The sequence below is a fragment of the Zea mays genome, chromosome 1, assembly GCF_902167145.1.
Source record: "Zea mays cultivar B73 chromosome 1, Zm-B73-REFERENCE-NAM-5.0, whole genome shotgun sequence".
NCBI lineage: Eukaryota > Viridiplantae > Streptophyta > Magnoliopsida > Poales > Poaceae > Zea > Zea mays.
In genome coordinates, this window is record NC_050096.1 from 77,566,675 (window position 1) to 77,637,579 (window position 70,905).

The 70,905-nt window shown below is 44.9% G+C and overlaps 3 protein-coding genes across 11 annotated transcripts; 1 reads left to right on the top strand and 2 right to left on the bottom strand.

Annotated features, from left to right (window-relative positions):
• Positions 1-3,485: 3,485 nt before the first annotated feature.
• LOC100283772 (rab GDP dissociation inhibitor alpha) lies at positions 3,486-6,600 on the bottom strand. The gene is made up of 12 exons (NM_001369884.1): positions 6,465-6,600; positions 6,300-6,362; positions 6,028-6,111; positions 5,828-5,935; positions 5,499-5,671; positions 5,281-5,392; positions 5,007-5,087; positions 4,766-4,828; positions 4,557-4,658; positions 3,992-4,327; positions 3,828-3,902; positions 3,486-3,741 (listed from the first exon to the last, which is right to left on the bottom strand). The coding sequence occupies exons 1-12, from the start codon at positions 6,549-6,551 to the stop codon at positions 3,682-3,684; spliced, it is 1,344 nt and encodes a 447-aa protein (NP_001356813.1). The 5' UTR covers positions 6,552-6,600; the 3' UTR covers positions 3,486-3,681.
• Positions 6,601-25,069: 18,469 nt separating this feature from the next.
• Positions 25,070-36,749, top strand: LOC100282539 (BRASSINOSTEROID INSENSITIVE 1-associated receptor kinase 1). 2 transcript variants are annotated; one of them, NM_001155447.2, is made up of 6 exons: positions 25,070-25,562; positions 25,736-25,807; positions 25,891-26,034; positions 26,267-26,338; positions 26,420-26,491; positions 36,404-36,747. In NM_001155447.2, the coding sequence occupies exons 1-6, from the start codon at positions 25,339-25,341 to the stop codon at positions 36,471-36,473; spliced, it is 654 nt and encodes a 217-aa protein (NP_001148919.1). In that variant the 5' UTR covers positions 25,070-25,338; the 3' UTR covers positions 36,474-36,747. The 2 variants fall into 2 exon arrangements, with proteins under 2 accessions (NP_001148919.1, XP_008676464.1); XM_008678242.2 differs by lacking the exon at positions 26,420-26,491 and having other exon boundaries at positions 25,075-25,562; positions 36,404-36,749.
• On the bottom strand, positions 36,706-51,140 carry LOC100278950 (transcription initiation factor TFIID subunit 4b). Of its 8 annotated transcripts, none has more exons than XM_008659110.4 (16): positions 50,918-51,096; positions 50,667-50,811; positions 48,504-48,994; positions 48,074-48,169; positions 47,714-47,921; positions 47,378-47,602; positions 47,094-47,233; positions 41,796-41,911; positions 41,636-41,723; positions 41,392-41,527; positions 41,263-41,318; positions 41,135-41,191; positions 40,899-41,045; positions 40,155-40,226; positions 39,828-40,086; positions 36,714-37,279 (listed from the first exon to the last, which is right to left on the bottom strand). In XM_008659110.4, exons 1-16 carry the CDS (start codon positions 50,951-50,953, stop codon positions 37,128-37,130), a joined length of 2,424 nt encoding a protein of 807 aa, XP_008657332.1. In that variant the 5' UTR covers positions 50,954-51,096; the 3' UTR covers positions 36,714-37,127. The 8 variants fall into 8 exon arrangements, 7 of the variants coding, with proteins under 7 accessions (XP_008657328.1, XP_008657351.1, XP_035819925.1 ...); XR_002266143.3 differs by lacking the exon at positions 36,714-37,279 and adding exons at positions 37,976-38,476; positions 38,591-38,689 and having other exon boundaries at positions 47,378-47,921; positions 50,918-51,085; XM_008659106.3 differs by having other exon boundaries at positions 36,706-37,279; positions 47,378-47,921; positions 50,918-51,140.
• Positions 51,141-70,905: the final 19,765 nt, after the last annotated feature.

The window sequence follows — 70,905 nt, forward strand, 5'->3', positions numbered from 1 at the left end:
CATTTACGATCGTTTTTTTTCTATAAAAGCCCTCTAGACTCATGCCTTTTTGTGAGTGGGCTCCAAGAAAAAAAAAACAGACCGTGCAAGTCAATGCTTTATGTGCCCTCTAGACTCATGCCTTTTTTGTGCTTTGGTTGGGTATAGCCGCCTCTGCCTACCGTGCTGTGTGCTTTATTTTGCAGGCTCGCAAGCACGTTGTTCCTCCAGTGGACGAATAAAGCTGTGGCAGGGCACAACGCAAATGGATTCGTTCGCTGGACCACCGACTATGTAAAGAATCGGATGACTTTGAATCGTCTAAGTGGGCCCACCCACGCGCTTGGGCGCCGCATCCACGGCGAGGACCGAAGTGCCCCCTTGGACCCGCTCGCTGGTAAATGTTTGGTCCACAAGTGCGACGTACACGAGTTACGGGTACAAGGCCACGAGTATAGATGTCGTGACCCGTTATCACGACACAAAGCACATTTTTTTTTGGCTCGAAACTAGCCCAGCCTGAACAGTTACAGGCCCGCCCGTTGAGCCAGCCCGAGCACAACCGGTATTAGTCGAACCTTGTTACCAACCCGCTCCACAAAGAAAACGGCACAACCCCCACTCCCCCGGCGCCAGCGGCCTAGCCCACTTACCGCTTGCCCGCTGCGACTGTATAAGCAGAGGTGAGAGGCCAGAGCTAAACCTAACCCTAACGCCACTCTGCCCACTCGCCGCTCGCCGCTCGCCTCGCTCCTATTCTCACGCCTCTCCGCTCGCGGTTCGCCTCTTGTTCTCGATCTCTCCACTGCGCTCTCGCCTCTCGAATCCTCCGGATTCTGGTGCTCCATTCCTCCGTGTGACCGCCCGACCGTGCCTCCATCGTCATCGCCTCGTTGGTCTTCGGTCATTCCAACGTGCTGGTGCTTTGGTGCCCGTTCTCCGGCTCTTTCAGCCCTCCCCTCTTACCTCTATACCTCGGCCTCAAAGGCGTCGACGCCGGTGGCTGTGAACTGGTGCTCGGTGCTTCGGATCTGCTCCTGACTGTGAGGTGTGTGGATCTGTGAGGATGGTTGTGATCTGTGTAAGGCATATAGTTTTCATCTCATATACTTCTGATCTATGTAACTGTGTAAGTGTGAAGGTGAAGCTGATAAGTTTACATAATTGTGTAAGTGTGAAGCTGATCTCATTTACTTCTGATCTGTGTAATTGTGTAGGTGTGAAACTGATCTGATATATTTCTGATCTGTGTAACTGTGTAGTTTGATCTAAGTTTACATAAAGTTTACATATAGCTCTGGACCTCTGGTATGTGTGTTGTGATCTAAGTTAAAGTGTTCTGTTTTTTGCTGGCTGGCATGGGTTCCTTCATGGGCCCTGCTTTTCGGGCCAACCCGGCATGGTCGGGCCGTCACCGTGCCATGCTCGTGTAGGGATGCCAGCCCGTCGAGCAACACGACACGTCACAGTATAGGGTTCGGGCTTAACTGTGCCGAGCTAAAATGGGACGAGGCGAAATGTGCTCGGGTTTGATCGGGCCGTGCCGCCCGTTTAGACATCTGTAGCCACGAGTTATAGCTTCAGCTGACTTTTTTGTTGGGTTGTTGCTGCAGGTTGCAGCAGTTGCTGGATATTAGGCTCGCTGTTAGTTGGCTGCTGCTGCCACTCGAAAAAGGCCAACCGAACGACTTGTTCTCTTTTTCCCTAGAAGAATGCTAAAAATTTTTCTTTGCCGTAGTAAACAAAAAATTGATCTAGTTTATAAAGAATGGGAGACACAAAAGTCATACAGTGTTAGGAGTAAATATTGATGGGTGTATACTAGTAGATTAGGGACCGACTTGATTGTTTGCTAAGGGGGATCGAAGGTTAAATTATATATAGCTCGATGGAAACTATACGTAGAGATTCACTAGGTTAAACTCCATAGGGTAAATTCGCTATGTCTCTATTTTTCTACTAAACTTTCACCTTTACACGACAATCTGATTTTTATACCCTCTCTCTAAGGGGTGTGGTCTATCAGCCAACCACCCGCTCAAAACCCTAGCTAACTTCTTCTTGATGCGTGTCAGCTCGAGGTTGCCATGTCTGAAAGAACACAATGGCCTAAGAGAAAGGGCGAGTCAGTTTTTTTAATAAACAACAACAATCTTAGACTACCCATTATCACCCACTGCTTGCATGGAGGCACCAAAGACTAAAAGGATCACACAAACAAGTCCTTAGAGCCATCATACTAAAACATGTACTTAAGGGAGGTTCACATTAAGAGTGGGTGGTTCGCTTCGGTAGTGTTTGCTTGGCTTTAATCCGAAACAGCTTCTACTGTTTCTACAGTGGTTTGTCTCTATGGATTGCAGCTGCAGCAGTCTGAACTTTACACAAGTTCACTTAGTAGGGTTCACACTAAGACATTGTGGTAAGTCTATCACTAAGTACACTTTGATTGTCTGACATGTAATTCTAGTTGTAAAAAAAAAGAACTTGAACACAATAAGTAGCAAAGCACAAGCTTGAGAAATGAGAGTGATGCAAGAACAGAAAGTTGTAAAGAGTCAAGACAACCATATTTTCTTTCACGGTATCGGGTTATTGCCACAATTTCTACTCCAGCACTTGGAGAGTAAAAAAAGAGTCAATTTAGCTCCTTTAGTCACGAAGTCTCAGCTCTCTACTAGTGAATACTTGTTGTCCATTCTAGATTGCGTGAAAAACAATGTACATCAATAAGAGACTCCCAGTAAGAAACTATATACCTATTGTCCATTCCAGGTTGCGCGTAAAACAATGTACATCAATAAGAGACTCCCAATAAAAAACTATATCGAGAAGGTTACCTAGTCCTCCATCAACCCATCTAGGTGCTAGCAAATACCAAGAATAACAAATCATTAATAGCATCCTAATGAAAACCAATCCAATAACACTAAAAGTGCACACAAAGCATACTCTCACGATTGGCAATCTTGACTTGGATATGGCTTCACACACTCACAAAGTCCCTCCATACGTGTCTCATAGCCAACATAAAAGAGCGACTCCAAATGAGCTTGGAATGGCACATATATATGTTATGAATGCCCTGCTAGTTGTTAAAAATGTCTACATAGTTGCACCAGATCCCATGGTGATCCTATATATGCCTATTTTTTCAAACTAGAAGGGAATATGTCAGAATAAACTATATATGCGTATTATTTTCTTGTCTGTGGTACTTTGAAAAATAAAGAAAATGAATTTGAAATCTAAGAATTGTAAACAGAATTTGCAAGCACTAAATGACTCCAGATAAGAATAAATCGAACTACAAAGTTACATAGCTCTTGGAATTCTATAACTTCGGTTTATGAATTGCGAGAGAAAAAAGATCCCTCTGCTTATTGGCTCCTAATTAATCAACTACACCAATTCTATAACTGACTTGCATTGCTAGGTTTTTTTTGGTGAATCGACTGGTACAAATAAGAGCAATTCGAATAAACAAAACATGTAATTAATCTATCTTTTCGCCAGCGAATAATGGAACCTTTATAAATCATTGCCACCGTTGTTCATTACATGCATGTGACAAAAAATGGAACTCCAAAAAACATACAATAATGGATTTCATCAATAAACTTATCCATCTATGGAACATTTAAAAAAAAATCGAAGAAATAGCTATTGTGTAGAGCTGCAAAAAAAGAGGCCGCCGGGTGTTCAAGCAGCTTCTTGCTCAGTAGCACTAGCAGCGTTCAAATCGACTGAGAGATCAAGCTCCTGCATTATTGCACGTTTGTTAAGTCGTTAGCTGAAGGAATTTGTACTGTAAAACATCACCTGAAACAATATATATTTGCAGTTACCTTTCCAGTGATCTTGTTGTACAAGGCGAGCACATCCTTGACCGTCGTCTCAAAATGGGTGGTGGAGTCATAGCTCTACAAAAAGACGAAGGAAGGTGTGTTCGCTTAATTAGTTACCAACACAATATATATTTGCAGGTTCCCTATATATTTGCTTGGCTTACATTTGTGAGGAAACAGCAGTCGTCGTCAGGGTTGTTGACGGGTTCATATCTGTCGTAGATGTCGAAGAAGGTCTCCTCTACAGGGCCAAGCAGGTCGATCCCGGGCTTGAGCTCGATCTCAGGCTTGTCGGTCTCGGCCTCGGTGGAGACGAAGGCGATGAACTTGCCTTTGGGCGCGACGTTGTGGGCGTAGGAGCAGCAGAACACGTACATGTCGGATTTGCGCTTTAGCTGCTTCTTGGGGAGGATGATCTGCACGGAGTGCGAGTCCTTGGTGTCCGGGATCGGATGCTTCATGATGCATATCGCGCGGGCCACCCTTCCAACCTTCTTCACCTGCTCATCGATCGACCAAGCCATGTTCAAGCTAAGTGTCTCGATCACCGGCCGGCCGGGGCCGATTATTCGATCTCTCTACGTATATATATATATATATATATATATATATATATATATATATATATATATATATATATATATATATATATATATATATATATATATATATATATATATATATATATATATATATATATATATATATATATATATATATATTATATACCTTGTCTGGCAAATACGAAGGATCGCAGACGATCTTCTTGCACTTGGCGGTCTCCCCTTCAGAAGTGACTCCATACGCTTTTCCACTCTCATCAAACTCGACCTGCAGCAAAGAGCTTGCGAATTTTGGTACACCAATTTATCTGAGCGCTCTCTCTGCATGTATGTTGTGTGCTAGCTGTCTGAAACGCTAGCTCCAGTTATTATTACCTTGCATTCTGGCTTGTTCAGCATGTACGTGCCACCGTAAACAGCGCTCAGGCGGGCAAAGGCCTTTGATTTCATGACAAATAAAAGAAAGCATCATCGTATCGACGTTTCAGTTTACAATAACGAAGCCTAAAAAGTATTATTATTATTATTATTATTATTATTATTATTATTATTATTATTATTATTATTATTATTATTATTATTATTATTATTATTATTATTATTATTAAATTATTACCTGAGGGAGCTCTCCCAGACCGTATAGAGGGTAGATGTAAGGGGACCCTCCTTGAAAGCGTGCGAGTGATTCTGCATAGAGCTGTTGAAACAGAAGATCCGATCTCTCTTAACATTCATTAGGGAACATGCTAGCTCTGCTGACGATCCTAGTGATCGATGATGTAGTCTAGGATAGGATCTCAACATTTTCCTCAAAATTAAAGATGAACCAGCAAGTACTACACCATATATATCCTAGGCAAACAAATTACATCCATGCATTACGTACGTACCTTCATCCTCTTGACAGTGTCGATTGCAGGCTCGTCAAGGTAGCTGTCGTCCCGGTGAAGTGCTAGCGCATGCCCGATAAAGTCGACCGTATCATCCTCCAATCCGTATTTGCTGCTCGATCGATCGTCCAAGACAACAACAAACATTCTAGTCTAGCAACTGAAACCGCAGCACAGCTGGGTGAAATGAAATCAAAGAGCGCGCGACGACGACTCACGAGATGACTTCCCTGGTGGTGACCTTGTTGAGGTCCAGGCCCTCGTGGGACTTGGGGTCGTCCTCCTCGTAGTCCTGCACGTATATGAAGAACTTCCGGGCGCGCCGCTTCTCGAACAGGCCCATCAGGTTCGACTTGAGGGCCTCCACGTCGGTTGCCGGGACTTTGTGGATCTGTCGTGGTCGTCGTCGTCGTCAGTGTACGTACGTTAGCAAATTAAAACCAGCCAGCAAGAGAGACTGGATCTATCTCTATCACCATGCATGCAATGCAATGCAATGCATACGTACATTTCACAGCTCGACTATATCATATATATACATATATACCTTGCCATTGTTGTACACAAAGCTCCCGTCAACAGCCTTGAAGTTGAGATACTTGGTCACGCTGGTGCGGATCAGGACGCGGACCAGCGCGCCGTTTGCCATCATGAACTGTAAACTCATCAGTCATTCTCTATAGGGGGGAGGGGGTATATATAGCTCCAGCGATAGATCGAGAGGTCGATCTCGGCTAATTAACAGACCTTGGGCACCATGTCGACGTTGTACTCTTTGCTGACGCCCAGGTGCTCGGGAGGGCTGTCGTTGCCCTTGAACCTGTTCCAGAGCTGAACGCACGCCATGCATATACACACACACACACCACACCGGCCGATAATGGGGGAACGTTAGATATATATCAGAACAATGGAACGGATGCGCAGATTCAGAAGTGAAAGGTCAAAAGTGTGTGCTGCCGTCGATCGATCGATCGATCATGCACGGTGTAGTAGATGTATGTATCTGCCAAATTAACCTTGGTTAGATTCAGGGACGAAGATTCTCCTCCGTAGTAGTCATTCCTGTCCATGTGAAGGACCTGTGCAATCACATTGTTATATTACGCAAACATTGACGGTTGGATCCGAACGAAGAAGAATCATCATGCATGCACGCACGCACGCACTGCACCCGGCCAGACCTTGAGGCCATCGACGGAGAGGAGGCCGCTGATGATGCACTCCTTGAGCCCCGTCCCCAACACGATCACGTCGTACTCCTCATCCATCTCTCTCTCTCTTTCTCTGCCTGCTTGCCTTCTTCTCCTCGATCTCACGCTCTCGCTCGCTAGTTATCTCTTGTGCGTTTGCCGTATATAGGGACACGGACGACGGGCCAAGACGTGCATGCATGCGCGGAGGAAATGGTCGCTCCGTCCCGCGACGATGTCGGTGGGGTTCGAGCTCTAGAGGCGGTGCCACGCGACCCGCGCGGGCGCTGCTGAGCGTTTTTGCCGGATCGGAGCTAGTGATGTGCGCCCTCACACCGCCCACGAGCCAGGCACAACCAGGCACCAGCGGAGATCCATCACGCTCTTCTAATTTGCTCCTGTAGACTATTGATTGATTGGATGGACACTGAAACTACTTCTTCGGTTGTTCTAATTCCATGTGAATTGGAATTTATTAGAATAGATTTTGACTTATAATGGATTTAAACCAACTCAACACCACTGTTGGAACTTGCTCTTAATCGCAAGGGAGGCCAACAAGGGTGAATAGTGACGTTAACAGGGTTACGTGCTAAAAGGCAATAGCTCTGTTAATCTAGCCTCTCACGGGCACTGTGCGGGGGTATTTATAGGTACATGAGCGCCCAGCGCCTTGTGCTAAGGACGCATGTGCCCTCAGCTACCTAGGTTATCCCCAGAATATTTCCATAAAGCAGGGTTACAGACTGTAATTACAGGGATGCCTTTATAAATTAGGCCTGTAACACGCGACGGCCACGCAGGGCCTGTTACAATGGACCGGATCGCACGTGGGCCTATGAGCTGGGCGAGGCGTCACTGTGGGATGACGCCGTCGCAGGCCTTCGTCTGGTGCCTAATGGAGCGAAGGGTATCCCTGCCCGTTTTGTCTCTGCCAGACCAGCGGCCGCAGCGAAGGCCTCGAGCGAAGGGTGGCGTCTTTGCCTTCGCCCCAACATTTGCCCTCCGAGGGACCAGTTCGACAAAGTCACCTGGTGCCGAAGACGTCGCTAGATGGCGGAGACGCTGCCCTCGCTCGAAGTGGTTCCGCGGGGGTTTTTGACATGACCGTTGATTGACAGCGTACTGTTGGATTGCGGGTTTCCCGAAGCGCCGCGCCCTGTTGGATTGCGGGTTTCCCGAAGAGCCGCGCCCTGTCTATAAAAGGGGGCGGGGGTCGGCGCTTTTTGAACTTCACTTTCCGCGCTCTGTGAAAACCCTAGCCGCCTTTTTCACCGTCTTGTTGCTCGTCTGCCCGCCGTGCTTTTGCTCGCCGGAGATCTGGCTCGAGTGAAGCAAACCGCCCGCCGCCGCCGACGGTACGTAGCGATGCCGACCTCCTCTTCTTCCGCTGCCGCTACGCCGCCGGCCGACGCCTCGCCGCCGGCCAGCGCCTCGTCTGAGGAGACGTTGAGTAGTTTGATGGCGGAGGAGTTGCGCGCCGGCGATTCTGTGAATTTTGGCGCGTCGCGGATGTCGTCGGTCCGCGTGCAAGATATGCAGCGGTTGGGTTACTTCGGCGGCGGAGTTGCTCGTGTCCCGGGGACGGAGGAAGTCCCCGAGCCGGAGGGCGAGTTGGTTGTGTTCGAGGCGTTCTTCGTCGCCGGTCTCCGCCTGCCTGTGCACCGATTTGTTGGCGAAGTCCTGCGCAGGTTTAACGTTCAGATGCATCAGCTGACACCGAACGCCGTGGTGGCTCTGTCGAAGTATGTCTGGGCGACGACTTCGTACGGCGGACAGCCATCGGTCGAAGTCTTTGCGAAGTACTATTGCCTGCACTGGCAGAAGAGGATGATTGGAGACGAAGTCGCCTAGTTTGGGTCTTGTACGTTTACGCCGAAGACCGGCAAGACCACGATGCAGGTAGTCGAGTTGGTTCCTTGCGCCCGCAACAAGTGGGGCAACTGGAATGAATTTTGGTTTTACGTCGCGGAGGGTACCGTCGAAGACCATGAGGGGCTCCCCGTGTCCGAGATGTGTTCTCATTTTTACTCAGCATACCCGCCCTTTGAGGTGGCGGAGGATGATGCGGACGAAGGGGCCCTTCGGTGCGCCGCCGACCTGAGCAGTGGGCGCGATTTGGTTGAAGAATTTGTGGCGTACGGGGTATGGCCCTTGGCGCATGGCTGGGCGTTGGGCGAAGTGTGCCCTCACCAGATGTCTTTCCACGGCGGGAGGGTGGTGCGAAGTCCCGCCTTCTCGCTGAATCTGCAAAGCCGCGATCCGGCCGCCTTTGTGCGTGAGGCGGAGGATGGGGCGGTGCGGCTCGTTGGTCGTTACGTGCCGAGGACAGAGGGCCATCGTAGCTGGGAAATTCGCGGGTCGAATGACCGTCTGAACAGGGTTTTTGAATTGAATCAATTGCCGTATGACGGCTATCCCGGTCAAGACGATGTGGACCGCCGTGGGAAGAAGCCGGTGGTGGAGACTAGAGACGACCCTGCGCCGGCGGCCGCCCCATCCTCTAAAAAGAGGAAATTAGGTACTGCTATGGGAGGACTTGGGGTTTCCGATGGTTTTGCTAGAGAGTTGATGAGGACATGTGCGGCCCCGGGGGGAAGGATGTCTTCGCCCGAGCTCCGGGAGTCTTCGGCTCGGATGCTGAGGGTTACCGGGGGTTGCTGGCCTAGGAATGTTCCTATCCCCCGCGCGGCCGGCGAAGACTTTTTTACATCTCGCATGGTTCGTGAATGGAGAGTTTTTCCTTACGGACGGAATATTGCTGCTATTGTGTCGGTAGTGATGGACAAGGACCGCCAGGGAGCTGCACAAAAGCGCCAGGCTGTTGTGCCTTGTCGTGTTGTTTATCGGTTGGGCTGGCGGGCGCGGGGACCTCGCGCTGGGCCGTGAGGCAATGCACGTTTCTCTGACCGGGCACGAAATCCCGCTCTATGTTGCGCGCCGTCTGTTGGTTGCCGTAGACCGTAATGACGCCTAACGGACCTGGTATCTTCATACATAGGTACAGTCCGTGAATGGCGGCTTCGAACTTATTGATGGAGCCCCGACCCATGATGGCGTTGTATGGATATACCATATCCACGATATCGAAAGTCACTTGCTCACTTCGGGCATTGGGTGCTACACCGAAGGAGAGGGGCAACTCTATTTTGCCGACGGGAAAGGTGCCCTTGCCGCCGAAGCCATACAACGGGTTGTCCGAAGGCTTGAGCAGGCTGTGGCTTATACCCATGCGGTCGAAGGCGTGGAGGAAGATGATGTCCGCCTGACTGCCATTGTCGACTAGGACTTTGTGTAGGTCCCAGCCTGCCACGCTGCAATTGATAACCATAGCGTCGATGTGGGGGGCTCTGCGCAGGTCGACGTCTCGTGCGTCAAAGGTTAGCGGTATGTGGGACCATTTTGTCTGCACGACTGGGCCAGTGACGGCGACATGGTTGATGCTGCGGTAGTGGTCCCGCTTCTGCCGCTTGGTGTCGAAGTCAGTGCTGGACCCCCCAGGTATCATGTGAATGACTCCGCGATATGGTTGATCGGCGAAGTCTTCCTGCTTTGGGGCGTGGGGGATGTTTTGATGTTGCTGGTGTGGTGGTGGGGGTGGGGGAGGTACGATTTTGTTGGGGACTTGTTCTCAAATGCTATGAGTTAAGAACAAGGCAACACAGAAAATGTTAAACGATAAAGTCCTTCGTCTACTGAGGCATTATTTCCCTTAGGATATAACGATCTTCGGATGAAGGTCATGAAGGACGAACCTTCATCATCACAGTACGCATTAATGAAAGACGAAGCATATGAAACATAAAAGATAGCATGAATAACCATATAACATTATTCATTTAACTTTATTATATCATCAAAGAGAAATAGAGACAATATCGAATTATAAATGTACCTTCGGCTTGGAAGGAGATGACAGTACAAACGTGACGCAAAAAGTGAATGCCAAGTCAGCGTGAACAGTACGGGGATACTGTTCACCTATTTATAGACACGGGACACAGCCCTTACAAAATTACATTCATGCCCCTTACATTTGATAATAACTCTATAGTAGTCTATCGAGGTCTGAATAGCCTTTTCATCTTTAAGTCGGTTTCACTCTTTGCCGTTACGCCGAAGCTTTCCTGCTCAACACCTTCGGCTCTGTATCAAGCTTCGTATTATTCCGGTATGCTGTAATGCCGACTTTAGTCTGAGGGTACCTGTTCACACATTGTACTACACAAATACTGTTAAATCCTGTTTTTGAGGACCTTCGGACGCCGAAGGTCCCCAACAGTAGCCCCTCGCAATATTAATTTGTTTGGAGTAATAAATTTAGATTGCGATATGGACGAAGGCTTTACGCCGAAGGTCCGAAAAAACACCTTCCCTTTGCTAGAATAGCAACATTCAATGACAAGTGGGGTCTTTCAGCTTTCAAAGCACCGAGCATATAAATACGGCCATACCGCAAACTCATTTTGCACGCTTTCTGGCCAACCACTCCCGCTTACTCAATTTTTAGCTCTTGTGCACTGTGATTTGCTAAGGTTTTAGCTTTGAAGCTTCGGATTTGAAAACAGTTTTTTAGCGTTTCCGAAGATGTCTGAAGCTGCTAAGAAGGCTGCTGCTGAGATGAAGCTGAGTCTTGATGAAGAGAAGAACTTGGGGTTTCTTATTGCGATATCGAAAACCAACACAGAAAAAATTACCAAGGAGATTTTGGAAGGCCTGTCTGAAGATACTGGTGACAGTGAAAGTTATGATGTGGACAGCGGTGGTGAAGACTCCGAAGATCGTCCCTGGCGACCAAGCCATTCAGTTTATGGTAGGTCAACTATCAAAGAGAATCATCTTGTTAACATGAGAGGAAGGTATTTCCGGGATCTGTCCGTTGTGAGGGCCGACGAAGGGGAGAAGACTTGTCCACACCCTGAAGAGAATGAAGTCGTAGTGTTCCGAAGCTTTTTGAAGGCTGGGCTGCGATTGCCCTTGAGCAGCTTCGTCGTGGAGGTACTGAAGATTTTTGAAGTCTATCTTCACCAACTTACCCCCGAGGCAATCATAAGGCTGAACATCTTCGTGTGGGCCGTGCGAAGCCAAGGTCTGAAGCCTGATGCAAAAAGTTTCTGCAATATGCACGAATTGTCATACGAGACAATACCTTGGGGTAAGGAACAGTACCACAATAACTTTGGCTGCTACAGTTTTGTTTCTCGGTCTGGGTCAAGCTGCCCCGTGCCAACTTTTCGGAAGAGGTGGCCTAGCGGCTGGATGACAGAATGGTTTTATGTAAAAAATGATCTGAAAACACGAGAAGACATCAAAGGTAAAATCATGCGTCCTATTTGGCAAAGCTTCGGCCTTCGGAGGCCGAAGGTTGAAATGAATGAAGCCGCCGAAGAGTGCCAAAGAGCCTTCGGCGTTGTCTGCTCTTTTATAGGAACAAGGGACTTAGTACAAGAGCATATCGCCTTCAGGGTGTGGCCGCTTGTGGAGAAATGGGAAATGCCACAAAAAACCATTAAAGAGGCCGACGAAGGTGGACTTATCAGATTTAAGTACACTTTTAAATTTGGAGATAAATTTATTGAGCCAGATGATGAGTGGTTGAAAAGCATTGACAATTTGAGTGATGAGCTGCTCGGGACCTACTCGAAGGCCGAAGATAATGCAATGTCAGCAGCCTTCGGAGGCCGAAAAAAGAAGAGACTGAATCGGGTATTTGATGCCATCGGGTTTGTCTACCCTGACTATTGCTATCCCATTCGAAGGCAGAAGAGAAAGAACACAACCTCTGCAAAAGAAGAAGCTGCAGCTGCTTCTAGCGAGCCAGAACCGAAAAGGAAGAAGATAAAGGTTCTTACGCATCGGCCGCGTTATATTGAACCAGCTTCGGTGCCCGAGCTTACCGGAAAAACTTCTTCGGCCACCGAAGCTGAAAAACCAACCGAGCCAGCCTTGTTGCCAGAGATCGCAGAAACGGCCGAAGTGCTACCAAAGATAGAATCAGAACAATCAAACATTTTGTTGTCAGAAACAAAAGAGAAAGCCGAAGCGCCGTCCACAGAAAAAATTGAAGAGGTAAAAGAAGCAACTGAGGGCTCCAAAACATCAGAAGTTTTGAGTCCTACATCCATCATTGGTACAGCAAAAAATGAAAAAGTGCCAGCCGCAACTCCGAAGAGAAAGAGAATGGCTAATGTGCTAGATGTACTGGAAACGATCAAATCTTCGAGCACACCTCCGAAGAAGGCTGCTGTTACTGCTGAAACAACAGCTGAAATTTCTGGTTCTACAGCTCCAGAGCAAGAAATTGAAACCGAAGCTGGGCCCTCAGAGCCCGCAAAAACCTTGGAAAGTGAGGCAGAAAAAATAACAAAGCCAACTTTTGTTGAAGAAACTGGTGTTGTTACCCCCGAAGCACCCCCCAAAATTCGTGATTATATTTTTCGTCATGCTTCGGGGAAAAAATTATCAGAAAAAGAAGAACAAGAGGCCCAGCATTATGCTCAAAAGTTGAAATATCCAAAGGGGGCGTTGATATTTAATGGCAGTGGAGAAGAAGATTTCTTGTATTGTCTCCCCGATAGCAAGGAAATTTCTGTCTGTCGGGAGATGAGCAGAAGCTTCGGATTCCCAACTTTAGAAGACGGACTTTCGGTGCTATCCAAGAACGATCTGGCTGACAGCCTAGCTTACAACAGTTTAAAGGTGCGACAAATGGAATTCTCGTACTTTTTGTTGAGTCCAAAATTTTTCGTTTGTTTAAAACTATTGACACAGACATATTCCTACTTGCAGGGCCTGATACTCAGCAATGCCCTCAGGGCACAAAAAGATGCTGAGGACGAAGGATGTACTATAGCCCTGAGCAACCTTCGTTCCGAAGTAATTGAACTGAGGAACGAAGGTCTCGAAAAAGACAAAATATTATACTCATTGATAGATAAAATAAAGGAGGACGAAGCTGCTTTTAAAAGTCAAGCTGAAGCTCAGAAACGCGAAATTGAAGACCTTCGGAAACAACTGGCCAGAGCCAAAGAAGAACGTATACTTGAAGAAACAAAGCGTGAACTCAGCGATCAATGGGCAGATCACCTAGAAGTGACTGTTGAAGAGCTTCGTTCATCCAAAAAGAGATGCTACAACAAATCTATAGATTGCGTTAAGAAATTAAAGGCTAGCTTCGCCAAGGTCGGCACATTCTCAAGTGAGGAAAACTTTTCGAGAGGCAATCCCGAAGGTGTTATTGAATGGATTGACCACGAAGCTGAAGCCTTCGAAGAAATTTTAAATAGCCGAGGAGATATATGTGCCTTCTCTGGCGCCAGAGGGATTGCCACCATCTTAGAGAAGAAGGGCTGCGAACATGTAAAAATTCTAGCACAGTCCGAAGCTGCCTTGTCCTTTGAAGATACAAAAGATCCTTCGGCCGAAGCTAGCATAATTGGTGGAAAGTTTTTTACCGATATTTGGGATAATGGTGGCCGAGAAATGGCCGGAGAAATTATTCGAAGAAGTGAGAAGGGCATTCACGATGCTAGAGCAGTAGCTGAAGCTGCTGACAAGAGCACAGAAGCCGAAGGTCAACTAGGTACCAAATAATAGTTTTTATCGTGTTGTAATCTTTAGACTTTAAGATCTGCTTGCGATTTGTAATAGCAATGTAGCTGTGTCCCGTCCCTCCTCAGATCCTACTGAAGTATCTCCGGGTGCTCGGCCTAGGGGTGATGATGAAATTAAAAAGATGGCTGAAGCTATTATGGATGAAGTTGTCGATCGACTGTTGAACGAAGCTGCAGAAGTGGTACTTAGAGAGGACTAAATGCTATTGTAAAAACATTTTAAATGTAGCATGTGTAATATATTGTAGTGCTGTATGTAATATATTTGTCTTATTTTTCTTTATGGTTCAATTCTTTACGATGCATGAAACTTTACATACGTACCGTTTTTGAGTCTGGCGAAAAAACACCTTCCCTTCTTTTCATGCTTCGTGAAGAAGAATTACCATTTATCACAACAATATCCGAAGTATCCCGAAAGATGTTGAAGCTTCGTAGAAACATTCCTCAAGGCTATACTTCAGAGATCAATATCGTTTCTCCTTGTGACTTGGCATGATTTACCCCTTTTTCAAAGCGTTTTCCCGAAGATTGATATCATATCTCTTTCTTATGCCACATGCAGTATGATGTATGATGCTTATGTTATGCAAAATGATGTGATGATGTTATGCTATGTAAGGTGATATTCCGAAGTTACACGCATATCTGCGCGATAAAACACAATCTTTTTGCAGACCAGCGCTAACTTTTCGCTATAAGCCTCCCTTAGGAGCTTCTTCGCCTTTTACTTCGGCGGAATCAGCGTTGACTTTTCGCTGTAAGCTCTGCATTCCCTTAGGAACGTCTTTGGAGCTTCTTCGCCTTTTACTTAGGCGGTATCAGCGTTGACTTTTCGCTGTATGCTCTGCATTCCTTTTGGAACGACTTTGGAGTAGAAAACTTACACTGCGCTCCCTTCGGAACGACTTTTTGTGACTTTCATCAAACTTACTCTGCGTTCCTTAGAACGACTTTTTGTTGCTTCGGAGAATTTTCGATAGTCCGAAAGTCCTTTTTATTACCACAAGCCTGTGAAGAAAACATATTTTTCTTGTAGAAATCAACGAAACTAATTACATGAAACCTAATCAATGTCCTTTATTACAGGAAATAAAACTGAATGAAAAAGATTGCTATTAAGGTAGGATATTTGTCAATAGATGTGCTTTGATTCTGGCACAGTGCTGTTGACCGTGCGAGCTTCGGACTGTTCTCTGAAGTCCCTTTGATGCGGAGCATATTGGCTCCCTTCTGGCTGCTGGCCTTGCTGCAACGGAGGTGGAGGTGGAGGCTGTTGCCACGAAGCTTGAGGCTGACTCGCCGAAGCAACAGAGACTGCCGGATGGTTGCCCACATATTCTGGGATGTAAGGCGAATGATACGAAGCTGTATGCATGACCTGCTTCGGCTGAGCTTGTTGTGCTGCTGCTTCAGCTATTTCCTTTTGCTTCTGAATAGTGACATGGCACATCCTGGTAGTATGGCCTTTGTTCTCACCGCAGAATAAGCAAAAGATTCTTCTCGGTTGATCGCCAAATCTTCCTCCGAAGCCCCTGACGCCCCTGCCTCTTGGAGCTGGAGGTCGGAAGGAACTTTGTTGTTGCCCTGAAGCCTGTGAGGAGTATTGTGGCCTTTGTTGCTGACTTCCTTTATCATCATTCTGAGTGGAATTGTGGATTGACCTGACATGCCTCGGGTAAAACCTTCCTCCGAAGCCCCTGGTCATTTCAGAAAACCTGAAAGCTTCCTCCCTTCTTTGACGAAAATCATTGTCAGCTCGAATGTATTCGTCCATCTTCTGGAGCAGCTTTTCCAGCGTTTGTGGTGGCTTTCTGGCGAAATACTGTGCTGACGGCCCTGGCCGAAGCCCCTTGATCATAGCCTCAATGACAATCTCATTGGGCACTGTTGGCGCCTGTGCCCTCAATCGTAGAAACCTTCGGACATATGCCTGAAGGTACTCTTCATGGTCCTGAGTGCATTGGAAGAGAGCCTGAGCTGTGACCGGCTTCGTCTGAAACCCTTGAAAGCTAGTTAACAGCAAGTCCTTCAGCTTCTGCCATGAGGTGATCGTTCCTGGTCGAAGAGAGGAATACCAGGTTTGAGCAACGCTTCTGACAGCCATAACGAAAGATTTGGCCATGACTGAAGCATTGCCACCGTACGAAGACACTGTTGCTTCGTAGCTCATCAAAAACTGCTTCGGGTCTGAGTGGCCATCAAATATGGGGAGCTGAGGCGGCTTGTAGGACGGGGGCCAAGGTGTAGCCTGCAGCTCAGCGGACAGGGGAGAAGCATCATCAAAAACAAAATTCCCATGATGGAAATTGTCATACCAGTCATCTTCGTTGGGAAAGCCCTCCTGATGAAGGTCTTGATGCTGAGGCCTTCGGTATTGCTCATCCTGAGCAAGATGACGAACTTCTTCAGAGGCTTCGTCTATCTGCCTCTGCAGTTCAGCTAGCCTGGCCATCTTCTCCTTCTTGCGTTGAACCTGCTGCTGAAGGATTTCCAGATTTTGAATCTCCTGATCCAGATCATCCTCCGGAGGTGTTGGACTGGTAGCCTTCCTCTTCTGGCTTCGTGCCTCTCTAAGAGAAAGGACGTCTTGATTGGGGTCCAGCGGCTGCAGCGTGCCAGCCCCTGGTGCTGAAGCCTTCTTCGGCGGCATGACGAAGGTGATGCTTGCCGAAGATGTTGAAAAGCTCAAGAAATGGAAGTGAGTTCACCGGAGGTGGGCGCCAATGTTGGGGACTTGTTCTCAAATGCTATGAGTTAAGAACAAGGCAACACAGAAAATGTTAAACGATAAAGTCCTTCGTCTACTGAGGCATTATTTCCCTTAGGATATAACGATCTTCGGACGAAGGTCATGAAGGACGAACCTTCATCATCACAGTACGCATTAATGAAAGACGAAGCATATGAAACATAAAAGATAGCATGAATAACCATATAACATTATTCATTTAACTTTATTATATCATCAAAGAGAAATAGAGACAATATCGAATTATAAATGTACCTTCGGCTTGGAAGGAGATGACAGTACAAACGTGACGCAAAAAGTGAATGCCAAGTCAGCGTGAACAGTACGGGGATACTGTTCACCTATTTATAGACACGGGACACAGCCCTTACAAAATTACATTCATGCCCCTTACATTTGATAATAACTCTATAGTAGTCTATCGAGGTCTGAATAGCCTTTTCATCTTTAAGTCGGTTTCACTCTTTGCCGTTACGCCGAAGCTTTCCTGCTCAACACCTTCGGCTCTGTATCAAGCTTCGTATTATTCCGGTATGCTGTAATGCCGACTTTAGTCTGAGGGTACCTGTTCACACATTGTACTACACAAATACTGTTAAATCCTGTTTTTGAGGACCTTCGGACGCCGAAGGTCCCCAACAGATTTGTACTTCCTGATGGTGTTGGTAAGCGTGGTGCGGTGGATGCGGGGCGGGGGCGAGGATGTATGGTGGAGGGGGTTGCTGGTAATTGTGTGCGACAACTCTGGGGTTGTCGGCTGGCTGCGCCCGTGCCATTCTGTCCCTGGTGGCCTTCGTTTCGGGGCAGTCTCTGGTTTGGTGGGCGCAGTCTTCGCCATGGAAAAGGCAGTAGAATCGGCGCGGCGGCTGCGCACGCCCTCGACCCCTACCACGAGTTCCATTTCCGCGGCCCTGGGGGGATATTCCTGGCGACGAGGGGGGTCAGCAGCGGGGTGCTGGTTGGCGATGTTGTGCACTTGCTGCTGATTGCGGCCGTCTCGACCAGAGTCTGGCTGCGGAGTCCTCGTCCACGTGCGGCTGGACTGTGGAGCATCTTTGGGTTTCCGCTGCGACTCAACCTTGCGCTGGTGGAGCTCTTCGGATTTGGCATATTTTTTGAAGAGCTGATATAGCTCCTGGAGGTTCTTGGGCGGATCTCTGATACAGTGGCTGTAGAGGACGCCGGCGCGAAGGCCACTGATAGCGTAGTGGATAGCGATCTGATCATCGACTGAGGGCAGCTGTGACTTGAGTGTTAAAAATTTGCGGTAATACTCTCGCAGTCTCCTTTTCCAGCTGCTTGCAAAGCGAGAGCTCTGCCAAGGCGTCGGTGTCTGGGCGGTACCCTTGGAAGTTGAGTAGGAACTTATCCCGGAGGCTTCTCCAGGAATCAATGGACATCGGAGGCAACCTGGTGAACCAGGTGAGAGCTGGGCCCTCCAGGGCGATGATAAAAGACTTCGCCATTGTGGCGTCGTCCCCTCCGGAAGATGCAACGGCTACCTGATAACTCATTATGTATTGTGCTGGGTCGGTGCTGCCGTTGTACTTGGGATATGCCCTTGCCCGGAAGTTAGCTGGCCAAGGCGTCACTTGTAGGTGTGGCGCCAGGGGACTTCGCTCGTCGAGGTAGTTGACCCCTTGGAATGGCGCGGCGTGCGGGAAGGTATGGTCGCGCTGGGGGAAACGCGGGGCTTCCTGTTGTGCGCGGTCTTGCAGGGGTGGCCCATGCTGCAGGCCGAGGTGGCCTTCGCGCGTGTCTTCCAGTTGTGCGCGCTGCTGGAGGGGTGGCCCGTGCTGCAGGCCAAGGTGGCCTTCGCTCTGCATCAGCGCGATCTCCCGCTCGAGGTCTTGGGCCTTCTGCTCTTCGTCGCGTATCATTTACCGCACTTTGGCTAGTGCGGACACGCGCTGGCGCTTGGCCTCCAGTATCTCTTTCTGCCTTTGGAGATTGCGGTTCTTGAGGCGTAGGGCGTGCAGTTGTAGCTGTTCTTCCGCTGAGACGCCGAGGACTTCACCATCCTCGGTGAGGTCCGCGCCCTCCAGTGAGGCGAAGCCTGGGGGTGGCTGCGATTGTCCTTCAGGGCCGCAGGTGCGGAGAGTGTCGTCTTCGCAGGTGCGGGGAATGTTGTCTTCAGTGGCCTCCTGGTGGGTGGATTGGGTGAGGGCGAGGGCCTTGCCCTTTCTTGCGGCAAGCAGTGCTGCCTTCGCGGCCTCGTCAGCCTTCGGGTTAGCTCTCTTGGGTGCCATCACGGGTGGTTTTCTCGTAGCACGAACGGTGGACGCCAAATGTTGGAACTTGCTCTTAATCGCAAGGGAGGCCAACAAGGGTGAATAGTGACGTTAACAGGGTTACGTGCTAGAAGGCAATAGCTCTGTTAATCTGGCCTCTCACGGGCACTGTGCGGGGGTATTTATAGGTACCTGAGCGCCCAGCGCCTTGTGCTAAGGACGCATGTGCCCTCAGCTACCTAGGTTATCCCCAGAATATTCCCATAAAGCAGGGTTACAGACTGTAATTACAGGGATGCCTTTATAAATTAGGCCCGTAACACGCGGCGGCCACGCAGGGCCCGTTACAATGGGCCGGATCGCACGTGGGCCTATGAGCTGGGCGAGGCGTCACTGTGGGATGACGCCGTCGCAGGCCTTCGTCTGGTGCCGAATGGAGCGAAGGGTATCCCTGCCCGTTTTGTCTCGTCCAGACCAGCGGCCGCAGCGAAGGCCTTGAGCGAAGGGTGGCGTCTTTGCCTTCGCCCCAACAACCACATAATCCATATAGATTAACGGTGAAACGAACAAGCCCTTCGGTGGATCGGAGAAATTATTATACGTATTATATACTAGTATCAAAGCCGACTCTCTCCATCGTGTACGATTGTTAGGTATCTTGATCAAGGGCACAGACCTATTTACAAACCTATTTACGGTTGCGGGCCCCGATCACGAGAGACGTCAAATAAATAGATAAGCAGAGCCAACGCGTTCGAGCGTCCAGAAATCCTAGCCACCACAGACCTAGAGGTCTCGATCTCCTGGCGTTTCTCGGTGACAGGAGTAGACATAGCTCATGACGATGACGCAACCCACGCCATCGTCGTTCTCATGCTTTGACGGACCCCTTGTTCTTCCCACCAATCATAGACAGGACAACAACAGAGGTGGAGGCCGACAAGATGGAGATGGAGGACCGACAAAGGTCGAAGGACATGGTGGCCCTCACCAATGTAGGTATGTGTGTTGTTCTCTCGCCCATAGACCTCTCAGATTAGTCTAAGGACTCCTACCTTCATTGATGTTGGCTCGAATTGACAAATTAGGCTCTTAGGTAGATCTAGTGAGTCTTAATTTCTATCAATGGCATTGGAGTCGACCTAAGAACCCTAGCCCACCTAATCCGATGACTAAGAGTCAAAAAAGAATTCAGGTCAAGAAAGGGAAGGCTCAGAGCTCATCCTAGCCGCCCCAATCCGAAATTAAGAACCCAGAGAGAGATTAGAAGATCAGAAAGAGGATCGGGTTGGAATCGGTGGATGGTCGGTGCCTAGGTTGTGGCCTGAGCACGCCACCGCCTCTCCGTGCGAACTGATGGGGCACATAGTTGCGGGCCCAAATGTCACACACTACCAGTGCAACAAGCTGAATTGACCTTTTCTTTTTGTAGATAATTAGAAAAGTCCTTATTCCATTTTCCTGCATAGAAATAAAGAAAGAAAATATTAGGAAATTAGTTAAGAAAATTACAAAAAACTATTTCTAGGATGTAAATTTTTCATAGATACTTATGAACTATTTGGTTTTTGCTGCATACTTTTTAGAATAATGTATGTATTTTCCTATCAATTATGAAGCTAGAGTAAATTAATCTTTAGTAAATTGCATATAAAATGAGAATTAGTGTGGTATAAATGAATGTTTAACCAAAGTTAATATTTTATTCCACGTTTAGAATAGAATTTTGATTATAGAGTTTTTAGAATTAGAAAGGAGCTGAAGTGGCTGTAGGCTGGCGCTAAAGGTAGTATTGTGATAGACGAAGACTAATGGTGATAGATATAGACCAGGCGATGGCGATAGTTGATACGATGGTAGATATAAACACTTAGGGCTAGAACCAACCTCATAGGCTACTTAGGGAGGGTTGGCCGTAGGGATGGTAATTTGACCTACGGGTTCGGATATTCGTTTGATATCTGATCCAACAGAGTCAGGTATATGGATACATTTTTTTTGACCCATGTCAAACTCGTATCCTACCTGAAGTCGGGTGGACACCTCCTAATGGATTATTCGTTAGATATCTGAAATCGACCCAAAATTTATTTTTTTGGCCTAGCACATATTACACAGCAAAGAGCAAACCCTAACTCCATGAACCCCACGCCTAACACTCCCAATTTTCCACAGTTGGCCACCCCTTCTAGCCATGCTGGCTTCCTGCGCTGTACTCTGTGCCTCCACCCAAGTTCCATAGGTCGTAGCACTCCGGCGGCTAGCTCTTCCAAGCTCTAGTGCCCTGACCATGTCTCGCAAGCTCATAATAATTCTTTTATTAAGTTTTAAATTATGTATGATGGTGAATTGAGAAGAAAGTTGATTAGTTATGTTATTGAATTGTTGAAAATGGTTGTGTCCGTCATGTCCGAAACCCGATGGACACAAGCATAGATATAAATTTTTACCTACGTGTATGGTTGCAGGTGGATATTAGTTGCAACCGCCGGTATAGTTGTGGGTTGATATTTGTATCCGATCCGATCTGGTCGTTGCCATCCCTAGTGGGGAGAATACTTGTGGCTCCGATCATGGTTGGCTCGGCTCAGATCGACATATTTGAATTTTTTTCACGAGCTGAGATAACATTCTAACGAACTAGATTGCGATCTCAAACAAATTATCATATTTCAGAAAAACGAAACTACATGCATATTATTTACGTATAAATTATTGAAATGTTTACATGTGTGTGTGGTGCTTGTGGTATGAGGGTTACATTGAGGATTGATGAACTGTGTCTGTGTGTTAAATTGGCATGTACAACTATTATACGGTGTTCATGTGTGTGAATTATGAATTTGTGATGAACTCATGAGTGATAAGTGATGAACTGTATTAATTTGGTGTTGAATTGGTATGCTCTATGAGCATAATTAGTATTTTCTATTATTAAATTAGTTTGAAATTAACTAAAAATTTATTACGTTATATATATACACACAACAACTTTTTCATCACCTACTGAACTAAGGATGACAATTTTCTCCATGGGGCGGGTCCCCGTGGGGATCCGACCCAAACGGGACGGGGATGGGGTTGAAAGTTTCCCCGTGGGGATGGCGGCGTGGGGATTCGAAACTTAAAGGGGAGGGGCGGGGATGAATTTGCCCCCGTGGGGATCCGACGGGAACCTGGAACTCTTCCTCACGTAGTCACGTGGCATATGACGATCAAATCCAATAAATCGCTTCAATTGAACCATGAATAAAGATGCAAAATCCTTATGCGCTAACCTAAACCATCATTTTATTCACTTAATTGCCACTCACCTATGCGATAAGCATGATTTATTTTTTATATTATAATAATTATACTCAACAATTGATCCCCACGGGTTCCCCGCGGGGATCGGGTCCCCGGTAGGGACGGGAACAGGGAATAAATTCTCTTCGTTATGCATTTTGAGGTCGGGGCGGGGAATGGGTTTTGGGGATCGGGGCAAGGACGAGGATCGCTCCCCTGGCCCGACGTGCCTTGTTGCCATCCATGTACCAAACCAACCCATCGACACGTCCATGCTCGCGTGCCCTGCTCGACCACGTCGCCTGCTCCTGTGCCTCTTATCCTTGCTTCTTCGGCAACAATTCCTCCGATTGCCATTCCTCTGTTGCGTCTGACTTGCGCCACCTCATGATCGGAATAGCTAAAGTAAACCTTGAATGACCGAAATAAATATTGAATGACTTAATATTTATTTTTGATGTACATTGAAGTAAGTCTTGAATGACTGAATATTTGTTGGTGATGTACGTTAAAGTAAACCTTGAATATATGAAATAAATCTTTAATGTCTGAATATTTGTTGATGTTATGCGTTGAAGTAAACCTTGAATGATTGAAGTAGACTCGAATGGTTGAAGTAAACTTTAAGTGGCTGAAGTAAACCATGAATTGTCGAATACTCATTGGTGCTTGTTGCGGGGGCGGTAGACGGATCAACCTTGTTAACCCAACATTAATTAACTAGTGTGATTGATACGATGTTGTGCTTAATTAATTAGTGTGATTGGTCCCTGGTGGACTGGTTCGATTGGACTTTTAGTCCAAACGATGGACCGTGCTTAGAGATCGGAATGGGTACCCGCTATCGCCTGATGAATTTTTGCTTTATTAGGGTATGTGTTTGGATCAATTTCTCTATCTATGGGTTTGTTAATGGGTTCAAATGGAAGCCCACCGGGTACGTGGGCATGAGTTTTGTCAGAGAGGAAATCTCCGGCCGGGTGGCGGAATGCACCCGCCCTAAATCCTAAGATGAGGAGGGGCCTAAGTGTTTTGCTTGTTAGTTGGAAAATGGGAAGAACACAAGAACACACAAGGATTTAGAGTGGTTCGGGTCGCCGGAGCGTAACACCCTACTCCACTGTGTGATGTATTGCTTGAGAGCTTGAGTTATCTTGAATCACTTGGGTCTAAGCCTAAAGATTGAGCTTCCAGATCCCCTTGTAACGTCGCATGCCTCCCCTTTTATAGCTGAAGGGGGCATGCACAAAGGTACTGAGCCCCCACAAGTGAGCCCAGGGACATAACGGATATAGCACTTAGAGCTGCAAATGTTCGCCGCTGGAGCAATCTTCTCGTGCCCTGATATCCGAGATCTGTGTATCTTCGGCGTGCAGGGGAAGCTTCTCGTATAAGGGATGGTAAGCACAGTGCGCCGCATGGCACGGGCGCACTGTTTGACGACAGACTGGACAGGTGCGCCGTCTACGGGATGACCCTGACGTCGTCTGCCAGCGGAGTGGACAGGACGCATTAAATGCTGAGAGGGCACATCGTCTGTCAGCATGGTTGCAGGCGGCGCGTCCTCTCCACTATAAATGCAGAGACCATGCGGCTTTAGAGACCTTACGTCAGGCTCCGCCCGTTGGCTTATGTCACGGGCCACAAGCCACGCGGCAGCGGCGGGTCTCCACCTGAGCGGGGAGCGCAAGCACGCAGGGCAAGGCCTGGACACGTTCAGCACCGGACCCCTACTCATGCCGGGGTTCCCCTTGTCCCGGGACCTTGTCGTGGTCCGGACCTTACTTGGATGACCTGGGGCCCATCCGAGGGACCCGACATGTCTTCTTGGGAGTCCCGGACCGTAATCGGGGGTCCGGGTTGTGCGTACAGGGGTCCGGTGTTCCTCCGTGGAGGTCCGGACCCAATGATACACCATGGGGTGTATCATCTTTCCTTGCCACGCGGAGCTCCTAGACCTGCCCATGTGGTGGGGTCGGGTGTCGTTCTCCGTGTGGCCAGGAGACGTCGTACGTGTATAGCGTTTTTATACTGTAGTAGGGGTACCCATGATTCAGGGTACCGACAGGTTTGTTCTTCCACTACCCATACCCGCAAACCTATGGATTTTAAAAACCTGCCTTAAAATCAACATATCTTATAAATATGTCTCATAATATTATTAATTGAATATGTTGTAATTGAAATAAACTCCAAGTAACAAAGTTTAAGCTCAAATTAGTTATCACTTGTTCCTTTTATCCCGGTTTATTAATATATTGACTTGTCATTTACTTGATGGATTATTTTTTATGTTGATGTTAGTGGGTATGGCCATAGGAAACCAGTTGGGTATCCGAAACCCACATGGGCATGGGTTTAGACAAAATTTTATATCTGCCATGAGTAGGGATTTTTAACTGACGTATTTTTTCTACGTGGGTATGAGTTTGGACAAGTAATAACCAGCGGTTTTTACCCATTGTTATCTATAACCGTGCTTGTTTCGTTATACTGGATGATGATTAGTATATACATAGTTTTTTGTCTTATAAGTTAAATAAACGAACCAGCTCGAACCCTAAACCCTAAACCCTAAACCCTAAACCAAATGAACCAAATCTTCTCTGGTTAGTTTATTAACTAGCCGAGTTGTATCCCGCCCCCGGTCCACACTGGTATGAACCCGGGTACGCCTTCCATTTTGCTCCCTCGTCGTGCTTGGTCGACCGTAGACTTGCAGTCCCCGTCGTCCTCGCTATACTGTAGTTGCGCTGACTTGACCACCCATTGGCCACAGCAGCTGAACCAAGTTCAGGCAGTTTCGTGCCCTTTTCTTCTCCACCAGCTCAAAGCTGAACGCGGCATCCTTCCTTTCCTCCCCTCTTCTGCCCCCATTTCGTTCCTTTCACACCGGGGACCGGCGAGCAGAGCCGCGCACAGCAGAACGCGGAAGCAAGAGGAGGCGATCGACTACTCGACCAGCCCTCTCCGTGTCTCCGATGGCGGCTCGCGTCCTCGCGGCCCTCGCCCTTGCCCTCGCCCTCGCCCTCGTCGCCGTACCCGCTCCCACGCGGGCGTCCAACGACGAGGGGGACGCGCTCTACGCGCTGCGGCAGCGGCTGTCGGACCCCAACGGCGTGCTGCAGAGCTGGGATCCCACGCTCGTCACCCCCTGCACCTGGTTCCACATCTCCTGCGACCAGGTCGGCCGCGTCGTCCGCCTGTGAGTTCTTCTTTCCTTCCTTCCTTCCTTCCTTTCTTTTTTTATACAAACATCTCTAGGAGGTAGGAGCATAACTAAGAATACCAAGTTTCTTATTTCGTTAACTTGTATTTTGTTAAGAACTCGATGATTATGGCATCTGGCTCTGTCCCCTTTCTGACAAAATGTTTCAGGGACTTGGGCAACTCCAACGTCTCCGGCTCCATCGGCCCTGAGCTCGGCCGCCTTGTCAACCTCAAGTACCTGTAAGCATTTAGCTGAGCTGTAGATTTTTCTGATGGAGAGTAGAGCTTGATTGAGTTAACGGAGATTGGATTTCCATCTGCAGGGAGCTGTACAGGAACAACCTTGACGGCGAGATCCCCAAGGAATTGGGCAACCTCAAGAACCTGATCAGCTTGGATCTGTATGCCAACAAGCTCACGGGAGGAATCCCCAAGTCACTCTCCAAGCTCGACTCACTCAGATTCATGTATGTATCTTCTGGACAGTTGCTTTGCTAATCACAAAAGCCATGTCTTCTTGCTTTTTAGAGGAGCACAAGTACTCTCAGCTCAGTCGAGTTAGAAATGGACAAGTGGTTATGTTGATAGTTCAAGCCAAAAGGAGTTTGGTTTGGATCTCGTAATTCTAATGAGCACGACAAAAAAAAAAGTTTTTTTTCTCAGCTGATTACTGAAACTCGGTCATGTTTCTCTTGATAGGCGCTTGAACAACAACAAGCTTACAGGATCAATTCCAAGGGAGTTTGCCAAGCTCTCCAACCTGAAAGTCATGTGAGTGTAGACCTTTATCATACTCGGTTGTTTCTTTAATTTCCATAGTCACTGATTGTTGGTATATCCTCTGGCATGCAGCGATTTGTCTAACAATGATCTCTGTGGAACTATCCCTGTTGATGGGCCTTTCTCAACCTTTCCTCTCCGAAGGTATGCCTCAAAGCTTGTGTTGACGCTTTTTCGGAGCGCCAAACACTCAACAAGAACCGTGGCGGTGCCCTCTGCACAGGGGCGGACGGTCCGCGCGCAGGGGCCGGACGGTCCGCGGCCTGGTGCGAGGCGCGGTGGTATTCTCTGCGCAGGGGCGGACTGTCCGCGGCCAGGGGCCGGACGGTCCGCGGCCTGGTGCGCGGCTGGGCTTCTGCCTGACGGCCGGACGGTCCGCACCCTGGGGCCGGACGGTCCGCGCGTACGCAGGGACGACGGAAGATCGCCGACGGCGCCTGGATCTCGCTCCCGGGAGGGACCCCGTCGGGGAGGAGAGATCCTAGGTGGTGTCTAGGCTCGGGCCGGCCGACCTAGACTCCTCTAATCGACGTAGAGCCGAAGAGAGACGAAGAATTTGGGGATTGGGAAGCTAAACCTAAACTAGACTAGAACTACTCCTAGGATAAAATGCGAATAAAAGTTGTATTGATTCGATTGTTGATGATTACAAATCGGCCGTAGACCTCTCTATTTATAGAGGAGGGGGGCTGGACCCTTTACACAACTGATTCCGAGCTAATCCCGCGAATATAGCTAACAACCGTAGCACAAAACTCGGAACCCTAATCTGTTCTGCGCAGGCGCGGACCGTCCGGCCCACAGGCGCGGACCGTCCGGACCGCGGACCGTCCGGCCTCAGGGCCGGACAGTCCGCCGCTCAATTTTGGTTCGAACATATGCCCCCCTGCCTTTTGGTGGAGCTGGGCGAACCAAAAGCAACTAACTCGATGTGATCACATCGGTTTTCTTAGGCATCTTGCCACATACTAGGATGGTATTGTTTGAGAAAACGCCCATTCAAAGCCTTAGGTAAATCCTTGCCTTGTAATGTTTGTAGTAAATAAGCGTTACCAGACATCACCTGTTTCACTTTATAAGGACCCTCCCAGCTTGGCGACCATTTCCCGAACTTTCGGTCTTTATTCCTTAGAGGTAGAATGGTCTTCCACACCAAGTCTCCTACTTGGAATGATTTTGCTTTGACCTTCTTGTTGTAGGCCCTGGCTACCATGATCTTGTCCTTTTCTATTGCTCCCAAAGCTATCATCCTCTTGTCGGTCACCTCATCAATATTATCCATCATTGAATTATAATAATCAGTAGCAGTTAGATCATTTTGTCTGGCAAACCTGACAGCATTCAAACTTATTTCCACAGGTAACACTGCTTCCTGCCCATAGACAAGCTCAAAAGGAGATACTTTAGTAGCACTATGCTTAGATATTCTATGAGCCCATAAAGCTTCAGACAAAATCTTATGCCAATGTCTAGGATTATCAGATACCTTTTTCTTTATCAAATTAATCAACGTCCTATTACTAGACTCGGCCTGTCCATTGGCCTGAGCATAATATGGAGACGAATTAAGTAGCTTAATTCTGTATAATTCAGCAAATTCACGTACCTCCTTTGACATAAAAGAAGTACCTTGATCTGTAGTCAAGGTCTGGGGAATGCCGAATCTATGAATAATATGCTCAGTTATGAACTCAATTACCTCCTTGTGCGTCATGTTCTTTAGAGCAACGGCTTCAGTCCATTTGGTGAAATAGTCAGTGGCAACTAACACAAACCGATGCCCCTTTGATGATGAAGGATGAATTTCTCCAATAAAGTCTAATCCCCATCCTCTGAATGGCCAAGGCTTGATGATAGGATGTAATTCGGCTGCAGGGACTAACTGTAGGTCGCCGAATTTTCGACACACTTGGCACCCCTTGTAGTACTTGAAACAATCAGCTGTCATACTAGGCCAATAAAAACCAGACCTTCGCAACAACCACTTCATCTTTGGAGCTGATTGATGGGTACCACAAATTCCTTCATGTACTTCGGCCATGGCTAATATAGCATCATCTGGGCCCAAGCACTTAAGCAGGATATCATTAACCGTTCGGCGGTAAAGTTCATCACTCATCAACACATACTTGGAAGCTGTTCGCCGAATGTTCTTATCTGTCCTGATATTGGGATTTTGCAAATAATTAAGTATAGGTGTCCTCCAATCACTTGTATCGGCTTCATTGTCAGCCGAATCGATTAAGAGAACCCTTCTGGTAACCTCGGACGGTCCGGTGTCAACACGCGGACGGTCCGCGACCTGGGAATTTGGCTCTACACTGGTTATCAGATTTTCAGTTTTGTGAAATTTCCCTCTCTTTATCCGATAACCCGATGCATCTTGTGCCAAGTTGTTAGCTCTATGATTCTCAACTCTAGAGATATGCTGAATACTGAATTCATCAAAAGAATGGATTATGCTCCAACATTTCTCAAGATAACTATTTAGAGTACCATCAAGACATTGATATTCTTCTAACACTTGTTGGACAACCAGCTGAGAATCACCAAATACCTTCACATGTTTTACTCCCATACCATTTAACAGTTCTAAACCGAATAGGAGGGCCTCATATTCAGCTTGATTATTAGTGCAATACGTTTTCAATCGGCTAGAGAAATCAAAGGAGATATTACTTGGTGAAACAAGCACAATGTCAATTCCTTGCCCTTCATTGCAAACCGATCCATCAAAATATAAAGTCCAAGGAGTAATAGTGAGGTATGATATGTCTAGTTCATGAATATCATTAACCCGATGTTCTACAATAAAATCTGCTATGACTTGGCCTTTCATAGATTTCAATGGTTCATAAGCCAAGTCATATTCTATGAGTGCATAAGCCCACTTACCAATTCTACCACTCATAATTGGGTTATGCAACATGTACTTGATTACATCGGCTTGACCAGAAACAGTGCAATGACTAGACAATAAATAACATCTACATTTGGTGCATGCATAAAACAAGCATAAGCATAACTTTTCAATAAAAGTGTACCTTGTTTCAGCATCCACCAACCTTCGGCTTAGATATGTCACCACATGCTCCTTCCCCTCAGTTTCTTGTGTCAGAACAGCCCCAATAACCTTGTCTTCAGCTGCAATGTATAATCTGAATGGTGCTCCTACTTGTGGCGCTTTTAACACGGGAGCCGAAGACAAGTATTTTTTAATGAGATCAAATGCTTTCTGCTGCTCTGCCCCCCAAGTGAATTCAGCATCATTCTTAAGCCGAAGGATAGGGGTGAAGGCATCAATCTTCCCGGCTAAGTTAGAAATAAACCTTCGTAAATAATTCACCTTGCCAAGAAACCTCTGCACTTCGACCTTACACGTCGGAGGCCCCACATTCCGAATAGACTTGATTCGGTCAGGGTCTATTTCTATACCATGTTCATGGATGACAAATCCTAAAAACTTACCAGCCGACACTCCAAAAGCACATTTACGTGGGTTCATTTTTAAACCATACCAACGCATTTTATCAAAGGCTTTGCGCAAATCAGCTATATGAGAACTAAACTCAGCCGATTTGACTACAATATCATCAATGTAGACTTCCACAGTGTTTCCTAACAACTCATGGAAGATTAGATTCATAGCCCTCTGATAAGTAGCACCAGCATTTTTAAGACCGAATGTCATGACAACCCATTCAAATAAACCAATGAAGCCTGGACATATAAAGGCCGTTTTAGACGCATCTTCTTCGGCCATGAAAATCTGATTATATCCGGCATTACCATCAAGGAAGCTAATAATTCTATTTCCTGATGCATTATTGATTAATGTATCGGCTATGGGCATGGGATATTCATCCTTAGGAGTTGCTTTATTTAAATTACGAAAATCAATGCATACTCTAAGCTTACCTGACTCCTTCTTCTCCACCGGCACAATATTGGAGACCCACTCTGCGTATCTGCAAGGTCTAATAAAATTAGCTTCTAGCAGCCGGTGGATTTCGTCCTTTATTCGTGGGAGAAGATCTGGACGAAATGTTCTAGCTTTCTGCTTGAAAGGTCTGAAACCAGGCTTAATAGGCAGCCGATGTTCGACAATTTCTCGGCTTAGTCCAGGCATTTCAGTGTAATTCCAAGCAAAACAATCTGAATATTCCTTCAATAGACCGATCATCTCATTTCTAGAATCGGTCTCCAGGGTCTTGTTTACAAAAGTCGGCCTTGGAGTTTTACCATCTCCTATGTCAATCTCCTCCAAAGGATCGGCCGATGTAAACCCCTGTCCTAGTTTATCAAGATCTCTGAATTCCTCTATCATGTCCCCCACAGAGGAATCAGATGATCTTTGCGTGATGGCAGACTTTCCGGTCTCGGGGACCGGATCATCCGTAATACTGTTTTTTTCGCTGTGGTAGATGTTCGGTCTTAAAGTCCGAACTCTTTTGTGAAAGACCAGACCATCCGGCCTCGGCGGCCGAACTGTCCGTGACCAAAGACTCATGAACTTTGTGTGTATTCATCATTTAACTTTATTTAGGATTTAGCCGATTCTCCATCGGCTCTAGCATTACAGGAATGAAACCTTTCTTATCTATACTTATGAATTGATAATCAGAAAAGTCTACTCCTGTGAGACATGTAGCAGTCTCATAAGTCCAGAGTACAGGGGCATCGGCCACAGCGATGCAGGCCGATACATCAGCATGTACTTGTTCTATGTCATCGCCTACCCATTGTATTAGCATTTGATGTAATGTAGAAGGTATACATTGATTGGCGTGAATCCAATCTCTGCCTAGAATTAAACTGCAATTTCCTTCTACATCAGCGACGAAGAATGCAGCAGCAAGGGTCTTAGTCCCGATGGTTAATTCAACGGACGTGACTCCCCTGGCTTTGATCGAACTATCAGTTCCAACACCGCTGAGGGTCATGTTGGTCTTGACAAGTTCGTCATCTTGTTTTCCTAATTTTCTGTATAATGAATAAGGCATTAGATTTACAGCCGCCCCTCCGTCTACCAACATCTTAGCAATCGGTATCCCATCAATGTGACCGCGCACGAAGAGCGGCTTTAAATGATTTACCGATTCCTTTGGTTTAGTAAAGGCGGCTTCTTTAGGACCAAAATCAAACTGAGCAACAACAGGTTCATCGTTGCCGATGATAGTACAATCGGCAGAAAATGTAATAATATTTACATCCATACCTGGGCGTTCTGGAGAAGCCTCGTAGTCGACCAGGTCTTCTCCCAGCAGGTCGTCCTCTTCCATTGACGTTGTCGTGTCGTTGGACGTTTCCTGGTGAACGGCGGACGGTCCGCGCGCAGAGGCCGGACGGTCCGCGCCTGGTGCAGGTTGTCCAGACGCTTCCTGGTGAAAGCCGGACGGTCCGTGCGCAGAGGCCGGACGGTCCGCGCCTGGTGCAGGTTGACTTTCTATTTCCGTGGCCGTTTGTTTTTTCTCGACGGCCTTTGGTCTCCATTTCTTTTGCGGTGGCGGGTATAGTGGATGCGTGTCATTGAATATCTTTTCCGCCTCTTTCTCCTGGCTCTCCTTCACTCTTAGGCGCTGTAATTTTCTCTTTTGGGATCGTGTCAATCCTGCCGGGCACCATCGAGGCATGGAGTATTTTGGATCGGCTGTTTTGACGATAGCCGTATCCGTTGTGTTATCCTTTTTGGTTGTGTTGGCCGATTCACCAAAAATCATCGGCCCTTTATTGTCCCCCTGTATGACAACATCTGCAGTGCCTATTTTGATGATATCTTTTTTCGTTGTTCTTTGAGTTGCTACAAGCATATGCCCCCCTGCCGGATTGGTCGGCTTAGGAGGCCGAGTAGTCCGGCAATCTTGTTGGGCCTGTGCCTGGTGACCAGATTCAGCAGCGCTCAATCGGTCTTGCACTGGCGGCGCCAACCTATCAAAAACGGATGTTTGGGGTGCCCCCCAGGCGGGGTACTGTGGCATCCCAAATGGATATGGTGGCATGCCCCACATTTGATTTGGGACATATGGTGGAGGTAAGTATGTGTATGGATATGACATAGATGGATAAGGGGGTGGAGGTGTCCATGTCGGCATGTTAGGTCTCAATTGTACAATAGGACCTTTCATTTTATCCGATTGGTGAGGTGGTCCAATCGGCCTGACCTGACGTTGCTCATGAATGGGTGAGCGGGGTCGCTTTGGTGGCCGGTCACTGGGGCCGGCCTTCTTTTTCACGTATTTAGACAACAATTGATCGAAAGTCGGGCCAGGCTTGATCAGCCGACCAGCTGCTTTAAATGTATTTGTTTTCCACGTACCTATCTCGGGTCGTCGTGGTTTGAAGGTACGTGGTCGCTGCGGGTCCTGAGCACGGCCGGACTGTCCGCCAGAGTCCTCCGGACCGTCCGGCGAAGCGTCGGACCGTCCGCGTCTGGACGGCGGACTGTCCGTGATGCGCAGCACGGGTTCCCGCACCTGTCTTCCCGTCTGCGCTTGCCCCCCAGTGCTAGAGGCTGTGATGGTCACTTTTAGGGTCTCCCCTCCATCGGGAGTCTTCTCGGCCACCACTTTCCTGCAAGAAGCTTTACAATCCCCATCGGCCCTTTTAGCATTGCCGATGATTGTTTCTTTGCCTTTGCCTTTATCAGCTGTATTTGGCCGAATCAGGACTTTCTTGCCCTCGAAGTCAATCATGTTCATCGGAAAGGGCTCTGTATCCACCTGCATTTCCTGAAATTTCAATCGTCCTTCGTTAATGGCCGATTGAATCTGTCGCCGAAATACATTACAATCATTAGTGGCATGAGAAAATGAGTTATGCCACTTGCAATATGCACGACGTTTTAGCTCGTCGGCGGATGGAACAGTGTGATTTATTTTAATGTTGCCATTCTTAAGTAATTCATCGAATATCCTATCACACTTACCAACGTTAAATGTAAACTTAACCTCCTCTTGCCGCTTCTTTTGAACCGGCTGTAAGGAGGCACAAGCCGAAGATTTGGCCTGCTTTGGCCAAATCATTTCAGCAGCATACACCTCTGCTGATTCGTCTTCTGAGCTACTTTGGTCGCATTCTACTACATGTACGTTGTGACGAATTGTTTTAGCAGTTTCTTTGCTTCGGCTTTCACAAGCCAAAGCTCTCTGGTGTAATTGTGCTAGTGTAAAGAATTGGATGCCTTCTAATCTTTCTTTTAAATAATATCGCAGACCATTAAAGGCTAATCCTACTAGCTGTTTCTCTGCTAAATGAATTTGAAAGCATCGGTTTCTCGTATCTCGGAATCTCCGGATGTAATCATTAACCGATTCATCTTTTGTCTGTCGCAACGACACTAAATCTACCAAATCCAACTCATAGTCACCGGAGAAAAAATGATCATGAAATTTTTGTTCTAGATCCCCCCATGATGAAATGGAATTAGGAGGTAAAGTGGCATACCATGCAAACGCGGTTCCTGTTAGCGATAATGAAAATAAACGTACGCGAAATGCCTCTGTGTCGGCCAATTCTCCCAATTGTGCTAAGAACTGGCCTATATGTTCACGCGTGTTTTTCCCTTGATCACCCGAAAATTTTGCGAATTCGGGTATTCTAGTTCCTTGTGGGTATGGGTGGTGGTCAAATCGGCTGTCATAAGGTTTCCGATATGATTGCCCCCCAAGGACCATACTTACTCCGAGCTTATCTCGGAACGCCCCGGCTATTTCTTCCCTCACTATATCAATGGCAGCCGGTGCAAGACCACCGGCTCTCTGGTCAAACATAGGTGGGGTTAGTTGCATGTTGGTATGTTGTCGTTCTCCCCATTGGTTTGAGCTACGTGGTGCATTACCACTTGCCCTATATGGTTCGTATGTTTGATCGTTCCTTTCCGGCCTTCTAGGTGGGGCCGGAAAGTTTTCCTGGGTTCTAGATCTCGAATTAATAGGTTGATGCATTGTATAGTGCGATGGGAAGTGTTGCTGGGACGGGTGAGGATTCAGGTAGCAATCCTCCTCAAAAAGATCATGTGCGGACTGTCCGGTCATTGGCCCGGACCGTCCGTGATTATGTGCGGACCGTCCGTCGTTGTACGCGGATGGTCCGACTGGGTAGTTTGGGTTCTGTGCCGTGTGTGGTGGCTCGGGCGCATATCTAGGTAACTCATTAAAATAGGCCCGACTGTTGCTGGCCCGGACGGTCCGCGCTCACGTGCGGACGGTCCGGGCATGTGCAGATCGGCTGGTTTGCTGCCGATTTGCGGTTGCTTAGGGTATGTGTCCATCGGCATCCCATAAAGGGGTTGTGACTGGTCGTGACAACCTGTAGCCGATGTGTTACACGCATTATCTCCTAACTCAACCTCGTGCGAAGGAAAATTTGCGGTACTAGATTTATCAAATGCACGTACTAGTCTCTTAAGATCGCTTTGCATACCCCCTATGATGTTCTGCATTTGTTCACGCTGATCTTCTACATAATTTCTAAGAGATTGCAGATCATTGGTATTACTTACATTGGGGATATCTGGCGTGGGTTGGAGCGAAGCCGGATCCGTCGCCCGATGTCGGACGACCTGGTTGCTCCTGTCCACTTTGAAGTTGGCCAAGAACTTTGCTTTCGCTTCCTGGATCATCCGCTCCTTGTGCTCCTCGAACTGGAGCTGCTCGTCAGCCGGCAAGGTTTCCCAAGTCGGCTCTATGATGTTGCTTGGAGAAATATCAGAGCTATCCCTTGAACCGGCCATTGAGGGCCGATTTGATAAGCTTAGATATGTGCTCCCCAGCGGAGTCGCCAAAAGTATGTTGACGCTTTTTCGGAGCGCCAAACACTCAACAAGAACCGTGGCGGTGCCCTCTGCACAGGGGCGGACGGTCCGCGCGCAGGGGCCGGACGGTCCGCGGCCTGGTGCGAGGCGCGGTGGTATTCTCTGCGCAGGGGCGGACTGTCCGCGGCCAGGGGCCGGACGGTCCGCGGCCTGGTGCGCGGCTGGGCTTCTGCCTGACGGCCGGACGGTCCGCACCCTGGGGCCGGACGGTCCGCGCGTACGCAGGGACGACGAAAGATCGCCGACGGCGCCTGGATCTCGCTCCCGGGAGGGACCCCGTCGGGGAGGAGAGATCCTAGGTGGTGTCTAGGCTCGGGCCGGCCGACCTAGACTCCTCTAATCGACGTATAGCCGAAGAGAGACGAAGAATTTGGGGATTGGGAAGCTAAACCTAAACTAGACTAGAACTACTCCTAGGATAAAATGCGAATAAAAGTTGTATTGATTCGATTGTTGATGATTACAAATCGGCCGTAGACCTCTCTATTTATAGAGGAGGGGGGCTGGACCCTTTACACAACTGATTCCGAGCTAATCCCGCGAATATAGCTAACAACCGTAGCACAAAACTCGGAACCCTAATCTGTTCTGCGCAGGCGCGGACCGTCCGGCCCACAGGCGCGGACCGTCCGGACCGCGGACCGTCCGGCCTCAGGGCCGGACAGTCCGCCGCTCAATTTTGGTTCGAACAGCTTGCTTACCACAAGTTCCAGATAGTATTCAATATATGACAACGTCTGGATTTTGCTAGGTTTAGATTGTCTAATGTCATTCCCTAAGGGTTAGTTTGGAAACTCAAATCCCCTCTGGAGGGGATTGATGGGAAATTAGTTCATTTTTCCCTTAATTCCCTCCATTCCCCTTGATCCCAAACAAGCCTTAAGATCTTATCTTTGTGAATGTGCTCTTAAGATCCTCCAAATTTGTGAGATTTTGCAGTGTGTCTCAGTACAAATCTACACACATATCGTGTATGTTTCCAACTAAATAAATTAAACGTTATTGATGTTTGCAGTTTTGACCAAATCTTAGCATAGATGACATGTTCTTATGTCTGGGTCCATTGATTCCAAAACATTGCTCAAAATGGATTAGAACCTATGTGAGCTAAGACTTAAGAGCCTAAGACCATTGATATTGCATTTCAATGCTAGATCGTTGAACTTGTATTTTTATTTACCACTAGAACTTCGATGTGAATCCGTATGATTTTGACAAAGCGCTAACACATCTCTACTTTGCAGCTTTGAGAACAACAGCAGGCTCAACGGTCCAGAGCTACAAGGATTGGTTCCTTATGATTTTGGATGTTAGATGCCGATCAACAATGTACCACCTTCCCCAGTTGAAAGGGGGAAAGACAAGATAGTATTATCAATAGAAACCTAGCTTCAAGAATGTCGTGACTATATATATGTATGATATTAAGACTAGATTTGATAAGGGTGGCATAGCAAGTCCTGATATTCTGTGTGCATTCAGAATAGCTGCTTTTATGCCCTTGTGTTGATATTTTGCAAACCAAAACAAACTGTTCTGAAACGAGGGCACATATTGTTCATGAATAAATTTGAGCCTCCAATACATACATTTCATGTTTTCTGTACAACAAAATCGCACGATTAAAGAATAGGACACTTAGCAAGTCATAAGCATCTCAAGGAACATCCTACTCCATCTGCTATACAAAAACGATCACGATGTTCATACCAGCTGAAGCTGGCTGGGCATTGTGATCAACACATGATTATATAGAGAAAAAAACATTGAAAAAAAAGAAACATCTGCAGACTGTTCCCTTGAAAAAACAAAAATGGCTCCAGGGAAACGCTGGCTTCCAAGTAATCGCTAAATCCCCGCAAAATTGATCGTCGACCAATCAGCCCCATCGCTTGGTGATTGGGCCTCCTCATATATTGACCAAAAGTTGCCCCTCTGTAATATGAACTGCAATGATTATCCTCCAAATTACTTTGCAGATGGTTCTGTCAATGGCCTTCCATATAGGCGGAAAAGTAATGAGGATTTTGACATCTGAGGCTCTCGCTCGAGTGCCGCTACCACATCCTTCATAGAAATACTCCGCGCCACTTTTGTTAGCGGTGACCTTCTAACACCACCTAGAAAAATTGCAAAAGATTTATGACTAAGAAAACAAACTAGTGCATGCATGGTAGATATTACTCTGTATTACCTAACCTAGAAATTCAGTATCTAAAATAAATTTATTCATATCGTACATTCTGTCTTGTTTATATTTTGACAAGTTGTTTCATTGACTAAAGGCATGTTTGAAAGCACCCAGTTTTTAAAAAACTGGTTTATGAAAGCTGAGATGGTTCCAAACGTACTAGAAACTGGATTCTCAATTTCTTAAAAATAAAAAAAAACTACACTTGCCTAGCTAAACCCAGTTTATGAAAACTGAGGTGGTTCCAAACACCGTAACCTAGTTTTTTTCGTAAACCAGTTTCTAAAAACTGGAGATAAAACTGGATATTTAAAAACTAAGTTGCTTCTAAACAAGGCCTGAGATAGTTTGGTGGTACCCTGATAAACACAGGAATGTTATTGTCATCTTAGGTTCTATTGAATTTGAAATGAGGTCATTTTAAAGAATATTTCTAGTTTTTACTGAATTAGCGTTGGTAGAGTGGCACATCACTAACATTTTAAAAATAGATACGTGTACACAACATTTAAACAAAAATCAAGGGATGACCTAAATAGCAGTGCATACAGATGTTTTGCACATTAAGCTTATAAATTCTACATCTGCAACTTGCCAATTAACATATACCTTAGACAAATTCCTTCAAGAAAATAAAAATAATTGCAATTGAACAGAAACAAAATTTATGTTCTGTAATGTTCTGAAAAAACTATGCTGTGTTAAGGCCCATTAGGCCCATCCTATTGCTAAGGCTTGTTGGCCTCTATATAATACTGTTGTCCCTATGAACAGAGCATGTTGTCCCTATGGACAGAGCATCAATCATCAATCCCATGGTTAGTAACATGGTAACAGAGCAAGGTTAGAATTAGGATCTCTAATCACGCCCCCAATTCCAGCCAAAATTTTCTCGGACGCTGTTGCGGCCTGATTTCACGCCTATGTTGCGGCCATCTTCACGACTGTCGTCGCGAAAGTCGTCGGTCGACCTGCCTCTGCCTCGCCTCATCTACCTCGCGTGTGCATCGTTCGCTCGTCGTGGTCGTCTTCAAGATCGTGGGCCGTAGGCCGAGCCTGCCAGGTCTCGAGCGCCAAGCCACCTTCGGCCCAAGCCGGGACTCTGCTCCACTCACCAACACGGTCTCTATATGCAGAATTTGGATCACAAACTCAACACTTATGACACTCCTTAACCTCTTTTATGTGACAACATGGGTGCTATACATATTTCTCATGATCCTATGAAGCATGAACTTACTAAACATATTGGTGTTGATGCATCATTCACTCGGTCTCATTGTCACCAGAAGACTATTGATCTTCAATATGTGCCTTCAGAATCCCAATTGGTTGATTTCTTCACCAAAGCGCAGACAAGAGCTCAACATCAGTTTCACTTATCAAACTCAACGCTTCAGATCCTCATCCTCCACTTCCACCTTGAGTTTGAGGGAGGAGGGGGGTTAAGGCCCATTAGGCCCATCTTATTACTAAGGCTTGTTGGCCTCTATATATATTGTTGTCCCTATGGACAGAGCATCAATCAACATCAATCCCATGGTTAATAACATGTTGAATATCAAATTAATGGTTGCTAACAATAAAAATAAAATTTTGACCATATGAGGTTACATGTTAGGCTTGAGCGAGTTGTAGAGCTCTATTGCATTAAAAAGAGTTGTAGAGCTCTGAAAACTCGGCCTGTGGGGAAAGACTGTCCCCACGGTACTATATTAAGAAGCTCAAACTAAGCCCAACCAAGAAAGGTCACGAAAATTGCCCCCTTCATCATGAGGGTCTGCCCCTATAGGTCAGATCTTTTATCCGTGCTTTGAGCCCCCTAGCCCCTACACGAGGATTCATCCCTTATAAGTCAGTCTATCTTGTGTGCACACAACTAGAGGAACATGCGAGTGACCTTTTTAACCTCCGCCTGAAATTCACTCCCACTGGGACTCAAATCCAGGACCTGATGAATGCAACTAGAGCCATCTAACCAACTCGGCTAAGAACATTTGAGCTGACCCACACTATCACACACTTATAGCAGCAATGGATGAAAAATAAAAGAATACAAAGTATGTTGTGCACTGCATTTCCCTGTTATCAGGAAAGTCTATAAGTTTGAAATACAGTCTGTATGAACAAATAGCAGAATAGGCATCTTATCATTGAGAAATGTCTCAACTACTAATATCATGGTACCACCTGAATACAAAAGGTAAACTTAGCCAACTTGACATACACAAGCGGCCAAGCCCACCCAAACAGCATACACACTTGGAACCCTACTAACCTTGATCTACATAGACCAACTAAATTGGGCGCATGGTAGCAAATTAGTATTTACATCAAGTTGCAAATCACTATTCTAATAATTATTATAAGTCTACATGGTTATATGTTGAAATTGAAAATAAGAGAATACAAACCATTGATGTGCACCACACTCTTGTTTAACAGCAAGAATACAAGAGAAAGGAGATCAGGCTTACCAGATCCAAGCATTGTGGAGTATCCTCTCTTTTCAACTTCATGTTCTTCCCTTAAGTCTTTCCCAGATTTCAGTGATGGCCTGTGTTGCAACATGTTACCTGGTACAGAGCCAGAAGAACCATCACCTCCCTCACTTCTCTGCTTATTCCGTTCAGCTAGTAATTGCCACTTTGACAGCATGTCATCTCCCCCCGCTGCAACTCGTGCAGCAACATTTGCAGCTGTAGTTCGCATCTTATCATCGTCCTCCTTGTAAGTCTGCATACAAACAGAATCATCAACAGCTCTAGTGTACAAGTATCCCATTACTGTGGACAGAGACTGACCTTTGCATGCTTTGACAAACCACGGGTCTCGATTCTGTCTTTTTCAAGATCAACATTTGCATTGCCATCTCCCTGACATAAAAATAGACTCATTAAAACTACCCAGTCCTGAAAGCTACACCAAGAACACTAATTCAGACATTTGATAATTGTTGTAGACTTGTAGTATCTTCCAAAAGATTATGCACTGAAGAAGCATGAGTCCATTGTTCTTAAGACAGTATGACTAAAAGAATCTCACTTAACGAAGAGGTCAAAACAGTTTTTGTTTAACGGAGAAAAAGGTGGCCAAATGAAATCTGCCTCATGCTATATGTGGTTACTGATCAGTCACATGTAGTTTGGTGTGAGATATCAAATGTATCATTCAAAAATGGATGTGATTACATTTACTAGAAAACTTGCTTCACATTAACATTAGCACATACTAGAGAATTGTTAAACTACATAAAACCAAGGTTCTGAAGGTAGCAAATCATCCTGTGGGGACTTGGTTACGCCTTGTCACCTAGGCAAAGCATAGGAGGCAAGAGGCACTCGTGGCTACCTAGATGCTTCGCTGGCTGGCTAGGTGACTCCTTAAGAACCTTGCACATGACATATATTGGCAAATGAGTATTATAAGTGGTAAAACTGTTCCAGTAAAAGAGGCAGCAAGCATTCCTTGTTCAACTTAGATAATTTAAACCATGATTTATGTGAACAGAGATTAAAAATCAAACTGAAACATCATGCAGAACTAACATCATTTTGTTTCCTAATTCTCTCAGCATCTTCAGCCTGCTTTTTCTCCCACTGTTCTCTTGCTTCTCGATTCACTCTCATAATATGACTGCGAACATCTGAGGATAATGGATAAAAATGATGTCTTGACTTTTCAACCTCAACCCTCTACAGACAATGAGAACATGTGTAGTGAATTCAAAATCTCAGATAGTTTATTTGGGAAGGGAAACTGAATGAATTTAAAGATAACACACCTGTTTAGAGAACCTTATTATACTTCTTATAAACCCCCGTAACCTCTCCTCAACACACTGGTAAAATTTTAAGTTAGAAATACCTAAGCCAAAACAACTAGAAAGGCCTTTTTACAGGATAATCTCACCATGGACAGACAGCGTTCCACATCAGTGCCAATGACCTTCAAATTACATTTACTCACTGCCGAAATATCAGTCAGAGAATAGATGCCAAAAAAATATCAAGTAAAACACCAAATGATGGAGGTCTTAACTGATTCCCGCTAATTTTTGGGTCAGAGGTCCCTTCTGCAGAATGAGCTTTTCTTCTTCTAGTTGAACAACTTTCCGAGCAACTTCTGAAACTCGACCCTCTTCCTTTGGAGCAGAGAAAAGGTGTTCCTCTTCTTCCTGGCAGAAATCACAAACTGTTATACCTTCAAAATCCATCAAATAATAGGTGCTACATGGCAAATGGCATGCACAAAGCCAATAAACATAACAGGTGAAGTCATCTACCCTCAGATTAACACCGCTAACTGCAGTGACATCATTAAGCTGGTCAATGCTTTGTTCATGGAAACCCCCAGATACCTTCTGCTTTTTGCTGACAAAACATAAAACACATTAGAGGCAAAACAGAATGTAACTATAGACTAAGAAAAGGAGTTGAACTTACCTAGATGGTGGAGGGGATGAGCCTAAGACTTCCAAAGGCTTCTTCTGTCCAGAAGATGCCTTCCTCTGAGGTGTTTTAGAAGCTGCTGCAGGAGGTGCTTGCACAGAAGATTGGATCTAATAATAGAAGCAAACTGATTAGATAATAATGACAAAACAATCACCCACAATGCTGAATTGTGACAATGCGAGCATCAGTACAACTAGTCACAAGCAAGTTGAGGTAGGCTAGAGTTGAAACCCAACTAAAAACATTAGTCTAGGTTCAGGCACATGAATAGCTGTTTTCCACAAGTCAAGTGTTGTTGCAGCTCTTCTTGCAGCATCAGAGGAGGCTGTGATGTGGACTAAGGCTGGAGATAAGGACTTATCCTTCCTCCAAGCTGTGGCTTCAACGAGTTGAGGGTGCCTAGGTGTTTCCCTTTTTGGGTGTGTGTGTGCACGCGCGTGCGCATGCGAGTGTGTGGTGTGCGCGTGTTTTGTGCTTTGGGGTTCTTATTCCCCCCTTCTTTTTCTTCTCAATATATAATGATATGCAGCTCTCCTACGTGTTCGAGAGAAAAAAAAAATAGTTGTTTTCCATGCACTCTTATACAAGGCTAAATTATTGGATATATTCCATCATTTTTAAGTCTCCTTTTACTGTCTCTTCCATATCAGTTTCGGCTTTCCTCTGCCTCTCTTTTCATTGCTATCATGTCTTAGGATCTCATTTCACATTGGTGCCCCCGGAGATCTCTGTTAGACATATCCCTTCTTGTGTGGCCACAAATCCAACATAACATACATATTTTTGCGACACTTATCTATTAAACATGTTGGCTTATATAGACCAACATTTTGTACCATATAACATAGCATGCCTAATTGTCATCTTATAAAACTTGCCTTTCAGATTCTGTGGTACCCTCTTGCCACATAGAATAGAATGTCAAGTGTTTGGCACCACTTCATCCATCCTGCTTTAATTTTATGGCTAACATTTTCATCAATATTCTCGTCTCTTTGTAGCATTGATTCTAAATACCAAAAGGTATCCTTCTTGGACACCACTTGACCTTCCAAATTAACATCTCCTTCCTCATGAGTAGCAGTGCCAAAGTCACATCTCATATATTTGGTTTTAGTTCTACTGAGTCTAAAAACTTTGGACTCTAGAGTCTCTCACCACTACTCTAGTTTTCTATTTACTCCTATTCGGCTTTCATCAACTAGCACTACATGGTTCGTACTTCGTATAAAGCATACACCAAGAGATATCCCCTTGTGTGTCCCTTGTGATCTCATTCTCATCCATCACCAAGGCAAAAAGGTAAGAGCTAAAAGTTGATCCTTGATGTAGTCCTATTCTAATCAGGAAGTCATATATGTCCCATTACTTGTTCAAACACTAGGCACAATATCGGTGTATATGTTCTTAATGAATCCAACGTACTTCGTTGGAACTTTATGTTTGTCCAAAACTCACACGTAATATTCCTTGGTATTTTGTCATAAAGCTTCTTCAAGTCAATAAAAACCATATATAGGTCCTTCTGCTCCCTATACTGCTCCATCACTTGTCTTATTAAAAAATGGCTTCCATGGTTGACCTTCTAGACATAAAACCAAATTGGTTCATAGATATCCTCATCATCCCTCTCAAACGATGATCGATAACTCTCTTCATAGATGATGCTCCATCACTTGTCTCCATAGACGATGCTCGATGTGAGAATTAGTAAAAGGCAAAAAAATGAGTGAACATGAGATTCCGTAAGAAATGGACAAGGATGCTAAGGGGGGCACTGCCTTCTTTCTTGGGGAAGAGTGTGTCGGCCCCTTAAGCTGGGAGGGTTGGGTATCTCCAGCCTGCAGGAGATGAGCTGGGCGCTGCGTATGAGGTGGATTTGGTAGCAAAAAACTGCTCCAGGATATCCTTGGGCAAACCTTCCTATTCAAGTGCCTTATAAAGCTCTGGCCTTCTCCACTATTCTAATTTCGGAGGTTGTAAATGAGGCAAAAACCTTGTTTTGGACATATAAGTGGCTTTTGGGACAAAATCAGTGATATTGCTCCTAGATTATTTCAAACCATCCCAAGGAGGATTGCAAAACGAAGAACAGTCCAGGAGACCTTACTGAATAGAAAATGGATTTCAGATATCAAGGGGGGCTCTATTTGTTGGTGTTCTAGTGGATTATATTCAGCTGTGGGATCTGATTTCTGTTACAGAATTGCAGCCTGAGATTGGAGAAAAACATGTGTTCAACATAGCTGCAGATGGAATGTATTCAGCTAAAGCTGCGTATAATGGGCTTTTTTTCAGGATCAACCTCTATTGGTCACTACAAAAGGGTGTGGAAAACTTAGGCTCCTCCAAAGTGTAAATTTTTCCTTTGGCTTGCAGCTCATAACAGGTGTTGGACTGCAGACAGGTTAGCTAAAATAGGAATTGATCATCCAACCAAATGACCTCTATGTGATCAAGAAGCTGAAACCTTGGATCATCTGTTAGTGTCTTGTGTTTTTTCAAGAGAATTCTGGTTCAAGCTCCGAGTCAAGTTGGTTTGCAAGTGGTTGCACCACAGCCTGGTTTGCCTTCCTTCATGAGATGGTGGGAAGAAACTTCTGGGTTCGTTAATGGACCTATTAAGAAGGGTCTCAACTCTCATTGCTTTGGGGGCATGGATTATTTGGACTCATCGAAACAAGTGTATTTTTGACGGCTGGACCCCCAATGTCTCTCTAGCTCTTCGGTTAGCTAGGGATGAGAGGATGATGTGGGAGATGGTTGGGGCCAAGGGCCTCTCTTACCTGGCGGCCTCTATTCTTGAGGATTAGTTCTAGGAAGGGTGGGCCAGATTTGTTGGTGAAGTTTTTCTATTTTGTTTAGAACTTTAGATGGATCTTCTCATGTTGCTTAGTTTTCGACCTCCGTAAGGAAGTCCTTGTATCGGGTCTATTTTAGACCTTCTTTTCCTTCTTAATATAATGGGGTGCAGTTCTTCTGCGCTTTTCGAGGAAAAAAACTCAACGAAGCATGCATCCATGGATGCATGCATTTTTTTCCTCAAACGCCATGGGTGCAAAACCCATATTTGCATGTTAAACCCATGCAAACATGGGTTTAACAAGGTATAAACGTACCATTAGTGCCCCCATAAAAACTACAATTTTTTTTATTCATCTCAGAGAAAACTTCGGAGGGCCAGGTTTGATTATTCATCTCAGAGAAAACTTCGGATTGAGGTCAGAATTTGTGTTTTCGACTTCAGGTAGCCAGAACAGTCCGACATAAATAGAAATGAAAAACCCTCAGGCTGGTACAACCCAGACCATTTACGAGCCATAATCTCTTGTTCATTTCCTGATTTCTGCTCCAATCCTAACGTGACACTACAAGCTGGCTTGTGTCATCCTGCACGGCCACCACAGCTGCAACCATGAGCTCATGAGCATGAGAAGCCACCACCCCAGCCACAAGCACGAGATACCATTCTCCCCCAGTCATAAAGATCACGAGTTGCCGCCACTTAGGCGTGTCCTACGCTACTCGGACACCCGAATACCCAACGCAAACTCCTGAAGTAACCTTGGACTTAAAGAATTTTGATCGGGATATTACAATAATCTTCTCCGTTTGCACATGGCATGTTCTGCAATGACCGGACATCATGAGTTTATTACATCTCAGTAAAGACTACAACCCGTGGAGTTGAAGTGATTCATTTGTGTCCGTAATATGATCAAGTGATACATATTCAGAAATTGAGAGCTTTCCAAAAAGAATACCTATGGTGATTGTAAAAAAAATTCGGGTAGCAGTATAGCACTTGTGATGGAAATATAAGTTGTTGCATGTGATTAGCAGTTCTTTGTTTATGATCAACTGTAAGTCAAATTTAATTCTTGAAGTTCTGCTTCACAAATTATTTCATTGCACTTTGATGCAAAATGATCTAAAGGAGACACATTTAAATGACATGCTGGTTACAAGACTTACTTGCCCTTGCTCAAAAGTCAAAACAGTGCTTCTCAGTTAATAGAGATCAAACTCTGCATGCAACAACTTAATCTTGATGGAGTGACAGAAGACTCATTTACTAGATCGTGTATCAATCAGATTGCCTGTTGCTTTATCATAAGGGGTACCTTTAAGAGCTGTCACAAGTTTCACAGCAAGATTATTTGGATCTACTCACCCTATGATTTACTATTATAACCTTGACATCCAAATTATGGTCTAAATATTCAACTGGGTCAAGAAAAATCAAAGCAGTTCTTCCCTTCAAGTATGTGTTCCAACTACTGACTCTACAAGCTTCAGGTTGCTCCCTTACTGCTAAGTTAGTGAGTACTTCACGTACTTCACACGTTCTGGTAAAGGAGGCATAGTTAGATCGTTTTGAGTGCAGATTTGCTGCCCACAGGGGCTGTTGTCTTCGTTAGCAAAATACCATGTTGCAATGTTTCAAAAATCATGCATGTAGCACATATGAAGTTAAGTATAGCCACAACAATTCAGTTTGAAATTCATCCTACAAGTCAAGAAGCAAAATAAACAAGCAGTCAACCTGGCACTGTTCACCATGTCCTGACAGTGACACTTCTGTTTTTTTAATCTTGGCATCAAAGATTAATTTCAAACTGACTTTTTGTGGCTATACTTAACTTTATGTGTACCACATACATGATTTTTTAGATATTTTTCAAACATTGTAACATGGTATTTTAGTTAACTAGACCACCATATGATTTCCCAGTCGTCTTTCCAATGCATGGTAAGTCCAACGGGCTATTATTTTCTTCTTAAAGACAGGCAATTAGCCAATTACCTAAGTAGAAATAGCACAATCCACTCTATAAGGGCAACACGTGTTAAATTCATCGGCTGCCGAGGCTTTTTTCGACTTTTTCACTAAATAGTCCTTCCTTGTTATTATTTCCACTCTATATATAAGTTTCTCTGTAGTATCCCTACATAGGCTTCTATCTACGATAGCTGTCCTTGCTTTAGTTGGCAAGCAGGCGGGAAAACTAACTGGTGAACTTCGTGAACATGCTCAAACTGATCAACATCAAGTTTCAAGTGTAGTTATGAGTAAATGCAACTTGATATGGCCATATGAGTTCCACATAGAAGTTCGGCACTAGCAAGATCAGACAAGACAATTTCAGGGTTTCATATAACTTAATAAGAAAGATAATGCAAATTATCAAACAAATTAAACCTTCAGGCAGTAGTGTCCGAAATGATTTTTATGTGCAACTAAAAGTACAAGAAAACATAGCAACACAATAGCAAATTAATACATACCTGAATTTTAGGCTCTTCTTGAATGCCATGAGATTGAGTCTGACTTAAGCTTGTTGCAGCTAAAGGCTTAGGCGCACTCAATTGTTGTGACTGGCTTTCCATGCCAGCACTGACTTTTGAAGATCCCAAGGCTTGATTGACTTGTTTTGCATGCATCACAGCAAAAGAATTCTGTGAGAATTCAGAGTTTTGGCTAACAGTTTCATTATTCATATGTGCTGTTCGAGTAAAAGAAATAGTTTTTTGCTCCTTGTTTGCTGATTGTTGCCTTGTAGATTGATTACCTGGCGCATTTCCAGACACTATGGATCGTGTTGGCACACTCCCAGATACTGTGGTCACAGCTCCCTGAATCAATTGTGCTTTTGGATTGGAATCTGCCATTTGTGGTCTAAATGGTGCAGCTGGACCTCCAAGTGGCCGCGGAAATGGACGTGCATGAATACTATTTGCCCCAAACACTGGTGAAGATGTTTGTGGTCGCTGCACATGATGCTGCATTGTTTGTACTGGTATGGAGTTATTGGGTGGACGAGTTTGTAACATATGGACCCCTTTCCCATCTGACATGTTTCCCATTTCATTAGCCTTATGCAAATTGGTTTGTGAAGGTGGATAACCCGTATTACTCCGCATTTGGCCAGACGAGGAAGGCCGAAATTGAGGTGGTCGAGTGCTGGCAATAGCTTGTCTCATAGGGATGGTGTGAGCCCCTGGATATCCCTTCTGTTCATCTCCTGTCACAGAACCACTGGGAGCAGTCTGCTGACCAGAAACTTGACCTGATAAAGAATAGTTGCTTGGGTTTGTCTGAGGGCTTCGTTGTGCCTGAGCAAACATGAGTAAATAACCCCCAAAACCAAAAAAAAAGTGCTGGTAAGAATGACTAATAAGATTGCATGCACACCAAAAATACAAAGCTATGGCAGCAAGACAGGCTATGTTTACATATAACACAATGAAGTGGAAATATTATTTACCTGCATTTGATATTGTGAAGCAGCTTGCTTAAGCAATTTATCACCAACAATATTCCTTACAGTTTTTAAGAAGTATTCCTTGCTGACTTCATTTTTCTGTTAAAAATATAGGATAAGCATATTAATAGCTTTCATGCAAGTTCTATAAAAAAGACAATAAAAAATCCCATGTGATTACTTGTGACTTACTGACTTGCACCAATATGTATCTTATAAGAGAAAATTAGTATTACTCGGGTGCAGTAGTAATAAAAATATCCAAACTGATGTTTGGTAGGAAATAAAAGTTAATACTACAGTCCATATTTCTATTGTTCTGTGATTCCGATATGTTTATTAGAATTTTCTCGTCCTTGGACAGATTGACCAAAAGTTTCCAGTAAAAATCACATTGACCAAATATAAAATTAAGAAAAAACAATATACAAACCCGCAACTTGGCGAAAATGGACTGCACTTCTATGTCCCTGGCTTTGTCTAGGTAGCGACTCAAAATTGGAATTAACATGTGAAATGTAACAACTGGAGCTTTTGCTGTTGTAGTTGCACTATTTGTTTGGTTTGTGACTGGTGTTTGTTGATTCTTCATTTGCTGCATCGACTGCTGCTGACTGACAATTGGTGTTTGTTCACTCTTCATTTGCTGCATAGGCTGATGCTGAGCAACAATACCTTGTTGAGATGTACTTCCAGGTTCTTGTTTTGCCTTCAGTAAATCACATTCTTTTGGTGTATTAGTGGGAAGGGGGCAGTTATTAGAACCTTGAGAAACCATTTCAGGTCTTGACGGGTGATCATTTCTAAATGCATGTGTCTGTTCCTGTTGCTGACTCTCCTGGTTTACAATTTCATTCTTTACAGGATCTTGCCACTGACCAGGATCATGGTTTAATAGTGACTTGTGTTCCTGAGGTAAAAGTCCTGCAATTGGAGATTAAATTATGCAGTGTGTATCAGGAACCATGTAAGTACAGAGTGTTAGACTAAATTGGTAAAAACAATCACAGCATAGGTCAACAATCCAAGGGGGGCATTTAAGATGATAGTATATGGGAAAAGAGTAAACTGCATTGTGGGTGCTGAAAATTGTGCATGTCTATGACTCATGGGACTATAAATTCTGTGCAAGCCAGATACTAATCTAGATTTTTGGAACATCCTGGATTTCTGGTGTCAAGTCATTATTACTAGTACAGCACTACACCAGAGAGAGTAATTATCAAATCAGAAGGATCCCATATTGACAATACAATTGAAGTCATCGGAAGATCCAACTATGTCACAACTCACAAGCAAGAACTTTATAATGCCCCTTAAATTGGAAATATACCTAAAAGTTATGTTGAAACTTGGAAGAAGCCAGCTTTTGAAAATATACATATATATCAATATGCTTCCTTCACATGATAGTAATGCTTCCATGTGAAGTAATGTTTATACTTATCAAACGAGTATAGGTAGAAAAACTGAGGACAGTGAAATACTGAAATAACAAAAAAAAAGCATCACATGCAAGCAAAGACATGGATACAAAAAAAATATACTTCTGCTTACTTGCTGAAAATGTTCCTAATGCAGTCTTTGATTGAAAACTTCATTGCACTCATAACACCAATGCCAAAAAAACTCTGGTTCAGATCATCCAAACAAAAGGGAAACATAAATACTATACTCCTAAAGAGAATACCATAAAATAACACCCTAATTATGTTTGCGAGTTCTATTTTTGTTGCAAAGTCCATCATAACAAGAATGGAAGTGTAAATTCGATTCTCTGTTCCAATCTCCATAGTCCAAGGGCAACCACAAACACTCGTATAAAAACCACTCTACAATTATTTTTGAACCGGAAACCCTAACATGTCTTCAAGTTCAAACGAGTTTTTTGGCTGACTTCATACCTCCATGACCAACAGTACAAACACCATCCACTCTGATTAATTTTAAAATAAGACCAACATATTGGTGATAATTACTGAACTAAGTCAGAAACCCATAGCTATTTCTAATAAATCCTAGGCTAACTTCAGAAACCCATATGATTCCAGCTCCATAGACCATTATTTGACCCCAAAGTCTTGAACACTTATTTTAATTTTAATGTAATGAAGAAGCATTAAGCACAATTTATTTTCTTACGACAGAATGTCCAAGTTCCATTACTTCAGCATTGTTTTCCCTACTGTTTTTATTTGTACTGCAAGAATGCATAAATGTCAGACCCTATTCAAATCAAACTCAAAGAAACTTGCTTCCTATTTGTGATGTCAGTGTCACAGGCTCCATCAGAGAGTTGAGCCAACCCATTTTTGAACGAGAGATTCATCGAGGTGCATTTGTTCAGATTGTATATGCATTGCACACACTAAACAGAAAAATGGAGGTCCAGCATTTCCAACTCTGGAGCTGCATTCTGTTACCATGGACAAAAGAAACGTCGGTCGAAGTTATTTTTCCCCAACCCAAGAGCCGCATTATCCAAAACCACCCGTGTCATTTCTCGATTCCTATAGCCCCCAATTATCGCCAAAAGCAGTGCACAACGCGAATTCGAAGAGAGAACAGAAAGGGGCAACGGGGTCTGGGGGCTCACCAGCACCGTGATCCGTGGGCTGGGACGAGGAGCCGGCGGGAACGCTGGTGCTGGTGCTGGCGCTGGCGCTCGCGCTGGCCTCCACCTCGCGGTTCAGCGCCGCCGTGAAGGCCTCGACGTCGGCACCCGAGTGCAGACTCTCATCCTGCGCAATTCGGAACAAGAAGGACACCGTTCCGATCAAATCCCCCCCCGCCTTCACCCCACAAGAATCCGAAAATGGCAAGAGAGGCCCAGGTCAGGCGGGGCACCTCGTCGTCCTCGAGTAGCTTCATGATGGGATCCATGGCGCGGGAAGCTCGGGCGGCTGGTGGCGCGAGGTCCCCTCTCCGAGAAAGCTCACCTCGCCTCTCCGCCGGGGCTTCGACGAACGGGAGGAAACGAAATGAAATGAAACGAAACAAAACGAAATCCCTTGTGCGGGCAGGAAGGAAGGGAGCCGGAGGAAGAAGGCCGGCTACTTTTTCCCATGGCGCCTCCGTGTCTTACTGGGCTGTCAGTGGGCCTTCTTGGATCTGTACAAATGGCCCGTCTAATATCTCGATAGGGTTACATGTTTCAGTTTTCTTATAATTCTTTCTTACAAATCTCTTTTGGATAAACATGAACTGGGTACTTTCCCCTGATCGGCATCCTAGTATCCATGCACATACATCCGGACTTAAAATAAATGATTTGTAAACTATTTTGTTAATGGCATCATCATTTTGGTAAGGCAACGAGGTTAAAGAGCCAAGAATGATCCTATTTTAGAGCTTAATGCCAAAGTGGAGAAATTAAGGCCAACGCAAAAGTAAAATGGATCAGTCAACCACTTGTGAATTTTCAAAATAGAGGAATATTAGAATTTAGTTTTTGTCAAAATACTCTTATTACAAAATTTGGTCTCTTATGGGGGAGAATTTTGATTATAGGAAAAAGGTGGAGTTTTTGACACTTGATCAATTTTACTCTTAGAATATCTCTCGATTTGCCCAAACAAGTGTGTTTGACTTAGAGATAGGAAAAAGAATTTGATTTGCAAAAACAAACCAAGTGGTGGCAAAGAGTGATCCAAATATGCCAAATCTTAAGTAAAAAGGGAATTGGTCTTCATTTGCATTGATGTTGCACTTCTTTTGTTGCTTTTTGATGTGTTGGCATAAATCACCAAAAAGGGGGAGACTGAAAGGGAAATATGCCCTTGGGCCATTTCTATAAGTATTTTGGTGATTAGATGTCCAACACATATTGAGTGAGTTCTTATGTGCCAAATGAGTGAGAAGTGTGAAATCAAGAACAAAGTATGTTTCTAGACTTAGTGAATTGTTTTTGTATACTAACATGGTTATCTAAGTGCTAGAAACAGTGCCAAGAAAAGAATAATTGAATTGGAGAAGAATTGGCAAAGTACAGCCAACACCAGCTCGGGCCTGGCACACCGGACTGTCCGATGGTGCACCGGACAGTGTCCGGTGCCCCAGGTTGGTCAAACGTGAATTGGATGCTCTCGGGAAAAGAGAAAGGTGACGTGGCTATAATTCACCGGACTGTCCGGTGATGCACCGGACTGTCCGGTGAGTCAACGGCGCCAGCGGCCAACGGTCGTCCGTGCAATCAACGCGCGACACGTGGTCCGCGCCAACGGTCGGTTGGGCACACCGGACAGTGTCCGGTGCACCAACGGCCCCGGAGGACCAACGGTCGGCCGCGCCCGGTATGGAAGGAAATCGAGCACCGGACTGCTACAGTGGCTGTCCGGTGGTGCACCGGACTGTCCGGTGCACCACTCGACAGAAGGCAAGAATTGCCTACCAAATTGATGTCCAACAGCTCCTAACTGCCTTGGGGCTATAAAAGGGACCCCTAGGCGCATGGAGCAGTACAACAAGCATTCTCTAAGCATTCTAAGACTCCCAGACTCCGCTTCCACACATTCGATCGATTGTGTTAGTGATTTGAGCTCCGTTTGAGTTGTGAACTCAGTGTGCTACGTTTCGAGCTCAAGTCTTAGCTTGTGTGCGTGTGTGTGCTGCGGATTTGGGTCTTGCGTGTGTTGCTCTCCCATCCTTACTCTTGTGCTTTCTTTGTGATCAATATTGTAAGGGCGAGAGGCTCCAACTTGTGGAGATTCCTCGCAAACGGGAAGGATACTCAAAAGATAAAATACTGTGGTATTCAAGTCGATCATTGGATCACTTGAAAGGGGTTGAGTGCAACCCTCGTCCATTGGGACGCCACAACATGGAAGTAGGCAAGTGTTACTTGGCCGAACCACGGGATAAAATTCACGTGTCTCTTGTGTTGCTTTTCTGTGATTGTTTTGTTCACAAGAACTCGCTTCATAGCTACTTGGTCACACTAACGCTTTAATAATCAAGTTTATGGCTATTTAGTGTTTGATTTTACAGGATCACCTATTCACCCCCCTCTAGGTGCTCTCAATTGGTATCAGAGCCGTACTCTTCATCTAAGGGACTAACCGCCCGAAGAGATGGATTCTAAGGGAAAGGGGATGGTGGTCAACGACAAGGAAAAGGAGTCCATCTTCAACGAGCCAAGAGATGATAAGCCCACTGACTCAGGCTCGAGCCACAAGAAGAAGGACGGGAAGAAGAAGAGGCGCATCAAAAAGATCATCTACTACGACAGCGATGCATCTTCCTCTTCACCAAGGGACGACGACGACGACTCCTCGTCCAAGAAAAAGATGGTTAATCAAAACTATTCCTTTGATTATTCCCGTATTCCATATAATTTGAATGGCCATTTACTTTCTATTCCTCTTGGAAAACCACCACATTTTGATGGAGAGGATTACTCGTTTTGGAGCCATAAAAATGCGTAGTCATCTGTTTTCTCTCCATCCTAGCATTTGAGAAATTGTGGAAAATGGGATGCGTTTTGATAGTACGAATAATCATGTGCTTATTAATGAACAAATTCATAAAAATGCCCAAGCTACTACTGTCTTGCTAGCATCACTTTGCAGGGATGAGTATAATAAAGTGAGTGGCTTGGACAATGCTAAGCAAATCTGGGACACCCTCAAGATATCTCATGAGGGAAACGATGCCACTATGATCACTAAGATGGAACTAGTGGAAGGTGAGCTAGGGAGGTTTGCGATGATCAGGGGAGAGGAGCCAACACAGACCTACAATAGGCTCAAGACCCTGGTCAACAAAATTCGAAGCTACGGGAGCACAAGATGGACGGATCATGATGTCGTTCGACTCATGCTCAGGTCATTTACCGTTATTTACCCCCATCTTGTCAACCTTATTCGTGAAAACCCCAGGTACACCAAGATGACGCCCGAGGAGATCCTTGGAAAATTTGTGAGCGGACGCATGATGGTGAAGGAGGCGCGATACGTGGACGATGCGCTAAACGGTCCACTACCCATCTACGAGCCGCAGCCCGTTGCTCTCAAAGCAATGAGCAGCAAGGAGGCACTACCGAGCAAGGTGGCACAAGTGGAGGCTGCCGGGCTCAACGAGGACGAAATGGCGCTCATCATCAAGCGCTTCAAAACCGCCTTGAAAGGACGCAAGGAATACACCAACAAGAATAAAATAAGGGGAAAGCGCTCCTGCTTCAAATACGGTAAGACTGGTCATTTCATAGCACAATGCCCCGATAATGATAATGACCAGGGACAAGAAAAGCACAGGAAGAAGGAGAAGACGAAGAACTACAAGAAGGCGAAGGGCGAGGCGCACCATGGAAAGGAATGGGATTCTGACTGCTCTTCATCCGACTCCGACGATGAAGGATTGGCTGCCTCGGCCTTTGACAAATCTTCACTCTTCCCCAATGAACTCCATACTTGCCTTATGGCTAAGGAGAAAAAGGTACGTACTCGGGACTCTCCCAAGTATATGTCTTCTAGTGATGAAGAGTCATCTGATGATGAAGTAGATTATATTGATTTGTTTAAAGGATTAGATAGAAATAAAGTAGACAAAATAAATGAACTAATTGATGCCCTTAATGAAAAGGATAGATTGCTAGAGAAGCAATAAGATATCTTGTATGAGGAACATAATAAATTTGTTAGTATTCAAAAATCTCTTGCTCTAGAAATTAAAAGAAATGAAATGCTATCCTCTGAGTTGTCTGCTTGTCATGAATCTGTCTCTAGTCTAAAGGATTTAAATTATGAATTAAATACTAAACTAGAGGAAGCAAATGCAACTAGATCATGTGTAGAACATGTAGTTATTTGCAATAGATGTAAGGACTTTGATGTTAATGCCTGTGATGAACATCTTGCTTCTATTGCTAAATTAAACAATGAGGTGGCAAGTCTTAATGCTCAACTTAAGACTTGCAAAATGGATTATGATAAACTAAAATTTGCTAGGGATGCCTACACTGTTGGTAGACACCTCTCAATTAATGATGGGCTTGGTTTTCGAAAGGAAACCAAGAACTTAACAAGTCAAAGGACTCTCGTTCTCAACAAGGAGAAAGGGAAGGCCCGTATGGCTAGTAGTTCTCAAAAGAACCATGCATATATGTATGATAGGAAATTTACTAGGCATGCTCATAATGATAGATGCTATGATCATGCTGTTTTACCTGGTTATCATACTTCTCATGCTATGGTTGCTTCTAGCTCTATTTATGCTTATGGTAGAAATAGGCCTAGGCGTAATCATGTTGTGTCTCATGCGCCTAGGAGAACTTGCAATGGTCCTACTACTGTTTTCCATACTTGCAATACTTCCTTTGTACTTTTATGTAAGAATGCAAAAGTAGTTGCTAGGAAGTTGGGATCCAAATGCAAGGGAGACAAAATGTGCATTTGGGTTCCAAAAGATATTGTGACTAACCTTGTAGGACCCAACAAGAGTTGGGTACCTAAAACCCAAGCTTAAATTGCCTTGCAGGTTTATGCATCCGAGGGCTCAAGCTGGATTATTGACAGCGGATGCACAAACCACATGACGGGGGAGAAGAAAATGTTCACCTCCTACGTCAAAAACAAGGATTCCCAGGATTCGATCATCTTTGGAGATGGGAACCAAGGCAAGGTCAAAGGATTGGGAAAGATAGCCATCACATCCGAGCATTCTATCTCTAATGTATTTTTAGTTGAATCGCTCGGGTATAATTTGTTATATGTGAGTCAATTAAGTAACATGGGTTATAATTGTTTATTCACAAATGTAGATGTATATATCTTTAGAAGGAGTGATGGTTCATTAGCTTTTAAGGGTGTATTAGACGACAAGCTCTATTTAGTTGATTTTTCGAAAGAGAATGTCGATCTAGATGCATGCTTAATCACTAAGACTAACATGGGCTGAATGTGGCATCGTCGTCTAGCACATGTTGGGATGAAGAACCTTCATAAACTTCTAAAGGGAGATCATATGTTAGGACTAACCGATGTCTGTTTTGAGAAAGACAGACCTTGTGCAGCATGTTAGGCAGGGAAACAGGTGGGAAGCACTCATCACAACAAGAATGTGATGACAACATCAAGACCTCTGGAGCTTCTTCACATCGATCTCTTCGGACTCGTTGCCTATCTCAGCATAGGAGGGAAGTAAGTATGGTCTTGTAATAGTTGATGATTTTCTCGCTTCACTTGGGTATTCTTTTTGCAGGACAAATCAGAAACCCAAGGGACCCTAAAGCGCTTCTTAAGGAGAGCTCAAAATGAGTTTGAGCTAAAGGTGAAGAAGATAAGAAGCGACAATGAGTCCGAGTTCAAGAATCTACAAGTTGAAGAGTTTCTCGAGGAGGAAGGCATCAAGCATGAGTTCTCCGCTCCCTACACACCACAACAAAATGGTGTGGTAGAGAGGAAGAACAGGACGCTAATCGACATGGCAAGAACGATGCTTGGAGAGTACAAGACGCCTGAGTGGTTTTGGTCAGAAGTTGTGAACACAGCTTGCCACGCCATAAACCGGCTCTACCTGCACCGTCTCCTCAAGAAGACTTCTTACGAACTCCTAACTGGTACCTCAAGAAGAGGAGCGAGATCAAGGGGGAGCACAGGAAGAACAGGTTATGGAGGAAGAAGCACCACATGCCCCCTCCAACTCAAGTCCGGGCGTCAATCCAAAGACATCACCCCGTCGACCAAATTTTGGGTGACATCAGCAAGGGAGTAACCACTCACTCACGATTAGCTACTTTTTGTGAGCATTACTCGTTTGTCTCTTCTATTGAGCCTTTCAGGGTAGAAGAGGCCTTGTAGGATCCGGACTTGGTGTTGGCCATGCAGGAAGAGCTCAACAACTTCAAAAGGAATGAAGTCTGGAGCCTGGTGCCGCATCCAAAGCAAAACATTGTGGGAACCAAGTGGGTGTTCCGTAACAAGCAAGACGAGCACGGGGTGGTGACAAGAAACAAGGCTCGACTTGTGGCAAAAGGTTATGCCCAAGTCGTAGGTTTGGATTTCGAGGATACTTTTGCTCCTGTGGCTAGGCTAGAGTCAATTCGAATTTTATTAGCCTATGCCGCTCACCATTCTTTTAGGCTGTTTTAAATGGACGTGAAGAGCGCTTTCCTCAATGGGCCAATCAAGGAGGAGGTATTCGTGGAACAACCCCCTAACTTTGAGGATGACAGGTATCCCGACCATGTATATAAGCTCTCTAAGGCGCTCTATGGACTTAAGCAAGCCCCAAGAGCATGGTATGAATGCCTTAGAGATTTTCTTATTTCTAATGCTTTCAAGGTTGGGAAGCCGATCCCACTCTTTTCACAAAGACATGCAATGGTGATCTTTTTGTTTGTCAAATTTATGTCGATGACATAATATTTGGTTCTACTAATCAAAAGTCTTGTGAGGAGTTTATTAGGGTAATGATGCAAAAGTTCGAGATGTCGATGATGGGCGAGTTGACTTACTTTCTTGGATTCCAAGTGAAGCAACTCAAGGACGGCACTTTCATCTCCCAAACGAAGTACACTCAAGATCTTCTCAAGAGGTTTAGGATGAAGGACGCCAAGCTCGCGAAGACACCGATGGGAACTGACAGGCATCTTGACCTCAACAAAGTAGGTAAGTCCGTTGATCAAAAGGCATACCGGTCAATGATAGGTTCATTACTTTATCTTTGTGCTAGTAGACCGGACATTATGCTTAGTGTATGCATGTGTGCTAGATTTCAATCCGACCCCAAGGAATGTCACCTTACTTCAGGATCTGGTATCCAAAGGGGTTTACCTTTGACTTGATTGGATACGCAGACTCCGATTATGCCGGGTGCAAGGTTGATAGAAAGAGCACATCAGGGACGTGCCAATTTCTAGGAAGGTCTCTGGTGTCCTGGAGTTCCAAGAAACAAACATCCGTTGCCCTATCCACCGCTAAGGCCGAGTAGTTGCTGCAGGATAGTGTTGCGCGCAACTACTTTGGATGAGGCAAACCCTCCGGGACTTTGGCTACAATCTGAGCAAAGTCCCACTCCTATGTGACAATGAGAGTGCAATCCGCTTGGCGGATAATCCTGTTGGACACAGCCGCACTAAGCACATAGACATCCGACATCACTTCCTGAGAGACCACCAACAAAAGGGAGATATCGATATTTATCATATTAGCACCAAGAACCAGCTAGCCGATATCTTCACCAAGCCTTTGGATGATAAAACATTTTACAGGTTGCGTAGTGAGCTAAATGTCTTAGATTCGCGTAACTTGGATTGATCTATAGCATACATGTGTTCTATGCCTTTGATCACGTTACTTTGAGCATTTAAATCAGACCTCACAAGTCCATATGCCCAAGATGCACATATCTAGGGGGAGATGGGCTACAACTTGACCCTTTTGAGACTAACTTGTTTGGTTGAGTACACTTGATGTAGTCTCAAAGGTACATTGAAAGGGAAAGTGAACTTGGACGACTAAAAGACTTCCACTGCACTCCGGTATTAGTGTATTTAATTCCAAGTTCATACTTGTGTTCTCATTGCCTTTTTGCTCGTAATTGACATTTTGGTAAAGCAATGGGGTTAAAGGGCCAAGAATGATCCCGTTTTGGTGCTTAATGCCAAAGGGGGAGAAATTAAGGCCAAAGCAAAAGCAAAATGGATCAGCCAACCACTTGTGAATTTTCAAAATAGAGGAGTTAGAATTTGTTTTTTGTCAAAATACTCTTATTACAAAATTTGGTCTCTTATGGGGGAGAATTTTGATTATGGGGAAAAGGGAGAGTTTTTGACACTTGTTCAATTTTACTCTTGGAATATCTCTCGATTTTCCCAAACAAGTGTGTTTGACTTAGAGATAGGAAAAAGAATTTGATTTGCAAAAACAAACCAAGTGGTGGCAAAGAGTGATCCAAATATGCCAAATCTTAAGTAAAAAGGGAATTGGTCTTCATTTGCATTGATGTTGCACTTCTTTTGTTGCTTTTTGATGTGTTGGCATAAATCACCAAAAAGGGGGAGACTGAAAGGGAAATGTGCCCTTGGGCCATTTCTATAAGTATTTTGGTGATTAGATGTCCAATACATATTGAGTGAGTTCTTATGTGCCAAATGAGTGAGAAGTGTGAAATCAAGAACAAGGTATGTTTCTAGACTTAGTGAATTGTTTTTTGTGTACTAACATGGTTATATAAGTGCTAGAAACAGTGCCAAGAAAAGAAGATTTGAATTGGAGAAGAATTGGCAAAGTACAACCAACACCAGCTCGGGCCTGGCACACCAGACTGTCCGGTGGTGCACCGGACAGTGTCCGGTGCCCCAGGTTGGTCAAACATGAATTGGTTGCTCTCGGGAAAAGAGAAAGGCGATGTGGCTATAATTCACCAGACTGTCCGGTGATGCACCGGACTGTCCGGTGAGTCAACGGCGCCAGCGGCCAACGGTCGTCCGCGCAATCAACGTGCGACACGTGGTCCGCGCCAACGGTCGGTTGGGCACACCGGACTGTCCGGTGTGCACTAGACAGTGTCCGGTGCGCTAACGGCCCCGGAGGACCAACGGTCGGCTGCGCCCGGTATGGAAGGAAATCGAGCACCGGACTGCTAGAGTGGCTGTCCGGTGGTGCACTGGACTGTCCGGTGCACCACTCGACAGAAGGCAAGAATTGCCTACCAAATTGATGTCCAACGGCTCCTGGCTGCCTTGGGGCTATAAAAGGGACCCCTAGGCGCATGGAGCAGTACACCAAGCATTCTCTAAGCATTCTAAGACTCCCAGACTCCGCCTCCACGCATTCGATCGATTGTGTTAGTGATTTGAGCTTTGTTTGAGTTGTGAACTCACACTACTACTTCCCAATCTCCCCATTCATCTCTGCCTTTTTCTTATCCACCGCTCGTGTGCTATATTTGTGAGGCGTTAATCACTACGTCGTATTCCAGGTGCCCAACTCCATCATCGGCGACTAGGTTGTTGCATTTCAACCTCGGACGAATTTTCTGGCCGTCGATGACAAAGAAATCGCAGGTGATCTACTACTGCATTGTTGGGGGCCTTCGGCTTTCGAAGGTCCTCAAAAACATGATTTGACAATGGTTTCCAAGTGAAATATGTGAACAGGTATCTTCGGAATCGGGTTATGAGTATACAAGAGTATGGTCAGGACGAAGCCTGAGCGAGACGAAAGGCGATTATGACGAAGGATAAGATGATCACGAAGCTGTGCGCAGAAAAGTTTCGGTATGATAGCAGAGAAGGGGAACCGACTTAAAGATGAAAAGGCAAATTAGACCTCGAAGAATTACTATAGAGTTATTGATAAATGCAAAGGGCATTAATGTAATTCTACACGGGCTGCGTCCCTTGCCTATAAATAGATGAACAGTACTCCCGTACTGTTCACGCTGACTTGGCATTCGCTTTTTGCATCACGCCTGTACCTTTACTTTCCGTCAAACCGAATGTACATTTATAATTTGTTATTCTGGATATGATAAGGCAAATAAAAATAAGTTGATGATAATATCTATATTATTCTTCGTATTTCACATATGAATTCTTCTTTATCATCTATTGTGCTTACTAAGATTTTCTTCATTCATAACCTTCGTCCGGAATTCATTATATCCGAAGGGACATAATGTCTTGAAGGACGAAGGACTTTAATATTTAACACTTTTTATGTTGCCTTGTTCTTAACTCTTAGCATTTGAGAACAAGTCACCAACATTGGCGCCCACCTCCGGTGAACTCACTTCCATTTTTTGAGTTTTGAACACCTTCGGCAAGCATCACCTTCGTCATGCCGCCGAAGAAAGCTTCAGCAATAGGGGCTGCCACTCTGCAGCCGCTGGACCCCAATCAGGATGTCCTTTCTCTTAGGGAGGCCCGAAGCCAGAAGAGGAAGGCCACCAGCCCAACGCCTCCGGAGGACGACTTGGATCAAGAAATCCAAAACTTGGAGATGCTCCATCAACAGGTCCAACGGAAGAAGGAAAAGATGGCTCGTCTAGCTGACCTACAAAGGCAGATAGACGAAGCCTCTGAAGAAGTTTGTCATCTTGCTCAAGATGACCAGAACCGAAGGCCTCCGCACAGAGAGCTTCATCAAGAGGGCTTCTACAACGAGGACAACTGGTATGAAGATTTCCATCATGGAAATTTTGCTTTTGATGATATTTCTCCTCTGTCAACAGAACTGCAGGCTACACCTTGGCCCCAGTCTTACAAGCCACCCCAGCTCCCCATGTACGACGGTCATTCAGACCCGAAGCAATTCTTGATGAGTTATGAAGCAACCATATCTTCGTATGGTGGCAATACTGCAGTCATGGCAAAATCTTTCGTCATGACTGTCAAGAGTGTTGCACAAACCTAGTACTCCTCTCTTCGGCCAGGAACAATCACCTCATGGCAAAAGCTGAAGGACATGCTGATAACCAGCTTCCAAGGGTTTCAAACGAAACCGGTCACTGCTTAGGCTTTATTCCAGTGCACCCAGGACCACGAAGAATACCTTCAGGCGTATGTCCGAAGGTTCCTGCGTCTAAGGGCACAGGCACCAACAGTGCCCAATGAAATTGTCATTGAGGCCATGATTAAGGGGCTTCGGTCGGGACCTTCAGCTCAATACTTTGCCAGGAAGCCTCCTCAAACTTTGGAGAAGCTGCTCCAGAAGATGGACGAGTATATTCGAGCTGACAATGACTTCCGCCAAAGAAGGGAGGAAGCATACAGGTTCTCTGAAATGACCAGGGGCTTCGGAGGAAGATTCTATCCGAGGCACGTCAGGTCAATTCACAACTCTACTCAGAGTGATTATAGAGGGAATCAACAACAAAGGCCACATTACTCCTCGCAAGCTTTGGGGCAGCAGCAAAGCTCTTTCCGGCCGCCAGCTCCAAGGGGCAGAGGCGCCAGGGGCTTCGGAGGAAGATTTGGGGATCAGCCAAGAAAAATTTATTGTCTATTCTGTGGTGAGGACAAGGGCCATACCACCAGGATGTGCCATGTTACCATCCAGAAGCAAAAGGAGATAGCAGAAGCTGCAACACAACAGAGTCAGCCGAAGCAAGTCATGCATACTGCTTCGTACCATTCGCCTTACATTCCAGAATATGTAGGCAACCACCCTGCAGCTTCTGTTGCTTCGGCAAGCCAACCTCAAGCATCTTGGCAACAGCCTCCACCTCCACCACCAACGCAACGAGGCCAGCAGCCAGAAGGGAGTCAACACACTCACCTTCAACGGGACTTCAGAGAAGAGTCCGAAGCTCGCACAGTCAATAGCACTGTGCCAGAGTCAAAGCATATTTACTGACAAATATCCTACCCCGACAGCAGTTTTTCGCATTCAGTATTATTTTCTTTTTAATAAGGAACAATTATGGGAGGCTTAAGTGCTTTTTGTCGTTTTTAATCTCTTGTAACAGTTTCGCTTTTTACTATAATGAAAATATATCTTCTCCATAGGCTAAAGTTGCCGAAGCATAAGAATTTATGGTGACAAGGAGGACCTTCGAATTATCAAAAATTTTGTTCTAAGGAACGCAGCGTAATTTCTTCAAAGCAGCAAAAAGTTGTTCCTAAGGGAGCGCAGTGTAAGTTTTCTGCTCAAAAGTCGTTCCGAAGGGAATGCAGAGCTTACAGCGAAAAATAAACGTTGATTCCGCTGAAAGTAAAAGGCGAAGAAGCTCCTAAGGGAGGCTTACAGCGAAAAATAAACGATGATTCCGCTGAAAGTAAAAGGCGAAGAAGCTCCTAAGGGAGGCTTACAACGAAAAATAAACGCTGATTCCGCTGAAGTAAAAGGCGAAGAAGCTCCTAAGGGAGGCTTGCAGTGAAAAAACGTCGATCTTCGGCAAATATCATTTTGCACAACATCACATCATTACATCATTTGCACAGCATAACATCATACATCATATTGCATCAACAACGCAAGAAGGGGGTCTCAGTATTGATATTCGAAGATTGTTTCGAAGAAACAGTGACAGGGCACAAAAATAACTATCGAGGAATTATACCTTCGTCAAATTCTGAAATGAAAAGATCTATTGATTATTGATTTTACGAGGATTGGTTACTAATTTTATGAGAACACGGATATTATTTACGAAGCATGAAAAGAAGGGAAGGTGTTTTTTCGCCGAAGGCTAAAAACGGTATGTATATGAAGTTTCATGCATCGTAAAGAATAGAACTGTAAACAGCTAATATATTGCATTCAAAGTTACAAAATATTACACATGTTTCTCAACAAATGTTACATTCTAAATCTTTTTACAATAACAGCTAATCTTCCCTTAGAACTATTTCTGCAGCCTCGTTTAGTAGCTGATCAACAACTTTATCCATGATGGCTTCGACCATTTTCTTAATTTCGTCGTCCCCCTTCGCGTGGGGGTCCGCAGATGGCTCAGCAGGTTCTGGGGGAGAAGATACGGCTATATTACTATTACAAATCGTGAACAAGTTCCAAATCAAAAAATTACAACAGAGTCAAAAACCACTAGTCAATACCTATTTGCACTTCGGGCTCTGCACTTTTCTCAGCGACCTCTACTACTTTTCTAGCGTCATGAATGCCTTTTTCGCTTTTTCGTATAATTTCTTGGGCCATTTCCCGGCCACCATTGTCCCAGATGTCGGTGAAAAATTTTCCACCGACCAGGCTCGCTTCGGCCGAGGGGTCTTTTATATCTTCGGAGGATAAGGCGGCTTCGGATTATGCCAAGAATTTCACGTGGTCACAGCCTTTCCTCTCCAAAATGGTAGCAATCCCCCTGGCACCCGAAAAGGCGCATATGTCTCCTCGACTACTTAAAATTTCTTCAAAAGCTTCAGCTTCGTGGCTGATCCATCCAATTGGGCCTTCGGGGTCACCCCTTACGAAGTTCTCCTCACTTGAGAATGCGCCAACGCTGGCGAAGCTGGTTTTTATTGTCTTAACACATTCCATAGATTTTTCATAGCATCTTTTCTTAGATGCACGAAGCTCTTCAACATTTTTCTCCAAATGATTTGCCCATTGTTCACTGATTTCTCGTTTTGTTTCTTCAAGTGTGCGCTCCTCTTTAGCTCTGGCTAGTTGTTTTCGAAGATCTTCAATTTCACGCTTCTGAGCCTCAGCTTGAGCTTTAAAAGTAGCTTCGTCTTCTTTTATTCTATTTATCAATGAATATAATATTTTATCCTTTTCGAGACCTTCGTTCCTTAGTTCAATTACTTCGGAACGAAGGTTGCTCAGGGCCATAACGCACCCTTCGTCTTCAACATCTTTTTGAGCCCTGAGGGCATTGCTAAGTATGAGACCCTGCAAAAAGTTTGGTTTCAATAAGTTTAAACAAATGAAAAATTTTGATTTCAACAAATAATACAAAAACCTCATTTTTGCACCTTTAAGCTATTGTACGCCAAGCTGTCGGCTAGCTCGTCTTTTGATAGCACCGAGAGCCCGTTTTCTAGTGTTGGGAATCCGAAGCTCTTACTCATCTCCCGACAGACAGAAATCTCCTTGCTGTCAGGGAGACAATACAAAAAGTCTTCTTCTCCACTGCCGTTGAATATCAACGCCCCTTTGGATATTTCAGTTTTTGGGCGTAAAATTGGGCCTCTTTCTTTTCTTTTTCAGTCAATTTTTTCCCCGAAGCATGACGTAAAATATAATCGAAGGCTTCGGAAGATGCTTCGGGGGCGGCAGTGCCAGCTTTTTCAGCCAAAATTTCTTCTGCTATTTCTGTTTCTTTGGCTTCCAAGGATTTCACCTTGGTGGGCTCTGAAGGCCCAACTTCAGTCTCAGATTGATGCTTTGAAGCTTCGGCATCAAATGCTTCGATTTGCACTTCGAAAGTCTCACCAAATTTCTTCAGAGTAGTGCTTGAAGACTTTATTGTCTCCAATACATCCAGTACATTAACCATTCTTTTTCTCTTTAGGGTCGTCATTGGCATTGGCACCTCAATTTTTGCTGAAGGACTTAGAATTTCTGATGTCTTTGTTTCTTCAGCCCTCGGTTCTTCTATTTTTTCTGTCGCCGGCACTTCGGCCAGCCCTTCGATATTCGGCAGGGGGGTTGGTTCTTTAGCTTCGGTGGTCGAAGAGGTCTCACCGACAAATTCAGGCACTGTGGCCGGTTCAATGTAACGTGGCCGGTGTGTGAGAACCTTTACCCTTTTCCTCTTCGGCGCCGGCTCGCTAGGAGTGGCTGAAGCAACCTCCTTCGCAGAAGATGTATTCTTTCTTTTTTGACCCCGCGTTGGATAACGGTAGTCGGGGTAGACAAACCCAATTGCATCAAATACTCGGTTGAGTCTCTTCTTCTTTCGGCCTCCGAAGGCCGCTGATAGTGCAGTGTCTTCGGCCTTCGAGTACAATCCAAGCAATTCATCACTTATGGCCTCAATACTTTTTAGCCAGTCATCATCTGGCTCGACGAATTTATCTCCATATTGGAATGTGTATTTCAGCCTAACTAATCCACCTTCGTCAGTTTCTCTAACGGTTTCCTTCGGCATTTCCCACTTTTCTAAAAGTGGCCATATTCTGAAGGCAATGTGTTCTTGGACCAAATCCCTTGTCCCAATAAAAGAGCAAACCACGCCGAAGGCTCTCTGGCATTCTTTGGCTGCTTCATTCATTTCCACCTTCGGCCTTCGGAGGCCGAAGCATTGCCAAATAGGGCGCATAATGATATCTTTAATATCTTCTCGTGTTTTCAAGTCACTCTTCACATAAAACCATTCCGTCATCCAGTCGCCGAGCCACCTCTTTCGAAAGGTTGGCACGGGACAACTTGACCCAGACCGAGCGCCGAAGCTGTAGCAGCCAAAATTGTTGTGATACTGCTCTTTACCCCAGGGTTTTGTCTCATACAATAGCTCATGTATGTTGCAGAAACTTTTTGCATTTGGTTCTAAACCTTGGCTCCTCACGGCCCAGACGAAGATGCCCATCCTTATGATTGCTTCGGGAGTAAGTTGATGAAGGCAGATTTCAAATATCTTCAGTACTTCCACGACAAAACTGCTCAAGGGAAACCACAGTCCAGCCTTTAAGAAGCTTCGGAATATCACGACTTCATTCTCCTCAGGAGTCGGACAAGTTTTCTCTCCTTCGTCAGCCCTCACAATAGACAAGTCCCGAAAATATCTACCCCTCATATTGACAAGATGACTTTGTTTAATACTTGATTTACCAAAAACCGCATGACTTGGTCGCCAAGGTCGATCTTCGGAATCTTCACCACCACTATCCACATCATAACTGTCACTGTCACCAGTGTCTTCAGATAAACCCTCCAAAATCTCCCTAGTGATCTTCTCTGTATTGGTCTTTGCTATTGATTGAAGAAAGCCGAGATGCATCTCCTCAGAAAGGCTCAGCTTCGATTCAGCAACAACTTTCTTATCTTCAGACATCTTCGCAAATGCTGAGAAAATGCTCTCGAAACCGAAGCTTAAAAATTTAAAAAGCCAAAAGTTTAGTGAGCAAGAGCAGATGGCAAGAAAGCGTGCCAAATAAACTCGTGGTGAGCTCTTATTTATACACCTAGTGCGTTGAAAACTGGAGGGTCCCGCTTGTCAATGACTGTTGCTATTCTAGCAAAGGGAAGATGTTTTTTCGGACCTTCGGCTTAAGGCCTTTGTCCATGTCGCAATATGAATTTATCATTCTAGCAAATTAATATTGCGAGGGGCTACTGTTGGGGGCCTTCGGCTTCCGAAGGTCCTCAAAAACATGATTTGACAATGTTTTCCAAGTGAAATATGTGAACATGTATCTTCAGAATCGGGTTATGAGTATACAAGAGTATGGTCAGGACGAAGCCTGAGCGAGACGAAAGGCGATTATGATGAAGGATAAGATGATCACGAAGCTGTGCGCAGAAAAGCTTTAGCATGATAGCAGATAAGGGGAACCAACTTAAAGATGAAAAGGCAAATTAGACCTCGAAGAATTACTATAGAGTTATTGATAAATGCAAAGGGCATTAATGTAATTCTACACGGGCTGCGTCCCTTGCCTATAAATAGATGAACAGTACTCCCGTACTGTTCACGCTGACTTGGCATTCGCTTTTTGCATCACGCCTGTACCTTTACTTTCCGTCAAACCGAAGGTACATTTATAATTTGTTATTCTGGATATGATAAGGCAAATAAAAATAAGTTGATGATAATATCTATATTATTCTTCGTATTTCACATATGAATTCTTCTTTATCATCTATTGTGCTTACTAAGATTTTCTTCATTCATAACCTTCGTCCGGAATTCATTATATCCGAAGGGACATAATGTCTTGAAGGACGAAGGACTTTAATATTTAACACTTTTTATGTTGCCTTGTTCTTAACTCTTAGCATTTGAGAACAAGTCACCAACATGCATAAATGTTTACTTTTGTTTGTTAGTCACTGGATATCATTTTTATGCACATTGTGTTGGTAGGCATAAATGTATATGGCCATTTTGAGCATTGTCCTATTTGCTTGCCGGGATACTAGAACAGAACATTGGTTCGTAGCATCTAGTGATCTACTACTGCATAAATGTTTACTTTTGTTTGTTAGTCACTGGATATCGTTTTTATGCACATTGTGTTGGTAGGCATAAATGTATATGGCCATTTTGAGCACTGTCCTATTTGCTTGCCGGGATATTAGAACAAAACATTGGTTCATAGCATCTAGTCTCTCGTATGGATGGATACAGTTTCATTCTGACCTTTGTTGACTTCAGGCAAGGGAAAGTCATAGGATCTATCTAGTTCATAATCTGCCAGTGCTTTTCCTTTCTACTATGCAATTATACGAATTTAAGGGTAGATGCTGGAACGTTTTTGCCGGCCTATGACTGCCAAACATGGTTATGTTTTAAGAAATACTACGTTTTACTCCTGTTTTGCTAAAACTGTGGTTTTTTATCATGTCGTACTATATATTATGGATTTGATATACTGTAGTATTTGAAAGCTACAGTGCCAAACAAGGCCTAAATAGGTTTACATTATAGACCTGATGTGTTTAATCCATGAAACTCGTTTGTTTAAAATGTAAGAACCTAGTATGACATTGCCATAAGTATCTCTGTATATGAATGTTTATGTTTTTACTAAGTTTTATTTGTTATTGCATTTATTTGTTTATTTTGCTGGTTAGTCACTGGATAAATATTGTTTTATATGAACATTCTCTTGGTATGCCATATAACATAATTGAGGAATTCTATTGTGGACAAGTGTGTAGAGTGTACAATTATTTCGTATAATCATTTGTTTATATGTTGATGTATGTAAGTCAATAAAGTACATGTCAAATCAACATGTATATTTGTTCACTGATAATCATTTTATTAGTTGCACATATGTTTTACATTGTTGCTCCGCAGGTGTATGGTCGAGATGGCGGACTAGAGGGGGGTGAATAGTCCGTTCTAATACTAATTATGATGGCTAACACAAATAAATACGGAATTAATACTATTTTGGTTTAGCCAAGACCTCTAACTATAACAAACACCTAACAAAAGATTATAATTTAAGCAACTAAGGTGCCAAAATAGTGAAAGAGCTCTCCTATACAAATCTAGTTAGCAACGTCATACAAATTATACAAATGTAATTCTAAGCATACCGATAACTCCTAAACATACTAGTAAGCAAAGAGCACAAAGCACAAGCACTACTAGAGAGAAACAACTACTTAGCTACACAAGCTAAGTAAAACAGATTAGCTACACAAGCTAACAACAAGTGAGCAACTATTTTATAATAGGTATGATTAGATATACAAGAGCATACAAGAGCAACAAATACTCACTAGCATAAGTATATGAACAAGTAAATACAAGCTAGTGAGGAAAGCTGCAAACCAACGGGAAGATGATGACACTTGGCACAATGATTTTTTCTCATGGTGTTGATGACTTGCCGGTCACCCCTAGTCCACGTTGAGGTAGATTCAAAGCACCCAACCGCTCCTCTATCAAGTCTCCACTTGATCTCTTGAGCCGGATTGGTCAATGAACCCTCAAACCTCGATTCCACTAGAGTTGCTTTTCACCGCTCCGGCGAGGCAAGCACAACGCCTCTCACAATCACCACCGCGACCTCTTCACAATCTCCGTTGAAGAGCTCATGGGGAACTACCACCAAGCCATCTAGGAGGTGGCAACCTCCAAGAGTAACAAGCCAACGACCTCACTTGATGATCTCCCTAGTGCCTCAAAGATCAACAACTTGATGCAATGTACTAGATGGCTCTCAATCTCACTAGAATGCAATCCCAACCAATATGAGTGAGAGAGAGGGAGAGGAAAGGCTCCAATATGCTCACAAGTGTTCCAAATGGCCTCCTTTTTCCTTTCAACTCGGGCAACACAAGTATAAATAGCCCCCTCTCCAAAACTAGCCGTTATGGGCCAATTACCCCTTTTCTGCGCACATGCGGACGGTCTGCAATACAAGCCCGGACTGTCCGCACAAGAACCCCAACGGCTATAAACTGTTATAAAAATGTCAGAGCATTCAAAAATGACTTGTGGACGGTCTGCCCCTCAAGGTCGGACGGTCCGCGATACATAAAACTGAGCCAAAACGAAATTTTGCTGACTCTACACATTTGCTGAAATTTGTACTGCGAACGGTCCGCACCTGGACCCCGGACGGTCCGCAATACAAAATATTTGTACTGTGGATGGTCCACACTCAGGCCTCGGACGGTCCGCAGTTAAAAAAGGAAAACCAAAACAGAACTTCTTGAGTTCTGTTCAAACACCAGTCCTTCAACTACGGACGGTCCGCCACCTAGGACCAGACGGTCCGCATTACAAAAACTTCGCGAAACACAGAAACTCCGCGTTTCTGCCCATCACCTCAAGTTAGACCTGCGAATGGTCCGCCATGCTGGCCCGGACGGTCCGCGGTACCTCAATTCAGCCCACATTTAAGAAATCGCTTTTGAATAAGTTTTTAATTCACGAACCAAAGCGTTGTTAGACCTCATGCAAATGCACCAACTATATGAGCAATGAGGCACTAAAGACATGTCAAGTAAGATAATTGAACCCCTCTTGATGGTACAGCTATCTAGCCTACTAACCCGGTCAATTATCAAACTCTAAGCACCTTTTGACCGGTGAGACAAAAACCTATTGTTATACCTTTGTCTTGAGCATTCATTTCCATCTCCTTAAATGATGAACAATGGGCATCCATAAGTGTAGCCAACCATAATACCTTTTACCATTTGTCAATAGCATGAAGTTCCTTCACCATCATCATCAAGCCACTTGATCAATAGCCCAGACCAACACATGGCTTGATAATTCTATAATGATATGATCCACTCCATGTTATCCCATGGCCTTCTTGGTTCATCAATCTCAACATAGCTTGCTCTTCACCATTGCTTTATGTCCATCGGTGCTAAGTCCTTGCTCTAGCTTCACCGCCACACAGTCCCTCACACATGAGACTTTGACTTGCCCTTCACACTAGCCACTCGGTCCATCGAAGTCAAGCCATATTCTTGATCTTCTCCATATAGCCACATGACACCATGTCATGTCTTCATATGCAATGAGCTCCTTTATCACACTAGTTGAGCATCTCAATATCACCAAGCCACATCACCACCATGGCTTAAATAACTCAAACTAGTGTACCTGTGGACTAATCACCTGTGTATCTCAACATAAACACTTATTAGTCCATATAAGTTGTCAATCAATTACCAAAACCAAACATGGTCTCACAATCTCCCCCTTTTTGGTAATTGATGACAACTCTACAAAGATTTGTCGTTTTTGTTCTTTTCCACGCTAGCTTTTCACACAAGTGTAAATTGCTAGTTTGA

What these genes read in the sequence shown, in the direction of transcription:
- LOC100282539 (NM_001155447.2), top strand. Translation starts at nt 25,339, where the DNA reads ATGGCGGCTCGCGTCCTCGCGGCCCTCGCCCTTGCCCTCGCCCTCGCC. An exon ending in CTCGACTCACTCAGATTCAT is followed by an intron (nt 26,035 to 26,266) that starts GTATGTATCTTC and finishes TTCTCTTGATAG; the next exon opens with GCGCTTGAACAACAACAAGC. An exon ending in TCAACCTTTCCTCTCCGAAG is followed by an intron (nt 26,492 to 36,403) that starts GTATGCCTCAAA and finishes TCTACTTTGCAG; the next exon opens with CTTTGAGAACAACAGCAGGC.
- LOC100283772 (NM_001369884.1), bottom strand. Translation starts at nt 6,551, where the DNA reads ATGGATGAGGAGTACGACGTGATCGTGTTGGGGACGGGGCTCAAGGAG. An exon ending in TGAACAAGCCAGAATGCAAG is followed by an intron (nt 4,659 to 4,765) that starts GTAATAATAACT and finishes TCTTTGCTGCAG; the next exon opens with GTCGAGTTTGATGAGAGTGG. An exon ending in CTTCGTATTTGCCAGACAAG is followed by an intron (nt 4,328 to 4,556) that starts GTATATAATATA and finishes ATCGATGAGCAG; the next exon opens with GTGAAGAAGGTTGGAAGGGT.
- LOC100278950 (XM_008659106.3), bottom strand. Translation starts at nt 50,953, where the DNA reads ATGGATCCCATCATGAAGCTACTCGAGGACGACGAG. An exon ending in GCCCACGGATCACGGTGCTG is followed by an intron (nt 48,995 to 50,666) that starts GTGAGCCCCCAG and finishes CTCCAATTGCAG; the next exon opens with GACTTTTACCTCAGGAACAC. An exon ending in GTTTGTCAAAGCATGCAAAG is followed by an intron (nt 40,087 to 40,154) that starts GTCAGTCTCTGT and finishes GTTTGTATGCAG; the next exon opens with ACTTACAAGGAGGACGATGA.